We start from the raw sequence: 72,089 nt of genomic DNA on the forward strand, positions 1-72,089 counted from the left end.
CCAAATGTACACTATTCATGCTAACATACATGACATAACTATCACATTAGTTTACAGCTTACTCCCGGAAAAGCGATCCTCACCTTCCACTGAATTTTTATCAGTAATCAAAATCAAAACTGTGGATAAAAGTTCTGGGGAAATTATAATTGACTTTGAATTAACAAGGATTACTACTATGACCAAAATTTACCCCGACAACCAAATAATTCAAGGAGGTTTTTTCACTTTCTCCAGACATATTAGAACATTTTTTTAAAAACGTCCTTAGCTAAGGATTACATGTCTAGCAGTAAACTCAAGTATGAGTTTTGAAAAACTAACAACTTTGTGCTTCGTACCGCCTGAGTGTGTGAATGAAAGATACACATCAATTACAGGATTTGAAGAAAGGTTTGGGTAATAGTCCTACAATTATTTCAAATAATTAAACATTTATTTAAATATCATATATTTTTAATCTTTAAACATTAATACTCAAGTAACTGGTTACAAACCACTCCTAAATGTGTATGTTACAATTTTTTAAATAAATTATATGAAATACTTTTACTTAAAATCATATATAATTATTACAATCAATATTGAAGTATTAAATAAATATTGCTATTCTATAAATTAATATATCATGTACCTAGATATATGTTTAACTATATATTCTTCCAAAAATGCATGGTAAAGGCATGTGTATTAAGTATATTTGCAATGATGAGCAGTAAAGGTATATGCTTGGTAGTGACGTGGGCACCGGTCTAACGAAAATTGAGGGGGCCTCCCTGCACGGCACGATGAGGGGCCCCCTCCAGGCTCAATCAGGAGCTCTCTGGCCAGAGTACAGTGCCGAGGGACCCCCTATAACTTGGGGCCCCACGCACCGCGGGGGCTGCGAGGCCCTGTGTTACACCCCTGGACGTGGGTGGTAAAGACATGCATGGTAATGACTGTGTGGTAAATATATTGTGTGACTAGAACTGTCAGTCTGATTACGATGTCACATGGACTCACGTCCATCCGACATCGCCGTGGTCTATTGACCGACCGACCGACCTCAAGTTGGCTGTCCCGACACTGCCATTACAATGCGACCACACATGGTGGTATTGCATAATGCCATTTCTCTATGGGAGCTTGTGCTGAGGCCATAAACCAGCCATAGCACAAGCTCCCATGAAGAAATGGGAGAAAAAAAGGAAAAATAAAAAGTTAATAAGGCAACATTATTAGCATTTTATTCTTCCACTGAGGGAGGTTTAGGGGGCATGGTGGGTCTGGGCTGTTTCCACAGACAGCAGAGGAGGAGTGTTTGTGGCACTTAAGTGCGCATGACAGTTTGGCCTACCATCTTGGTCCGGCCAAACAGTTATACGCAATTTGCATGTTCCCCACTAGGCTGCAATGCACAGCCAGGTGAGGAACCACGGTTCTCAGACCAGCCACCATGCTGCTGCCATGGTGACAGCAGTGCTGTGATTGGCTTAGGCGAGCCTGTATGTGCTTCCCGCTACAACAAAATAGGACAGAGGCGAGGCGCCAGCTGGCAGCCAGGTAAGTCAATTCTTTTTTTTCCTTGCCCCTTGCTCCACCCATTTTAATGATTTTCAACACCTGCCCCCATCTTCCCAGTAATTTTCACTGGCAGCCACTACTGGCAGTAGGGATGCCTTCATTTGCCATTAAGTGCTTTCAGATCAATTTGACATGAGCTCATTTGCTTGCCAACGTCTGTATTTCACATGAATTTCCCTGGAATTGTTCCCTCAAAGAAGAAGGGCTTAAGTCCCCACCTGAGCACTCAACAATTCAATAAGGTGGCCAGCAGGTGGAAACCTATTGTTTCTGTCAGTAGCCCGCCGGACTCCACACTTTAACCTTGCATCAAGCCTGGGCCATCTAGTCTCCACATTTACCTGCTTGGAGACAGCCACTGTCAGTGTTGCTGGACAGGTGAATCTCCCATACAGTGCTCTTTTCTGTCATTGATATTCGTTATCCTTAATTCAGAGCTATGTCACTAATGTTTATTTTATATGGGTGTCTGTCCTGGTCATCACACGAGGCGAGTCTGTTGCTCTCTCGCCAACGTGGGGTACGTCTCCGCACCTGGCCTGTGGTTTTCCCAAATAGCCATCTTGCATCACCTCGGAACCTACAGAGAACTAGAAACCAGCCCGCATGGGGGAGGGTCTGTTCTCCAGCATCCCAACGGGCATCAATTTGTATGTGTCCCTTATCACGCCCACGCTTCTCACCACGGAGTCGCGAGCCGGCCCCTCAGATGTACAGGCTGTGGGACCACAAGCCCTGCCTGGCCAAAGCACTGCTGGGACTGCACCGCCAGTGTGCACTGGGGGAGTAGTAGTGACCACTAAGTCAAGGAAAGCAGGTGTGGGTCTTGGATGAGTCCTCAGGCTCACTGGCCACCTTTGCCACATCAGGGCCTCCGAGGCTCTTCTGTACTGGTAGACCATGGGTTGAAACCATCATGCAAAGTGGTTCTCAGAACTGGTGCAGCATTTCCCCCGGGTCACAAACGCCCTACACTCTCCCTACTGCCTCCTGCGTGTCTTCTGCACACTCCAGACACTGCGCTTCAGGGGAGGCTATTGAGTGCAGATGTGGATCTCCAAACTTAACCAAGCCGAATATACAGACATGCACACACAAATGCATACATGCATTCATGCATGCAGACATACATTACATACATACCTTGCAAACATAGATACACTAATACATTACATATACCTATACAGACATGCACACACAGATACATAAATACATTCATACATACAGACATACATTACATACATAGCAAACATAGATACACCTATACATTACATATACCTATACAGACATGCACAAACAGATACCTAAATACATTCATACATACAGACATACATTACATACATACATTGCAAACATAGATACACTAATACATTACATATACCTATACAGACATGCACACACAGATACATAAATACATTCATACATACAGACATACATTACATACATACATTGCAAACATAGATACACCTATACATTACATATACCTATACAGACATGCACACACAGATACATAAATACATTCATATATACAGACATACATTACATACATACATTGCAAACATAGATACACCTATACATTACATATACCTATACAGACATGCACACACAGATACATAAATACATTCATGCATACAGACATACATTACATACATACATTGCAAACATAGATACACTAATACATTACATATACCTATACAGACATGCACACACAGATACATAAATACATTCATGCATACAGACATACATTACATACATACATACATTGCAAACATAGATACACTAATACATTACATATACCTATACAGACATGCACACACAGATACATAAATACATTCATACATACAGACATACATTACATACATACATTACTAACATACATACACACTCATACATGCATGCATTCATTTATACAGATATATATTTCTAACCCATTGAACCAATCAGAATAGGCCTGGGAACGTAATCGAGTTTCCTGTGGTGTATGTGGTTTAACGTCATTGATGAGTTAATGAGGCCAGGAGGCCCGAAATGATTGTACTGTGACTGCCCCTCGACAGCTGAGGATGTTTCTGCCTGTAGAGAAGGCCTGTAAAGAAACTGACAGGATATGTGTGGTAATTTATGTTACACACAATTTAAAAATAGGAGTTTTGTGCTAATATTCGTAAATCAAACAGGCTGATATTTATGCTCGGTATATACTGGAACATACGGTAAGCACCACACTCTGCGGGTTGGGTCCTGATTACGAGTACAGGCGCTAGTCATCGCCCCTGATCGGAAATCCCACCCATGGGTAAACAGGGGTTTAGGTATGGGTTGGAATTCACCAACCCAGTCACAATCCGTCCCCAATTCTGCATAAAGGTATGAAAGGCGATTATCATGGCACTGGAAAACATCGAAGACCCAAGTGGGGCGATAAGCTTCATATCTGATCGTGGCCAACTCCTAGTGAGGGTCCTTCTAACTTCCAAATCTTTGAGAAGGCTGAGCTTCTTCTTGAGTGGGAAGGCTGATGTGTTTGGCTCCCTGGAGATAAGTATTCGGTAATTTTGTAAACATTTTCTGTATTTATGCTGAGGAGCAAATATCATCTGAAGCCGCTGGAAGTTCAAAATATATTTCAAAGTTACGGTCTCGCATTTAGGCCTGCTGGTCAGTGGTCATTCTTATGGACGCGAGTCATATGGCCATTTGTTGCACCCAGTCCCCAAGAACGGAGGCCATCAAAACTCAAGGTGGAGAGTTCGGGCGGCCATCTTGATCAAGCGCGTGTGGGCAAATATATTTGGAAGATTTATGAACTAACCCGAAGCGTAAAGTAGATCCGAAGATCAATGCGCTTCTTGCTGCAGAATAAATAAACAACAAAAAGCTGCAAAAAATATCCTGCCCTGAATCATGGTATTGAAAAGTCAAGCATGGTCCAGTACTCCAAATGCGACTTCATAACCAAATGTATACAGGACTCTCATCGACGTTCCTCTCTTGTTTGCACCTCTCAGCGGTAGTATCTTTAATGTGTGCATTTCTGTGACGGGGATGAGTTGACTGAACCTACCTTCTAATACTACTATTGTAAGGTTAAATACTAAAGCGAGAAATATACCAGCTACTTCTGGCCTTCGTATGTCTGGTGCAGTTGCCTCTTGCTTTGTAGTATATACATTCCTAATTTCCTTCCACCCCCCCCCCCCCCCTTTGAGTCCAGCCTTTCTGTGTCTGCTATTTTGTCCTTTCCATGGCTGCTCTTGTATAGATTTCAAAGGGTTTGGAGTGAATTAACACACAGAAGGGATTAGTTAGCAGGTGATTTCATAATGACTCTTTCCCTGAGTACCAGTCAACCAACCTTCGGATATGTAATGCAGTGTTCACAGGGGGTGGGAGGCAAGAGAGCCGGACCAGAGAGGAGGGCATTAACGGGTAGTAGAGCACTGATCCCCACAGCTTGGAGCCAGTTCAAACTTCTCTTTCGGTCTAGGTGGTACAAGAGCGTGGCGGTGAGCCGCGACAGCTGCTGATTCCTCCAGGCTAGCAGCACCCAACACCGGCAGCTTTCACTAATGCACAGGCTTTGCACTCCAGTCCTCACTGGCATTGCCCAGGCAGGAGGCATTGCTCACATCTGCTTTCGAAGTGAAGCCAAGAAAGCAATGTTTGACATTGGTCCATCAATTGCTGGCCAATAGGGATCAAGAATTGTTATTCACAAGATTCAAAACCCATGACTTGTTTAATCTTTAGGTTACAAGTCAAAACGTATAAAGAAGGAGGTGGAGTAGGGAACTGACTCACACAGAAACTCATGCGGCTACGCCACACAAGATAACTCCTCCCCTCCCTGCCCATGTTTGCAGTTCTACCAATGTGTTGACTTACCTCTCGAGAGTGAGCAAAGGTTTACAGATTAGATAAGTCTTTTGTTTCACTTACAGTCAGAGATGTAGGTACCTGCCAATCCTCCACGAACCCTTCAGCTCCCATGGATACCTGCGCACTGCGCATGCGCGAGGGAAGTTACAAGCACTTTCCAAGTTGACTTGTTATCAGAATCTCTTCGGTTGACACATGCTCGAAAAGACTCACAAAGGCGGCCATTTGTACGCCAAGAGCTGCAGCTCTGGTTTCGACTTAGATCAGTTTCTGTTTTTGAGATCAGATCCTGAGAAAGACAAAGAAGAATGAAGAATCCTGAAGCTAATTTCGAAAGTCACACCACACACCTTCAGCACTTTAAAAGTGCCCCAAAACAACCATGAAGTTCACACACAACCGTCATGACCATTCTCATTAGGAGTAACATTTTTCCACTTCAGCATGCAATAGACCCAAAGACCTGGTTCTCTTTTTTGCATTTTTGTAGGGAATCGGAAAAAGATCATTAGAATCCAAAACACTTTTCTTTACAGCATAGTGATGGTTTGAGGTGAAGCTCACCTTCAGCTTAGCAATCGAGTGGCCATGTGTGCATGATCTCCATCAGTCTCAAATTTGACTCCCGTGGGTCCAATCAGTCTATCATTGTTTTGAGGTGAGCGCCAATGAGCAAGTCAACAATAAACGGCTTAGTACCATCACTGAAAGCTCCATCACAGAGAGTGCATTTGGTATAAAGTGGGTAGACGACAATGCTTAGCCTGGGTCAAAGCAATCTTTTATAGGTTGTGTTGTAAGTACTTGCTGTTTCTCAGTGGGTCATAAGTCCACAAAAGACTTCAGCTGGAAAGAAGAAGAAGAAGATTACTGCTAGACCAGAGAGGAGCTCCAAGATGCCCCAGTGACAGACATGTGAAGCGAGCCCAGTCGCCTGTGTCCCTGTCGCCCAAGGCGGAGGGCCAGAAACCAGTCAGCGCCATCTTACCTACTCATGGCAGAGTCTTGCCCCCCTGCAGAGTGCGCACCGTAGAGTGCAATCTTACGCTTCTTCTTCACTGAACGTGATATCGTTATCAGTCACTAGACTAGAATAGGATCATTTTCTTTCAATTTCTTTTTTTCTCCTCTGTCCTTTGCTTTTCTAGAGCTTCGGAGGGCCTTTCTTGAAAATCTCAGACTTTTGGGAGGAAGGAGACCCCTGTTGCCACTCGATGGCAAGAACAGTTGTTGGAAAAAAGGAATATCTGTGTCCAGCACCACCCGTTGAAGTAACAGGGGTAATGCCCCAACTGGTATTTCAAATTTATGACTGTAAACCCTAGTGGGAATCATGTTCATAGTATAGACCTTAGTATTACCATGGATGCAGGTAACTGCAGCACTTGATGGATTCAGGCTCTGCTTACACAACTCTGGTCTATAGACTGTCTGTAAACATCTGCTATCCACAAGCCCCAGCGCAGTCGCTCAATTTATATTCGCTTCATATTGATACGGGTGCTGTTTGGGTTTATCGCCTCCCAATAATGAACCCAACAACTCCTACTTCCATGGGTGCCGGTGTGTTTCACGGAGCCCAGGTCCCACCAATGTGGCTCCAGCCCCGGCATTTGAAACACTGGGGTAGCTTCAGTCCTGCCCCTTACTTCATCTGTAAGTCCTTTTGGCTTTATGTTTGCAATGGAAGCACTTTCTTTAGAAGTGAGGGCCAGTAGATATTTGCTACTATAAGCCAGATGACAAGAAGGAGCAAGATCTTTTACCCTTAGAGCGTGGGATTTGGGTGTTGTCCCACCCATCTCTGGATTGCCCCATGGAGGGCTTCAGGATGCTATTCAAGAACTATTTAACCTCTCATTTCTTCCTTGTACAGGTGGGTGTTTGAAGCCACTTCTTTGCTTTATCTTTGAGGTTAAAGTACATTTGTTGAGTAGTTTCATTGTTTTTAATTTAATGTTTCTAAAAACCTATTAGTGTGCTTCTTCATCATGACCTAAATGTTCCAGGTTAGTCTTTGTACTTTCTTGTATTCTGTTGGTCCCATGTGGTTGGCTGCTGGGTATGCCTTTTGCATATTCCCAGTTAGCACCGGGGCAAGATAATGGGTCCATGCCTCTTGCGCCCGAGCCCATCCTTAGCAACTCTTTCAAATTTAATAATAAATATTCGGAGTCTTCAGCTGGAGAATATTTCTGTAGCACTGAGGAATGTAGATTTTGGTGTTGAGGCTGCAAATATATATTAGTGAGTTGAACCAGAGATCCTTGATGTTTTTCAGCAGTTGTGATTATATTAATGACCAAGCTACGCCCCTGTATACACTGAGACAAAGCCTTGACTAAGGAGACAAAACATGCAGTTTGTTTGGGTGTGCATATACCAAAGAGGTTTTACAAAAAGCTTTAGCACAGAGGTGCAAAAACACCCCACAAGTGAAATGTTTAACTATGCGAAAAGTGAAACGTGATCTTGTCCAGTCTTCTGCCTACAGTGACACAATCAACATAATTCCCAAACCTAATGAAGTTCTTCATTCAAACTTGATCACAGTCTTGGACAGCAAGAGATAACTACTGTGAAAAGGCTATGAGAACAGCAAAAAGGCTAGATTCATGTGCCATGTGACTTACAAATTGTGTGACCATGGGTTCCTATGGTTTCCTCTGTTGTGCACACAGTGATGTTCCATACACGCCCTTGCAGTGGGGTGCCCTGCTCACACCATTGTGGAGTTGTCTGGGCGAGCACAGTGCTGCTGCTGACTTTACTTCACTGCCTCCCTCTCCACAGCCACACCTCAGTTTACCACATTCCCTCTACCTCCTCTAGCCCCGCCCCTTCCGGTTCTGATAGCAGGCAGGGAGGTTTCTCCTGGTGTAGATTAGAGGGCGGGAGAGCCAGGGCTGAGATCACTGGGAGGGAGAGAAGAGAGAAGGAGACCTGGGGACCCAGGGGACAGCGAGACCTCTCCACCTCCAGCTTAACACCTCTTCATATCCTGCTTGAAAGGTATCTGCGCTTCAGCTGTTTACCAATTACTTTACAAATTTTTCCCAGTTATTTTTAAACTTCTCATCAAGTTTCGGTGGGTCCATTTATCTAAGCCTACTAGGCAAATGTGTCTGAAAAATGTAGTTGGCAGTGGTTCCCAGTGGATACAGTTGACAGGACTTTTTTTCTGAGTTTTGGGAACATTTCAGTTGTTGCCAGTTTCATATTGGGACAGTTTTTTTTTTGCAAAGATGTAAAATTGCACAGGTAGTTTGCAATATTACTTGGCAGCAACTTTGCAATCTTAGGCAGGTAGAGACCATGGCAGGGTGGGATGACCTAGATTAATAGGGGCGTCTTAATGAAAAATTTCTGAAGCCACGCAAAGCAACCTTTTGCAAATTTGAGTGTCTTCATTTATCATGAGCAGTGTAACGCATCACAAATCACTGCGACCAGATTTACAAGAACTTAAACCGGGGGAAGCGCCAAATCCATATGTTTCCTGAGGTGAGGCGTAACTAGGAAAAAAAACGTAGGGCAGATTTACAAGCCCATTGCCCCACTTTTGCGTCACTTTTCCCATGTTAAAAATGACTCAAAAGTGTCACAAGGGTCTTGTAAATAAGTGCCTTAATTTCCTCTCGATTTTTGCTCTTTCCATGTCTGCTGCATTCTGCAGCAGACATGGAAAGAGGAAAACGCCTCTTGGGATTGTTTTTGTGCAGGAAGTTTCCCTTTCATGCCCAAAATCAATCCTGACTGCAACAGAGGCACCCTTGCACCATCGTGCAAGGGTGCCTATGTTGGCGCTAGGGTGCCGAAAAGGCACTAGCGCAAGGTGAAAGGACAGGAATGCACTGTATCGCTTAAATACGGAGCATTCCTGCCCTTTCACTTTGTCGTAGGGTAGCGCAACAAGGTTCCTTGCTGTGCTGCCCTAAACCAAAATCCCGTAAATAGGGGCTAGATGTAGGTAAATTAGATTTACAGATTCATAAATACCGAATTTTACCGATTCGGTATTCATGAATCGGTAAGTCTAATGTAGGTAATCATTCGATATCAAATACCGAATCGGTAGGAATTTACATGTGTATATGTTTACACAGTGCATATTTATTCGTGTAACAGCCTACAGGTGAAAGTTGTGGTGGAAAGCAGTGACTGCCACTAGAAAACATCTGGAACATTTTGAAAATGGTGCCAAATATTGTACGTCTAGGCCAAATGTAGGGGTAAATCTTCAGGGGTAGAAGGTAGCATATATCTTGTGACTCAGGCTCACATAGTCCAATATTCAAAACTTACTGACCTCAGCTGCATCAAGTAGAAACCAGTTTCAATTGACAACTGATATTTCCAGAAGGATGACAGCAAATCATGTGTTTTAAATCATGAAAGTCTATTTTAGTAATTTTACAATAGGAAGGGCTTGGAACCGCTTACGGTTATGTAAGGAGAGGAAAGAAGGGGCATTGGGTAATCCTCCTATGGCGTTTATAGAGAGAGGTGCCTTCTTTGGGGAGCAGCCTGCAGGCAACAGGTGTCTGGAGCTACAGTACAGTCTCAGTAGAGAGTAATACTAACACAACTGGAACCACACTGGGGTCAGTTTTATAACCTCTCTCTATTTTGTGAGGCCTCACTGTTCCTAATACAGCAACTTCACACTTCAAAAGTATCTGGTGCACAAGTCTTTGCAGGACTACAACACCCAGAATCCATTAGGATGTCAAATTAAAGTGCCTACTAACACACAGGGTTCAAAATTCAAAAACAAATTACAAATCCTTTTGGTATTTAGGTGCATTTTGCACAGTCAGAATGTACATACTTCCTCAATGCAAGCTCACTGTAGGAAGCTGACTCTGTATATACTATACCAAAGTAAGGTATGATGTGCAGAGGTAAAGTAGATAATGCCTTACTCTCTATTTATGGTAGTGTGGGCGAGCAGAAAGGCTTTATCAGAGGCTAGTGTTAAGCATTTATTGTACACACTCAGGCAAGAAATTATGTCACACACTCAAAGACTGAACTCAGACCAATTTGTCTGTATAAAAATATTATTTAGTTGTTTTTTTATTTTTCTAGAAGTAATCCAGGCCTGTTACCGGAAAGTCCAATAATACTTACCCAGAATAATGCAGTTAAATACAGTTTGAATGTAGTTGAATGCAATTGGATGTTTTACAGGGAAGTCATTTGTTTGGATGACTTTTCAGATACTTTTCAGATTACTGGGCACGTTATTTGTAAGATTTATTTTTAAACTACTTTCTCTACTCAGTGTGATATGCCTAGATATCACACTGGGACATTTCCTAGATATAAGTAAATTAATTTTGTAAATATGCAGTATCTTAGGGTTTCATGCAATCCAACACTTAAAACACTTTTCACAAGAAAGCAGTCAATGCAGTCCGTTGGGAGAAAACAAGGTTATTGGTTTAACAGTAAGTACTTAGGTTTAGGAGTTGCTTTTCTAGGGTTAGACCAAGGGTTCCCCCAGGGTCAAAGATGCATTCTCAAAGCACCCTCAGCAGCACTAGGGTGGCCGGGTGCAGAGTACTGAGGCCCAATGTTATCCTGTGGGGGATAGGGAGCCTCCGGTCAGTGGCTGCTCATGAGCAGGCCACAAAGTTGTGGAAGCAAAGCACCCACAGCGGCTCAAGGGCGGCCGGGTGCAGGGTGCTATTTTGGCGTTGGGTGACCTGTTGTTTTCAATGGGGATTGCCGGTTTTGGATTTTGACTGCAGGCTCGGTCCAGGAACACTTCTTGGAGGAACCAAAAGTTGGGCAGGTAAGTTGGAGGGCTTGGAGACGTAGATGCACCTCAGGTTCTCTTCTCCAGGGTGCAGGGCAGCGGCATGCAGGGGTGCCTTTTGAGGTTGCATTTCACCTTACTGCAGTGGTTCCCAAACCTTTTTGACCGGTGACTCCCTTGACCTAATTGGCAGTTGCCTGTGGCTCCCCACCATTTTTTTACCTGCGCACCCGGGTGCCGCGGCGCACCCTTTGGGAACCACTGGTCTACATGAGGAATCAAGCCTAGACGTGATGAAGGATTCAGAGCCTCTCACCCTGCACCCAACCACCCAACGCTCCCCACCAGGCCTCTCACCCTGCACCCAACCACCCAACGCTCTCCACCAGGCCCCTGACCCACCCACCCAATGCTCTCCACAAGGACCTGACCCTGCACCCACCCACCCAACGCTCCCCACCAGGCCTCTCCCCCTGCACCCAACCACCCAACGCTCCCCACCAGGCCTCTCACCCTGCACCCAACCACCTAACACTCTCCACCAGAGCCCCTAACCCACCCAATGCTCTCCACAAGGACCTGACCCTGCACCCACCCACCCAACGCTCTCCACCAGGCCCCTGACCCCGCACCCACCTACCCAATGGAGGTTAAATACAGTCATTTCATGCGTATCTGTGCTCCCTGAGAGAACACTGGGATACCGCCACAGGTTTATTAAGCAGCGCACGAACACCCTCTCTCTCTCTCAATCATTAAATTATTCCACCATTTAAAGAATCCAAAATATATGTCATCAATAATGTGATTTTTCGGCCTGATAATGGACTTGGTACAACGTTGCACATGAATTTGAAAAAGCCGTCATAATAGGAACGTTCCTGAATGTCATTTGACAGTTGAAAAGTTTTGCCCTTTTTTCTGTGTTTTGGTCGGCTGGATTATTTTTTTTTTTAGGCTGCAGATTTGTATAGCGCAGACTCGACCGAAGAGCACCAGTCACGTTACACAAGGATACATTTGTGTATTCTGTTTTTGTAGGCGCTGGGAGATTAAGTGATTTGCCCAGAATGACACAGGATTCTGAGCTGACGTCGAGGGTTGAACCCGGTTCCCCAGCTCCAAAAGTGGCAGGCGGGCCTCACAGCTATGTCTGTAGCCGAGTCCTGGGCAGAGCAACCTATTCATCACGGAGGCAGGGGGGCGAAAGTGATACATTCTTAGTGCGATTTTCGCACTTACTTTCCCACATCGTGCGCGGCGCCCCTGGCTCCTGATAACGGCGCACCAGGGCGCCGCAGCGCACAGTTTGGGAACCACAGCCTTACTGGGTCACTCGCAATTGGGGGGTCGTGCAGAAACTGCAGGTGACATCAGGGAGTCCTAGAGGGGTCAACTCAAGGTAATCTCAGACTCTGGAGTGCTAAGGGACCTTGCTGGGACCGGTGGGCCACTCAAACTCGTGGTAGCAGGCTGGTGTTTATCAGTCAGGGAACCCACCAGAGGCTGGTTGTTTTTCAGGGGGCATCTCTAAGATGCCCTCTGAGTGCATTGTATAATAAATCCCACACTCGCATCAGCGTTGGTCTATTATGCTGAGAAGTTTGATACCAAACATCCCAGAATTCAGTAATGGTGCTGTGGCGTTCGTAGTGACAAACTCGCAGACCATATACTCTTTGATGGCTTTACGGCACTTACAATGTCTATGAATGGACTTAGACACTGTAGGGGAGTGTACAGTGCTCATGAAACTGTACCCTCAATAGTGGTATGGTGCACCCAGCTTGAGGGGTATCTTACCTATATCAAAGGCAGTGGGTGGCAGGCATGGCACACAGGTATGTGTCACACTGAAAGGGGTCTGAAGTACACCTGGTTTTTCCAAACTCAGTTCCTTTGCTTTTGTTCAAGTTTTGCTTGCATACACTCATTCACGCTCCATTCCAAAACGTGTGTTGAAATATTCATCCCAGGATTGTGACACGCACGTTTTCAACACAAGTATCTGTGCCATGTCGACTCTTCACTTTTCTCTGCACCAAAACATGCAGCCTTCAATGGCAGTATGTGTGTGTATTAAGGTGAAGGACCTCCAAGGGTGGCCCAATATGTACTGCAGTCCTTAAAGGCCTTCCCTGATTACAGTGTCCTTGGTACCCATGGTGTCTTTTGCAAGGGGCTTACATGTGGCCAGAGATGTGCCAATTGGGTGTACAAAAGTACAGCTTTGGAAAGGAACACAGGCCCTGGAAACCTATTGGCAGGGACCCCGGACCCATCAAGTCATGGTGCATCAGAAATCTGGCAAAAAGTGGGGGGTTACTGCAACAGAAACCCTGCTTCCTACACCTATTAACAAGCAAAGTATCCTTTTGGGATTCAGAAAATATTTACAAACTTTGATGATTGTAACATATTGTGCTACCAGTTGGCTTACCAATTTTGTTAGAATTCTATACACCTTGTATTGGTTTCTCCCGTCAAACACAAATCTTAAGATTTCACAATCTGCTATAAGGATGGGGAGGGAGAGGTGGAGGGACAACGGTTGCAATATAATATGACCACTATCATAAACTTGCATCAATGTATCAATTGCATGAAAGAATAATCATTACCAACTTTCATATATCCATAGGTTCACGAGCGCTTCCATGAATCCGAAGTACCAAATTGCGGCTATAGTGGGCTTCTCCCTTTTGTTGGTAGCTGTCATTGTGGCCATCATTTGCGCTGTTGTTTACACCTCCAACACGAGGAGCAATGCAGTGAATCATTTCCAGATTGTTCCAGTCATCAACGATGATGACTTTTTAATCCTGAAAAATATGACCACTTCACACTGATTCTAAGAGCAGATAGACTGGATCTCCACCTGGGAAGCAGCCAACCAGAGAGCATGCCCACAAGGGATCCCAATGGATTACTTCATGGCAGTTCATTTTTACTCTTATCCCCTAGCTTCATTTCCTAAGAAGCTCAACCAGGCTAACCGTGCATGGAGGATGCTGGAGAACCCAAGACTTCGATGTTTTGTTCAGTCTACTCTCCTGTTTGCAGCAGGTGATGAGAGGGAAGCACTTACGCTGCTTCATAGGAGAGTATGCTGGCCTCAGTGAAACACTTACTACCAAAAGTTGTGCATCTATATGCCTAGGGAGTTCCTCATCGCTTCCATGGAGAAACCGGCAGCCCGGTTCCCTGCGGACAAGAGCCTGCTGGTCTTTGATACATGTCACATTGCCTCTCTGCCGAACATCTCATTATCACCACTCTGGAATGTCCTCACCACGTTCTATGAGAGGCTCCTCATCACCAAGAAAGATGGAATACGTGCTTCCTCAAGTCAAGCGGGTATTGCAGCGCTTCTGAACGTGGGTCAGGAGTAGGTATGGAGAAGAATGTCATATTGAATTCTGCAATGCCTTATTCAACTTAAAATATTGGAAAAGTGATACATCCGTACTTGATTTGTGTGCTGTTTTACATCCTGCATTCCACTAGTTAGTGCAAAAAATTTGATCATTTGAGACCTTCGTTAAAAACAACAACAACTGTACCTCTTGAAGGGTCAGTTAATGCCTGGCTCTCAGCAAACTCCTTCCAACTGCAATTAATTGACCAACAAAATCCAACTGCAGTTGGGCTTATTTAATCTTTTAAAAGTATGTTTCTATCGCTGTTACTGTAGGGAACACCATCTTACCTGCACCGTACCCTCCCAACCTCTTGGTCACGTTCATCAACCTCCTTGCCTTCCAGTCTCCCAGACCTTTACTCACCAGCTCATACCACCTCCTTCCACACAACTCCAACAAGATATGTCAATTCTCCTTAAATCCACCACCAAATGTCCATAATCTGATGCCATTGTGGAAGTACCACGTCTCCAGACCCTATTTTTATTCAACTCAGTCAACATTACATCAAAAACACACCCTTTTCACCTAAATCTGAAGTCCACCATTCTGCAATGGTCCCAAGCTACTCAACCTCACGCATCCCCACTATGAAATCTTTCTGCGCCTTCTGGTCTGCAACTTCCTCCCTCCCATCCACCTTGTTTTTATGTGCTGCATAACAATGCTGAATTCAACATTCCCAAGGGCAGAATTTCATAGGTCAGCGCATATAAAAAGGTATGTCTTTGGGAGGATACAATTTTCATAACATGATACCTTTGAGAGTCTGATCTAAAACAATTGTTGGTATTCACCAAGATGGTTTGGTAAAATAGGTGTCTAGTATCAATCATACTGGGAAAATATAGCAGATCTTGAATTTAAAACACAGTTTGACTGGTTATGGGGCAAAATAAAATAGATTTAAGATGAAAACCCTGGATAGAATCATTCCCTTGCTTTATAGGTGCACTGCCACTATGCCTGTGTACAAGGAGTAGCCATCGTCCGTGGTACATATCAATATTGGCTTTCCCTTCCAAAAAGCTCGGCTTGATTTGACTAATGCTTGTTGTACCCCTCACAAAGACTGGGTCCAGAATAGGAGATGAACAGCTGCAACTGAGAAGAAAACTAAACACCAGAATGTGGAGCATGGAGCCAGTTACTAGAATCAGCAATAGTCTCTATTTTTAAATAGAAAAGTGAATTTGTAGCAGTGATGTGCCGAAATGTACAATGTTGATTAATTTTGCCTTAAAGAAATCTGAAAGAACACACATCAGTGGACACGTTTTACACAGACATACCCTATGGAGAAACGCTCAAGAGTTTATACCTCCTACTGATGAATACAAAATATTTGAAAATAATTCTGTGAATTTGGACAGGTTTGGGAATAACAGACACATGCAACAGTGGCCTTTATACATCTCTTTCCTTGATTTGTCAAGCATGGGGGTTGAATATTCTCAGGTGTGAGAATACTGTGGTATTCCAGTTTGTGGCCGAGTTGTCCCCTGACAAATGGGGAATTACCACAGAAATCAGAGTTTCCACACCAGATTACCACTATAAATCCTGATGTGTGGCCTGTTTTCAATCCAGACATTTCACCAGCTTTGTGCTGGTGAAATGTATTGGTGCGGGCAGGGCTTTAAGTGGGATGAAAAAACTGGGGGTCTCTCAAAGGGGCGTGGCCAATGTAGCTAAGGGCGTGGCTAAAAACACGGAACCTAAAAATCTGTGCCCATTTTGAGTCCCCCTCTAAAGACCTGCAGGTGCTCAGCACCGGCAAACCACGGCCCACTTAAAGCCCTGGGTGTGGGGAACATCACTTGTTCCCTACGTGCCTAGGGTGTAACCAGGCTTCCACGCAGGGAGGCCACCAACCCTACAAGGGGCCCCCTATACTTCAAGGGGGCCCTTTGAGCCGAAGGCTGGCGAATAAGGGAGACTCGGGGCCCCTCGTCACATTCTGCAGGAGGGCCCCATCATTTTGTGCTAAGCCACTGACGTTTTACCATATCTCAGGTAGCAACTAATCTCCCAAGTCCGCACATCTTGAGATGCACATGGGTACCAGGAAGATGGAGGACAACATTAGTCTCAGTAGATGTAGGACTGGCCCGGTCGATTGTGATGTCCTTCACCACATGTTGAGGAATCGGTCCTGAGGAGGAAATACCCTCAAGGACCTCTTCTTACTCTTTACTCTCAAGCCAAAAGAGTGCCCCCTGGTGGAAACACCCAAAGCAGGTGCTGGCAGGCCCTTTGTGTGCACGACAACGCCTCGGATTTCCAGAGTTCTCTGCACTCCCTATATCATAGCCCAGGCGGGTTTAAGTTACCATCGGACTAATGCACCACACGTGAACACTTGGGGCCAGATGTAGGTCACCAAATACCGTTACCGACCGGTATTTGGTGATTGAGATGTAGGGGGCCTATATTTTAAAGAATCTGTAAATTTACCAATTCAGTAAATTTACCGATTCTGTAAAATACGGAATCGGTAAATATACAGAATCGGTAAATCTATATGTAGGTGGCACTGGAAACAGTGCTACAGGACCCTAGGAATTGGTTATTTACCATGTAATACTATTGCATGGTAAATAACGAATTCCTGTGTACATGCACATCTGTGCATGTGCACCTGTGCCATGTGGCACACATACATGCCCTGTGGGCATGTATGTGTGTCACATGGCACACAAGCCTGAATCAGGGGTGCAACAGGGTATCAAAGTGACACTCTGTCCCCTTTGTAAATTCGGTAATTTTACCGAATTGGTATTTACCGATTCGGTAATTGACATTGGTTCCTATTGGCCTCAAGGCCCATAGGAATCAATGGCAATTACCGATTCGGTAAATACCGATTCGGTAATTACCGAATGTTACAGATTCGGTAAAATAATCGGTAAAAATACCTACATAGCATTTACTGATTTGTAAATACCGAATCGGTAAAATTCGGTATTTATGAATCGTCAAATGCCATTTAACTACATCGGGCCCTTGATTGGGCAGCTGAAAGAGAACATGAAAGGGAACAAACAGGTCTTATTTTAAACCAAATTGATTAGTTTGTGCAATTATAGTTTAGGTTTTGTAACAAAAATAAATCAAAACATTTTGGTGAAAAATCGATACAGTTCTTAGGAATAACAGTTGTCTGTAGAAATGCTGCACATTTTTAAGAAAGCAGCAGGACATGCTCTCATGCACACCTCGGGAAAAGTTTGCCATTGGGATGCAGAAACCCACAGAATGGTTTTGTTGATGTGCATAACCCTGCAGGTTTCTATATCATTTTAACATTTCACATGATTAGAAGATCAGCAGTTAGCTCTGCAGGAAGGTAGCGGATCACTACACACTATGGCTACTGAAAACAGCTGCAATCTCTGGGTGAAATGCAGGGCACAAACATGCAGGAGTAGATGCAAAGACTCAGATCCCTGCACAGCTGTGAAGTGATAAATGCATACTAGCTCATAAGAGTAATCCCCAGGAGTACAGTGAGGGTAACCACACTCTTCCAAGACTTTGACTGCTCAGTGGAATTAAAGCTTTAGTCTCAGAAACCATGTTTGGCCAGAGTGCATTCATTATCACTCCTTTTGTAGGTTGTGCAAAGTTTGTGAACACTACTGCAAATGCATGAGCTCCTAGAGGACGGCTCTGTTAGCGCTCCTAGCCTTTGGATAAGAGATGCCCATTGACTGTATGATGAGACTGTACCCTGCCACACCGTCTGCCCAGGGTGCATAGGCATGGTGTGATATAATGCGGACATCAAATGCGCAAGCAAAACGGATGCATAGGTACTGTGTGCCACCACATACGTATCTAGTGCAAAAGGTACTATATGATCTGACCTAGGCATCTAATGTCGAAATGTGCCCAAGCACAACGTGAAAAGGTACAGGTGACAACACCGGAATATACTGCTTAATTGAACAAGCCCAAGGTGGCAAAGGTACAGTAATATAAACAAGCATTGGAAATGCAATAGGTCTCGCATTAGGAAAGTTTGAGCTATTGGTCTTATAATTGATTTTTTTTATTTATGTGTTACTTTTCAAAGTAGCTAAATTAATAGCTTTGTCAGTTACAATGCCAATAGTTATAACTTTTGCAAATGTGACACCTATAGCACTTGTAATGCAACATGTTTTGTATTTACGTGACTTAGATGTATTGATATTACAAATAACAAGGGCTTTTACTTTTTTAAAATAATTAATACTTAAATACTGTATTTAATTTGTAATGGAAATAACTTAAACTTTTGTGAATAACTTTTGTGAAGATTATGTTCAGTGTAAGGAGTTGAATGCACGAAAGTGGTGTTTCTTTCAAAAATCGAGATGGAATCCTTTGACTTGAAATTCCAATTCACAAACTGAACCTTGTCATCAATGACTCCCGGTGACTGAATGCAGGGCAGTGGGTGTGATGCTTTTCCCACCTGACCTAGCTGGCTCCGCTTTTATGCATTGGCTGGCCGCGAGGCTCGTAGGCACACCGGCATCTGCAGGCTCCCACTCCACCCCATGTGAGCAGAGTCGACAGACCAGAGCCTTAAGGGACCGCTCTGGCCAATGCACACATTTACATTTACACTTTCGAGTTAGCAGTTGCAATCGAAATCCGTCCTCCCGTGCTCCTGTAGGACATAATAGGCGGAGCACGGGTGGTCTGTGGTGCAGGCTGGGAGTACAGAGCGCCTACGCTTGCCGCAGTCTGGCCCAGGTCAGGATCGGCTCATGTAATGATGAAAATAGGTGCGCCAAGCGCACACTCCTGTGCACCTCTTTGTGAATGGGTGGGGTGCACCCTGTGCTGGAACCGCTCCTGCAACATCCACGGCATGCCCTATCAGCAGAGCCGGTTTTGCTAAGGCCGAGGGCGAAGAGAAATCTGGCAACCTTGCAGATGGTAGTGAATGATAGAGGGCAGCAGGGGGTGATTTTGGGTTCACTGGTCAGTATCTGCATGAGCAAGGATTGACCCCTGAACACAAACATCCCCGGACCTCCCTCAGCTCCCGTAAATCACTGATAGCTTAGCTGCCTCCACGCAGATGATGGTTTTGTTGATGTGTGCTAGCAGGGGTCAGAGGGCAAAGGGAGGGCAAGGAAGGGGGCTAAAGTAGTGTAAGAACATCGCCCGTCCTATGGTAATGAGGGATTAAAAACATTTTAAACTGGCAACCAGACAGAACAAACAGGCAGGGACTATGACGAGCCTGGAGCAAGATGGGATGGCCGCTGCAGCTGGCATAACTTTAATGCACACAGCACCCTTCAGAAACAAGGCATTTGCCTTGCACTTTATTCCACTAGTTAGTAAGGTGTGTCATTGTGTGTAAACACCATGATAGACTACTTCTCTAGGGACAGCCCATTGTGCGGTGTTAAAGGCTCTCAAAAGTTTCCCCCACCTCCAGCTTCCACATGGGTGTCTGATTACGCACACTAAGAAGGCAGGCAGCAGTGCTGAAACAAGGAGCAAGTTGTCGTGAATGTATACGGCATTTTGGAACCCCACCCTAAAGTGAATTTAGCAAACCTGGCCTGTGTGGTTAATATTCACCTGTTCTACCACGAAGCGGATGAGAAAGGAACAAAACGAAAAACAGCACAGCACATACCTTTAGCTTTGAGGGACAGCTGACACCCTGGAGGTGAACGTCCGGGCATGCTTTTTGGAAGCCTGGCAGCAGGTACGCTGTGCAAGTGGAGCTCCTGCAATGGTCGGAAAGAGGACGGCCTGCGGCAGCTTCTGTTAAAAAAAAATAATAATAGCCTGGTCTTCAGGTCGTGCTTGGTACGCGGATGTGGCCTGCTATTTTCATTGATTCTGCCAGCATTCATAAGAGTGGCGGTCGTGAGCCGCTGCCTCTGAACTTCTCACGTGCGATTGGCAGCTCCATCTGCGACTTGGGCACATGACGAGAGGAAACCCTCTGGTTGCAAAAGATAACGACTTTTAAAATAGTACATCCCCAGCCTTCTTCTCATCATCAACACGAATAAACCTCCCGGGCCGTTCAACGCACAGGAAGCTTGAGCAGAAACTGAACGAAGCAAATGTCCCTGATGGAAATGATACGTTTATTTTACCAAAGAACACTGTGCGTACAAATTCGTGTTAATTTGCCTCAATAAATATATACCATGTAAACTTTTTCAAGTCAACTAAATATTTCCAAGTGGCTGTAGAGGTTCATCTTGAAAGAACAAGACGGAGGGCATTGCTGTGGGGAGGAGGGAGGAGAAATGCGACACTATTCACGGCCTGGCGGCCGTGAATAGTGTGAAGCAGCAGGGGCCTTTGAAGTGATGCTAAGCTTCACTTCAAAGGTGTGGGAGGAGTGCGGCTGAGCGCACGCTGGGGGAAGCTTGTGGGGCGGAGCGGGAAGAGCTGCTGGGGAACAGATGGCTGGCAATTTGATGCTGTGCCCGAGCATTTTATGTCAATGCACTTGCGCTTTGACCTAAAAGCGCACGGGCACAGCTTCAAATCGCCAGTCTAGGTAAAGTCTGTTTAAACCCTATAGTCTCGCTCCGCTCAATGCGCATGCGCATTGAGAGGCGAGACCTAAAAAGGGGCATCCAATGCATAGGTTTTTGGGCACAAAAGGTGCCATGGACATGTAATGCATAAGCGCTAAAGGGGGTGAGCAGGGGTTATCTTTGGAGTGTAACTTCCTTGCCCTAACTAGAGTGGTGATTTCTGCCCGACTTTGGCACAAGCCTCAGCCATCCAGAAATCCCAAGACTGGCATCAAAGACTTGGGATATATTTACGTGATATTACAATGGCTAGTGGTGTCTTCAAGTGACGCCAATAGTAAGCAGTCATGTTTCATCCTGAGAAAACGCCTAAGTTTTGACCATCCCGTGGCAAATAGTGGGCATTCCATGGAGGCGTAGCATTGCGTTCTTACTCCATGAGTAAGTTCTACCCCAAACTATGGCAGAAAATTAGCGCAAGCAGGGATATGTTCGCTTCCGCAAGGGGCATAGCACCGGTTGCATTAAGCGAAGAACATTGAAATCATCTTTCAATTAAAAGAGTGCCTAGCATAGCGCCAGCTGTTTTAAGTGTGGAACATTGGAATCATACTTCCAATTAAAAGCGCCTAGCATAGCACCCATTTTCATTAAGGGAGGAACACCCAAATCAACAAATCCATATAAGAGCGCCTAGTGTAACACCAGTTGTATTGCACGATGAACATTGAAATACGATTTTCAGCAACTTTGAGAGCGCTAAGCAGAGTACCAGTTTCATTACATGAGAAACATTGCTTAGAGTAGCACTAGTTGCGTTTCCTGCGGAACATTGAAATCAGACATTATGATTGGAGCGCATAGTGTAGCAACAGTCATGAAGGAACTGAGTGCAATAGACCAGGTCATAAGATTTTTATTTATCTAGTGGAAAACAGTGGACATTCAGAAGGTACGCATTTATGTTATTTTTGTGGATTTAAAAATTGCTTTTGATTTAGTTCCTTGTAATATGTTGTTGAAAACTTTAAAGGATAGGGATGCCTTCTTCAATTCTTGATATCTTAATGTGACTACATTTTTATACTTTTTTGCGGGTGCGATGGGAGCAGAAAGGGTAGCTTACAGATCAGATAAAGGTTGGGCGTGGGTGGGGCACGGTTGGGTTTTAGCACCGACCCTATTTGCATTATATTCGAATGATGTTGTGGCCCAAATGGGGCATTGCAGGTGGGATGCAGTGATGCTAGCCTGCTGCAGAATTCCAATTTTGCTCTTTGCAGATGGTAACCTGTTGGTATCTAGGTCACCAATGGGCATCCAGGTATTGATGAATCAGTTTGTGGGCTTCTGTAGAGGAAGAGGCCTAGTAATCAATCTGAGTAAAACCAAATGCATGGTTATTAATCCTCATATATCCTTTAGATGCCTGATTATATTGGCAGGTGCCAACTTGCAAAGGGTGTCTGAATTCAATTAGTTGAGCAACCAGATTTCGTCTGACATGTCTTGGCTTCCCCAAGTTAGGAAGAATGCACTTAGTTTGACCTACTATTCATTAGGTGTTTTAAGATTATTCAGCTGTTCACAAACTAGGCAGATTTCATTTCACCAGCCTTTAATGTCCACCAAACAAAAGCTGTTTGAAGTGCTCTGTATGGGACTGAACTTTGGGCCCAGGTGGAGCTTTCACCGTTGGCAACAGGTGAAAGTAACTTCTTAAGATCACTCCTAAGCCTACCTGTGAGTACGCCCATTTTGCCAATACTTTTGGATTTGGGATTAAAATCAATTACAATTATGGCTAGATTGTGGTCGATCACCTACCGGCATTGACTGAGGTCAACTCCAGCACTGGATAGGTATTATCAAGACTTCATGGAAATAGTGGCTATGGACTAGGGTGGGAAGATCAAGTGTCTCTCTTTTCTTAAGCAAACTCTCTCTAGATTGGATCTGGAAAATCTTTAGGGTATGGAAACCCCTTGGAACCAGCTCTCAAAGGTTCAGCTAAAGGGTTGGTCCTGACATATGTGTGGGGCATAGAGGTGAGCAACAAAAGTATAGGTTGTCTTACTGCTGACTATATGGACCGCAAATTGAATTACCCGTTTGAAGGGTTTTTGGATTTTATTTCAGTACCAATGTGTGCACTGCAGTCATGGACGTAATGGGCAGAGCTGCCTACTTTGGAGGTGGTGTGTGTGCGACATCTCCAGTTATGGGTGTAATGGACAGAGCGGAGCTTCCAACTGCTGTGCCTCCAAATTTGGCAGCTCTGCTCTGGCCATTGCGGCCATAACTGGAGATGTCGCACATGCACCCCCTTGGCAGCTCTGCTGTGGCCATTACAGCCATGACTGCAGTGCACACGTCGCACACCCTCTCCAAAGTCGGCAACTCTGCTCTGACCTCAATGACTGCACACAGCACATTGCACAATACAACAATGTTGAGCCATTGATGCCGTAACTCAAACCTGGTTCACCTGAAGGGAACCAGGTTCGAGTATCTGCATTGTCGGCTCAACATTCTGTGATTCTGGACAAGGCAAAGAAATCACCTAATAAATATCCCTATGCCTACCAAAAAAGTATGATGACCATATGAAGTCCACCACTGCTTTGCCTTCTTGGGTAATTTTGACATCTTTGTGTGTGAGGACACTGTGTCTTCCATGTGTACTAACTGGAGGAGCGCCCTCATCTGGAACCACGCTCTTAATACCTTCAGGACGCATTCCTGCTATATAAACACTCTCACTCTTTGAAGTGCAGACAAAAAGGTTTTGGAAGCTAGACGCTGCTGACACGCACCTCAGAGAAGCTTACAGGCTGCTTGCCATCAGGGCCTAGCTTCAGAAACATTTCTATCTACAAGGAATGTTATGTTTCTGAAGCAAGGCCCTGCTGGCACGCACCTCTGAAAAGCATACACGCTGCGTGCCAGCAGGGCCAGGCTTCAGAAACATTTCTATCTACAAGGAATGTTATGTTTCTGAAGCTAGGGCCTGCTGGCCGCACCTCTGAAAAGCATACACGCTGCGTGCCAGCAGGGCCAGGCTTCAGAAACATTTCTATCTACAAGGAATGTTATGTTTCTGAAGGTAGGGCCTGCTGGCCGCACCTTTTGGGGACCATTTGAATTCTGTTTCGGAAGCTGCGGACTGAGCGGACTGAGCCTGCCCCTGTGTCAGAGTGGGTCTTTATCGGATTTCCAGCCAGCTCCTTGCCGGACCCGCTTCGCGGGTCCAGCTGCGTTGTGTGTGTTGCTGTGGGGAACCACAGGGCTGCGAGCTGACCCGCAGGGACTCGAAGTTCCATGAGTCCCTGCGTGAGGTTGAGGCCCGCAACACCTGGGTCACTCTCCCTGCCTGCCCCGCCCTCACCTCAGCGGTCAAGAGCCTGTTCGAATCCATCATCGCTGGGACCATTTGAATTCTGTTTCGGAAGCTGCGGACTGAGCGGACTGAGCCTGCCCTTGTGTCAGAGTGGGGTCTTCATCGGATTTCCAGCCAGCTCCTTGCCGGACCCGCTTCGCGGGTCCCGCTGCGTTGTGTGTGTTGCTGTGGGGAACCGCAGGGCTGCGAGCTGCCCCGCAGTGTCTCGAAGTTCCAGGAGTCCCTGCGTGAGGTCGAGACCCGCAACACCTGGGTCGCTCTCCCTGCCTGCCCCGCCCCTCGCCTTACACTTTCTTTATTGCTGAGTCAAAGTACCGCTGCGCGGGAGCGCCCGGGGCGAAGCCCGGGCAAAGGGCGGGCCGTCTTAGGCCGTCCAAGGTCGACCAAGGACGGGACGGGCCACCCCCTTAATGACTATTTTCTGGCAAGAATCGTTTTTCTTCCTTTGCCATCTGTCAGGAATTTCTCATTGACCCACGTAGCACGAGACATTGTGTATTGCTCCGTGATTATCCTGTTCTATATATCTGAACATACACCCACGTTTAACCATGCCTTCAGATCCTGGAAAACCCAGGAATATAACTGTTAACACATCAAAGGGGCCAGTAACAGGGACCATCGACCAATTTTTTAAACGGGTAACGATTGTCTTAGAAAAAGAAATAGCTGACACAGAAAAGCACTTATACATGGACTTGCTAACTGGTAAGCGCTCCTCCCTAGGATTGATTGGGAAAGCAAGTTCACCTAACGTGATTGTCTCAGATTCACCGACTTCCACCATCCCCCCTATTGACCTCGAGTCACTTACTCCCTTGGGAATTGAGGTGAGAGAGGGAACAAATCAGATAACAAGTAATGACCCTGAACCAGCCCCTGAAATCCTCATAGTTAGCCCTAATATATCTAGACTATCTAGTTCCCCTAGTTTACCTGTTTCCCCTTCACCACCTTTGGAACAAACAAATAATCATCCAAAAAAAAGAAAGAGACAACCGTCCCCCTCATCTTTAAATTCGATCACTATTCCGAATACAACCCCCCCACCCACATTTCTACCCAAGCCTAGTATGGTGCAGAAAATGAATGACATGACAGGACTACTCCCTGAAATGGAGGCTGAACTTCTCTCCAGAATAGAGGTAATAGTGAAAGCACTTATGCTTCCTCTTCTGGAGAGAACAAGAATAATAAGTACGCATCTAGAAAAGTTGGGTAAGCAAATAGAAGATAACACTATGGCTATCACCAAACTATCGCCACAATTTTATAAACATCCTACACAAAATTCTACTGCCCCCAATGTCTTACCACTGGAACAACCATCTACCAGTGGTGCACCCCAGAAACCTGGAACCATGCAAGGGAAAAAAGCAGTGGGTAAATCCTCAAAAGAAACAATTAATAATGAGAATCCTAAACCACCCAATAACACTCAGTTAAAAGACGGGGCTAAAGTAATAGAAAGGGGAACAAATACAGCAGGGAAGAATCCTGTAGAAGGAATTCCCCCTTTACTAAACACTAATTCTAATCCTCCTACTAATACCATACTAAGTAGAGTGCTGGGCGAACAGTCACCACAGCGCCCAAAAAGATCTAGACGTAGGATAGTTGATTTACCCCCTGAATCTGCCCCGTATACTATTGTTATGACAGGAGTACCAGAACTAGAAGAAGGAAAAAGAGAGAAGTATCATGCTCTAAAAAATAAAACCATCTATTGGTTGAAGCAGAATAGACCCCTCCCTGCACACGTCAATGGAGAAATCCTGTCAGTAAGGCGTGCTGTCTGGGTGGGCTCAAGGCCGAAAGACAAAAGGGGGGACGTGATAATTATCAACTTTAAGGATCACGGGCGGTGAGAACTATAGGAGACTGGTATGAGGCCATAGGGGGGGATAATATCTCCACACACTATGTCAGCTACTTCTACCCGCGGGAACTGATAAATAATCCCAAACACCACCATATTAGAAGGCAACGCCCAGAGTGGAGAGAAGCAGGCTATCAATTTTCTCAGAACCATCTCTTTAGCCAACCTCCGCAACCACTTTATCCCCAGAGTTACTGGGGTAACTTGAACAATAACTATCAATCAACATTCCCAGATTTTAACATACCAACATTCAACCCCTTCTCAACGTTGTGCGGTTTAGAAGGAATAGATTGACTTGACAGTAACCCCCCCCCTGTTGCTAGAACCCCCTATGATAAAAGAAGATATTCCTTTGGGCGGCATCACCCCAGATATTTTAGCTGAAATCTGTAGTAACGAAGGACAAACACAGTTGATTCAACGGAATCAACCATGTTCCAGGGAGGGGGAAAATTCCACCTGGCGGAGTAAATCAAGTATGGCTCCCACCTTAACTCATAAGGAACATAATTCAGACTGGGAGATACCAGTGAGAGATAAGGAAAATAGGATAAACGAAAGACAGGTCCCTGCCAGGAGAGTAGAAAAAATCCAAATAATGTTTTGGAATGTTGCGGGTCTCCGAGAAATAATCTCGGATGGAAGCATCCAAGAGTTTGTGAAAGGATGCCAAGTTTTGGCCCTTCAGGAGACCTGGCTCACGAAAGAAATGCACCTGACAGGGTATAAAACTTATTTCTCACCAGGAATTGCAGGAATCCATGGGAGAGCTAAAGGCGGGTTGATAATTTATATATCAAACACTATACCAGGCATGACAGTTACTGTACTTAGTCTAGAACGGCATTATCAAATCCTAAGATTGGCATTTAATACAAAGAGGACAATTCTTCTCGTTAACCTATATGATAACTTAGTGGAACATGAGAGAATAAAAATACTGGGGGCTCTTCGTAAGAAGCTGATTAGCGGTATGAAACTAACACAAGGGCTGGAACCCCCAAGTATTGTTTGGGGAGGCGACTTTAACCATGTTTGCGGGATGGGGTGTGAAACAGAAGACCAAATAACCCATTTTAGCCATTCAGTGGTGGGAGATTATCTAAACGAAACAATGTCCAGTTTGGACTTAGTCATATTAAATCAAATAAACCCTCTAACTGGGAAATTGGACCCCACCTATCTTGGAAGGGGAAGTGAAACAACTATTGACTACGTTCTTACCACAGCGACCCTTGTAAATAAGTCTGCGAACTTTAAAGTTAAAATTAACACACTGAGCGATCACTCAGCCTTAGCCTTTGAATTAACCCTGGACCAAGGTCAGCCATTAGCTCAGACTATAATGTCCACCCTCGCCCAGAATAATATACAGCTTACAAAAACAAATGGTTACACCCTGGGGTGGGGGAAGATTGACCCAAATGAGCTGACAAATAAGGTTGGATTGGAGCACAACCTGCAATAATGAAGTGCTTAGACATGGAGGCAAGCGAAGAGGCAGTATTATTCCATTTCAAGTTAGTCTTAGGAAAAGTAAACGAATGTCTTACTGTGAGCCAGAAAGGGACCAAGGAAAGGAAAAAAGGTTGGTTTAATTATGACTGCACAGCCGCCCATAAAAAGCTAAAGAGAGCATTAACAAAAACAGTAAGAGATCAAGGGGAGATTAGGAACCTGAGAAAAACGTATAGGCTTGCGTGCAAAGTGCGAAAAGAAGAGCTTAAAAAAGCACTATGGGATCAGTTGCACGAAAGCTCATTAAATAAAGATAGCGATCTATTCTGGAAAGTGGTAAAAGCACCTTTCTTGACGGACACAGATGATCGCCCAAGCATAGAAGTGGCTATTGAGGGACAAACCTGAGTAAATCACTTCGCAAAGATATTTGGTCAATCCCCAGTAGTAGCCCCCACAGAAAGAAACAATAGCCCAAATCAGGATAATCCATTCCCAATCCCACTGGCAGTCGAATTACATGAGGTAATAACTGCAGTTAATGCCAGTAAGAGTGGAAAAGCCCCTGGCCCGGACGGGTTACCAGTTGACATTTTCAAATTTAAATTAGATTTGTGGGCCCCTATCATAACAAGGGTGTTTGGTGCAACAATGAAGTGCGGCTTACTTACATCCTGGACCCAATCAATACTGGTACCTATTTTTAAAAAGGGAAACAGAGAGGAGGTGACTTGTTATCGACCGATTTCCCTCCTGGACTCACTGGGGAAAGTATTGGGTAGAGTGGTACTCCAGCGTTTACAGGAGTGGGCGGATGATACCTGGACCCTCTCGGATATCCAGTATGGCTTCCGAGAGGGCCTCGGAACAACGGAACAAGCCCTGAACTTGGCCCTGCTGATGGGAAAATATGTGTCGGCGAAGCGCGAGAAGTTCTACATGGTTTATGTCGACCTTCCGCGGCTTTCGACTGCGTTTCCCATGCAAAATTATGGTTGGTGCTGTCCAATATGGGAATAGATAAGGCTCTTGTGACCTTTCTCAGAGAACTTTACTCTAACGCCTCCTCCAGGGTGCGTTTTGGAGTACGGGGAGAACTGTCGGAATCCTTTTCCATAGAGCGCAGGGTCAGGCAGGGGTGCGTCCTCTTCCTCTTCTCCCTCTATACCAATGGTCTTGAGGTAGAGATGTTGAGGGGGGGCTTGGACTTGCCCCGTGTGAAAGATCGACCGGTGCCCGCGCTCCTGTACGCGGATGACGCGATGATCATAGCACGCACCCCATGTGAGCTACAAAAATCCCTGAACAGCTACGCAAAAATCATGAGCGACTTAGACCTTCATATAAACATAAAAAAAACCTATGTCGTGGTAGCTGGCCAAGCTAGGAAACATGGAAAAAGCATCTTCCTCAATGATTAAAAATTAGAAACCACCCCCAGTATCCCTATTTAGGGATTATGATAGATGAGAAGCTCAACTGGAGAGCGGCCATAGAAGCGCGTAAACATCAACTTTTGCGCTCTATTGCCGCCCTAATGAAATTTGCACAGAAATTAGGGAAAAAACCTCCGGTTGAACTACTTCAGATCTATAGAGCCAAGGGCCATTCCATCGCACTTTATGGGGCGGGCCTATGGGGGTCATAAAAACACGAGAGCCCTCCAGGTAGCAGAAAACATCTTTACGAGATTCTTACTTGCGGTCCCAAAAAGAGTCTCCACCTTCACCTGCCACGCAGAATTGGGATTGCCACATACTGAGGACTTGGCCAAAATCGAACCTGTACTCCTTTGACGCCGAATATGGGTGTCAACAAAAAACACCCTCACCAAAGATATTATTACAGACTGTATGACCCTAGATGGTGTTGGAAAAATAGACTGGTTAATATACGTTAAAAAACCTTTCACTGACCTAGGAATGGCTGAGTACTACCATAATCCTGAAACCATTGCTGAAATCTCAAAAAAAGAACTAAAGGCAAAGGCGCTGAGCCATTTTGAAGAGTTACGTATTACTGTGGAGATTAAGAAACCATCTGTACAGTACTCCCTAGCGGTCATGACCACCCTGGAAATGGAACCATACTTAACCTATGTTGATTCGCAGTTTGAACGATTCTTACTAGCGAGATTTAGGCTGAACATTTTCCATAGGGTTGTAGCTTTCCCCAATAGAACAGTTGGGAAGAAAGTTTGATTGCCTGCCCATGCGATGAACTATCTGAGCAGTCAACAATTCATACCGTACTGTTTTGTAAATTTTATTCTGCACATCGCAAACTTTGGCTAACCCCCTTGCTCCGATCCTCAGACCTCAGAAGGTGTCGTCCTGCTATGCTGTGGCTTCAATTTTTAAGTTCTAAACATGTATGTAAAGTTGTAAGCACCTTCCTAAAATGTATTTTTAAGCTTTGGTTAAACCTTCAAAATAATAATCTCCAATCTTCCTGATAAAGTAACGGTGATATAAATTTTAAATGAACTGAACATGTATTAGTAATGTTAAAATGTATGAAATGCATGAATGCTTTTATGTTTTTTTTGTAAAACTGAAACCGAATAAAGATTTTACTACTACTACAAGGAATGTTATGTTTCTGAAGCAAGGCCCTGCTGGCACGCACCTCTGAAAAGCATACACGCTGCGTGCCAGCAGGGCCAGGATTCAGAAACATTTCTATCTAGAAGAAATGTTATGTTTCTGAAGCTAGGGCCTGCTGGCCGCACCTCTGAAAAGCATACATGCTGCGTGCAAGCAGGGCCTAGCTTCAGAAAAATTTCTATCTGAAAGGAATGTTATGTTTCTGGAGCTAAGAGCATTGGCCCGCCGCAGGCATGCTTCAAGTTCTCAGAGGTGCATGCCAAGGAGTTCCCCAAGGCTCAAGCCTAAGTCCCACTTAATTCAACCTCTATGTTGCCCCAGTGGCATCTATTGCGGAGAAACATGGGGTTGTTGTGGTGACTTACGCGGATGATACTCAGCTGGTTGTAGCTCTTTCTCAGCCAGCTGAGCAGGCAGCCAGTCAGTTTACATCCTGCCTGCAAGACCTGGCTAATTGGATGTCAAACAATTGTCTCAGATTAAATGGGGACAAGACGGAGGTGCTTATTGTAGGCAAGTCTCCGTCTGTTTGGACATCCGCATGGTGGCCCCAGACCCTGGGCCCCTTACCTCAACCTAAAGAACAGGTCAAGAATCTGGGTATTTGGATGGACTCAAAACTATCTTTTGAGTATCACACTAGACGTGTAGCTGGTACTTGCTTTGGCATTCTCCGTTGTCTGAGAAAGACACTCGACCTGCTCCCAGTGTCAGCTAGAAGGGCCCTGGTCCATGCCCTGGTGACTTCCAGGCTGGACTACGGGAATGCCTTATATCTGGGAGCTAACGTGAGATGTCTTCAACGCTTGCAAGGTATCCAAAATGCTGCTGCACGCCTAGTGTTATCACTGCCAAAAAGATCTTCCACCAAAAAGGCATTGGGGACGCTCCACTGGCTCCCAATTAAAGAGCGTGTCCAGTTTAAAATCCTGTGTATAGGCCATCGGATTGCTCACGGTAAGTGCCCGAGTTTCCTGAGGAATCTGCTCACATTGTATAAACCAACTAGGCCCCTCCGGTCGGAGGGCACTGGGCTAATGTGTATCCCGAAGACTTGCAGGGCCAGGATGGGCGGCAGATCCTTCCGCCTTCTGGCAGCACAGAGTTGGAACACTCTTCCTCTCAGACTCCGGATGGAGCCGTCTGAAAAAGTTTTCCGCAAGGAACTCAAGACACATCTGTTCCCCAAATATTGAAGTGCTCTTTTCTGGCTGTGTTAGGGATCTTTTAGGCCACTATTAGCGCGGGGACACACTGACTAGTGTAACCAGGCGCTTTATAAGCTCAGTTAATAATAATAATAATAATAATAATGCCAGCCTAGCTTCAGAAACTTTATATTTGTAGCACAGGAATGAACAGCAGTGATTATGTTTTGTGTGTTCCAATTAAATAATAGTTGTAGCAATAGCCAAAGCCTTAGGTTTTAAATATTGGTGTAACACATGGTGCCAATGTCAACTGCTGTTCATTCCAGTGCTGGTTACAACATTAAACATTCTATGACCAGCTGCCATTCTTGGCCTGAGGTGAGGTTGCTTAAACTGCCACTTACAATAAGCCCCCTAGACCCACTACCAGCTTGTAAAAGTGCATGCTCAGCCATTGGGGGAAGGTCTTTGGTGTGGTCTGCCACGATTGAACGCTACAGTGCTGCTGGATCAATTTTAAGAGTGGAGACAATGTTGCATGACTAACTGAAATCATACGGTTTGTGAAAATTACAAAGAATAAGTGTTTCCACTTCTACTAATTATGTTATATTTTTCTTTTCAGCCCCTGGTGCAGGCATGGTGACACGCTCTATAATATATTTGGGCAAAGAACAAGAGGGTCTTGTACAGAGCCAAACCAACTTTGCTGCTCTGGCACACCCACAACAGTACAACTCCCGTGTTTAAGGAAAGGAAACTGCTGCCATACATGTTTTTACATGGTAGTTAAAGGCTATATATGTGGTCTACATGCTGGGTGGGGTGGGTGCACATCAGTATCAATTTAGGGCATGAAACTGTGTAGTCAGTATTAAAATAAGTATTGGAATGTTGCGAGTTTCATTGAAAACAATGAAGTGGTTCAGGGATTATAAATGCAGTTGTAAGCTTTCTACTCCTACTTCCCAATGTTTGTTCAGTTTCTCTCTTTTTAATGTAGAACCCTCAGTGGATGGAATGTATAGCTTTATAGTCCAGCTGCCCCGGGCTATACCTGTTGCACGAGATATGTCTACTTCAGGGCCTCCAGAAACTAATATGGCACACTGAGGCAGCAGCCTATGAGGTTTGCATTTATAAAAGTCATGTTGTGCAAAGGGAGCTGTTGAAGATATATTGCAATAATGCACAAGATATGTATTTATAAAGAAATGTTATGTTTTTGCACCAAACCTTATACATTGTGTTTTGATTATTGACAGGTAACTTTAATATTGGTGAGACACCATGAATACTATAGCGCAGCTACTTGTAAGGCCATTCGTCGGACTGAGACTTGAAGACAAACTAACTGTAAAATGATTAGGACCTGACCGGTCCAATCTAAAACTACAACAAAGTGCCTAAAGACAGTGGGAAGACTTACAGGCGTACATTTTCAAACACCTGTTACACAAATGTTGTTTGGCTTACAGGGTGTACTTCAACAAATTCTCTGTTCTGCTTCCCCTGCTTGCTCTTTGATGTTGACATTCCTTGGACAAAAAACTGAAATAACAGATTTGAAGCATTTGTCGGATAAAGTAAAGAAGTATGCACACATAAGACTCCATTAGGAAAACCTGACGAGACTGGGAATGTTGGGAGACACACCGATTGAAGCCAGCATAAGCGGCGCATACTCGAAATCAATACAGAAACACATTGAAGCGGTAGATAGGAATAGACACATAGGGGCCTATTAGGACTTTGTCCGCCCGTCATCCTACCGGGGTTTGGGACCGCTCGCCCGACCGCATTGTGGCGGGCGGTGCTCCCAGCACTGCCCGCCACAATGCTAAAAATGCATAAATGCATTTGCATAGACAAAGCGGCAGGCACCACGCGGTGCCTGCCGCTTTGTTTATGCAAATGCAGGGGGGATACCACAGGTACCCCCTGCGTGCACCCCCCACCTCTCCTTCACTCTGGGGGCCCACAGGGGGCCCCCAGAGTGAAGACCGCATGCCTTTCCGTGGCGGCATCGCCGCCGCGGAAAGGCATCTAAACAAGCCCATCATAAAATGGCTGGCGGTGTCTATTAGACACCGCTACCATTTTAAACCTTTTCCACCACGGTCGCAAGGCGACCGGGTGGAAAAGCGGCAGACGGTATTTCCGTCCGCCGCGGTTTTTCCACTTTAAACAGATTTAAGACATTCCTGAGGAACACCATGATTGAGGAAAGACTGTGCTCTAAATAGAGAGACCTTGTCAAAAGAATCCCAGACTTTAACGTTCAAGTTATTGAGAAGTTTGCAACTATTAAAGATAGACGTGCTGATTTTCTCTACAAAAAGTGAACAATTCCTTAATCGTAACATTTCTTCTTGAATGCTGCCAGTTTGTGACTTGCTTAGTTGTCTGATAAATAAAAAACTATGAGGTACCCAGCATTGTTATCTCAAAGTCTGTTATAAAGCTCTGTGGTTATATTGAATACGCAGCTAATTATGTTATTACATGACCTCTCTTTATTAATGTAATAACTGCACTTTCACAATTGCTTTATTAACCTTCTGGCGTTCTCAACTTTGCTTGAAAATGCACCATTTGCCCACTCTTTTTTCAAAATGTTCTCAGGGGGAGAAATTCCCAGAACCCCCCTTAGGTTGTTCAGGCTTGCTCGCTATGCTTGCTCGCCGCTGTGCGCCTCACCACAAATTTTACACCTCACCACTTTCAAATCTCACCAGCCACCACTGTTGATATGCCTTTCTAGGTTCATGTACAAAAGCCACGTGAAGAGCTGAAGCCTAGCGGAAAATGTTTGTAACTGCTAGATTGAACCTAAGAATGCGGGTGTATATTTTTAAAATAGCAACTGCACATTTTAATTTTTTTATGGTTTTATTTTTAGTATTTTATGTTCTATTTAGGAATGTAGAGGAACATTGTTAAAATGCTACTTTTAATTGAGCTATAATGGTTTTAATTTAGTTGTATATTTATTGTTAACCTGTGCTCATTTTAAAGACATTCTTTTTAGATAATGCCTGTTTTTGTAGTATGTTTTATGGTGCATTGCCGAAATAAAACAGTTATGATGATGAAAGGGGTAACTAAACATAATTGCAATATCCCAATTATTAAGCATATTTAGAGCTGCCAGTTTTATAGAAGAATTAAAAAAGATATATTTGTCATTCTGGTAAATCCCAATGAATTTTTGTTACACAAAGGAAGATGCAGCCCTCAGAAATTTGAAGGCCACTGATTTAGAGGAACAACAACATAAAATACATTCTGGTATGCATTCATGTCTTGCCCTGCGTTAAAAATAAAGATAAGGGTACTTCACCCCAGTCTCTACACAATATGAAGTCCATCCTGTCCCTCATCCCTTTAGAAGTGGCCCATGGAGATTTCGCTTCATCACCCTCTTCAAGGCCCCCTTCACATCTTGGTTCCTCAAGCTGTAGATGATGGGATTGAGCATGGGTATCACGACTGAGTAAATGGCAGAGATCAGGCTGTCCTGTGTCTGTGAGTGGCTGCTGGAAGGCTTCAGGTACATGAAGATGGCTGTTCCATAGAATAGTGTCACCACCGTGATATGGGAGGCACAGGTGGAGAAGGTTTTGCATCTCCCATCTGCTGTCCGGATCTTCATAATGGCTTTGATGATGAAGACATATGAGATGAGAGTGAAGAGGAGGGAGCCTATTCCAAAAGCCCAACTTGCCAGGGTCAGCAATATGCTGTTTACCCTTATGTCACTACAGGAGATCTTCAGCAGAGGTTGGACCTCGCAGAAGAAGTGTTCCACCTCGTGGGAAGCACAGTATGTCAGTTTGGAGGCTAGTGAGGTCTGCACTAAGGAGTGAATGCAGGCACTTGCCCAGCTCCCAAATGCCAGGGTAATGCAGGCGGCCTTGGCCATGATGGTGAAATACCGTAGTGGGTAGCAGATGGCCACATATCGGTCATAGGCCATAACAGCCAGAAGGGCACACTCTGTTGAACCAAAGAAGGTGAAGAAGAACATCTGAATGAAACAGCAGTTAAAGCAGATTGCCTTCCTATTCCTCAGGAAGTGTATCAGCATCTGTGGTACAGTAGTTGTGGTGTAACAAATGTCCAAAAAAGATAGATTACCAAGGAAAAAGTACATTGGCGTGTGAAGGTGCACATCATACCTAATGGCTGACAGTAGTGACACATTCCCAATCCAAGTCATCAAGTACATACTGAAGAACATCACAAACAGTGGGATCTGAAGTTGGGGAAGTGAGGATAGGCCCTTGAGGATAAAGTCGCTCCTACTGGTCAGATTGTTCATGGCTGTTGATTCAAACACCTGTAAAAGACTCAATTTAAGCAGAATTGTTAGTGTGCACTGATAACTGATGTTTTTTGTTTTTTAAAGCATAAGCCATCTTATTATATGAATGGCATTCTGACCTCTTCCAATCTCTTTCATCAAATGATCAGCAGCAGCTACAGCGAAAACATGGATATCTTTCCTAAATGGAATAACCATAGTCTCTTGGTGAACTGCGATGACTGAATGGAATTATGAATTTCCCTTCTTGTATGTTCCAGTAAAGTTTCTCTTTATGCACTCAATGTTAGGTGAATCCAATGTAGACTAAGCCCGTATCATTATCCAGTGATTTAGTAGCCTGTGAGACATGGCAGCTCTTTAGATGGACACCCATGTGAGAAGTTGGCCTGGCATATGCTGTCCACTATTCTAGTGGGCACCTTGCACCAGTCCAAACGACTCTTATTGATGATAGGTTTATGACAACCTTTAGAGAAAGATATCCTAGTGGTAGCTGTGGAGAGCAACCTTCAGGGTAAGCCTTGAAGGAATGTAAAGCACCTTGTTTTACCAGTTATTATCCCTTGAATAATCAAATGAAAGGAGACCCACACCAGGTATATATCAAATATATATGTATTTATTCTAAACACAACCCCTCTAGTCTCTTTATGAAGCTAGAGGTAAAAGTACAATACAAGAACTTAAATAGCACAGTAAATTAGCACAGTATACGTTTTGCCCGTGGGGCCTCACAAACCATATACTAAAAAGTGTTAAAAGAACCACGTGAGGGATAGAAGCAAGGCCTAGGGCCTGTAGGACTGCTGGGGCAACCAGGAACCACCCAAGGTAGGGACGCAGGAGACCCACAGGGACGCGTGCAGTGTCTAAACACAGACGCGAATCACCATTGACTTCTATGGAGGAAATTAAAGTTATAAGTTTAGCGTTTAAGGATACTTAGGAGTGGACTACGGTAAAACCCTTTGAGTACTGGACACTTCGAGAGTCAAGACCCACGGGAGCACTGAAGTACTTGTGTTACCTCACCCAGGGAAGCCGGATGCATAGGTGTCTTTTCGTGTCGAGTTTCGTCGCCGATTCCAATGGAGAGCTGCGAAGAAGTGCTGCAGGCGACCAGAGGAAAAGTGTCCAGATGGATCCAAGGGTGGATCGGGGATCTGATGAACCTGAAAGCAGAGGGGACAGAGTCGGGGTCTCTAGCCAGTGACCAGGATGGCGACAAGAAGATGCCAGCCGATGTCGGGTGCTTTAAGGTGATGTAGGGGAAGCTTTACTCTTCAGCCACAAGGACCAGGAGGCATCGAAAACAACCAGGAGCTGGATTCGAGATGTCCCACAAAGGATGTCGAGTGCTGCAGTGTTGGAATCCGGATTGGACCCAACAAGCCTTGGCAACAGCAACCCAGGCAAGATGACAAGATTAGCTTCGGTGCAGACCATTAAGATCTGAGGGACTCACCCGTTTGAGGGGAGTCAGGGCACATCTGGAGCAACCAGGAAAGCCCAAGAAGTAGAAGAGTTACCTTCGTGGGGACCCACCAGTCGACGGACCAGGGATCGCGAAGGTGCCTCAAGCAGAAATGTTGGAAGCGGGCCCACGGAATACTTGTGAAGTGTAGGCTTGTGATCTGTAGTGCAAAAGATGCTTAGGGCTTGGACTACAAGTAGCCCAATGCACAACTTCGGGAAAGCTCGTGAAGTTGATGCACTAGCAAATGTGCTGGATGCCCAGGAGTTCTTGTCCCATGTCTCTCGTGATAGCTACAGGTCTCAGCTTCGTTGGGGACTTGTGTCAGCCTTGGAGATATCTGGAAGTTCATGTCCTCTGTCGCAGATTCTTCAGCGTGCGGCCGGAGCCTCAAAAATGCAGACTGGCAAGATGCTTCTTTGGTGCCTGTTTGAACAGGGGAGTCACTCCTTGACCCCAAGGGAGATTTCTTCCGTCTTCCAGTTGATATGGAATGTCGAAGGTCCAAGATTTCTGTATCAGAGTTTTGTCCAGGGTAATCTAAAGTCCTAGGAACTGGGTTCCTATACTTATACTAAGTTTGAGGTTTGGACTAACTCTAGGGTCCCACCTATGGTAGGACCTGGGGAGGGCGTGGTTACACCCCTTCCCCTTTGTCCAGCAACCGGTTTGGAACTGGGAAATGCATGGGACACCTTGTGTGCCCCAGGCAGTGTCTGAAAAGCATTCACTGAATGCAACACACCCAGATCCAATACACTAAAGCCTGTCTGGGGAGGAAACCTATTGTCCAGGCCTCCCCTGCTGGAGTTTCGTCCAGCAGCAGGAGGTCAGACCCTTGTCTGTGGCAGCAGAATCCATTTTGTGATGCTGGGGCTCTTTTAAACTATTACCGGGAAAGTAAGTGTGTACATGTGTTCTCCCTCTAGAAGGGTGGGATGCTACCCCCATCACCAGGACTGGCAGGGGGGGGGGGGTTAGTATCCAAAAGTGTTTGACACCAAACACAACATGTTTTGATAAAGCTAAACCAAGTTAGCATTAACTGCGTGGTTTATAATGCACTTAAGAGTATATGGTATGGCCATATCTCAGAACAATACTTGAGCATGTGGAACATAGCATGAACTGGGGGCATGCCCTATGTAATGCCCAGCACCTTTGTCTTTGTCACCTTTGTTTTGCTCTTCATCGACTCAATGATAGACACTCTGGACACATCTACTGTGACCACAGTCGGAGTCTTTGTAGTTGTCCCCTACCTGTTCCTAGAAATTCCTGGTCTATTTGGCCTTGAACTTTAACCTCATCCATGCTCCCACGATTCCCCTCCGGTGCTGGGGCCCAATGTTAATGGGTGTGGTCATGACGGAACGGTTCCCTCATGAGCACAGCCCAATCGATGCTCATGACGGAACCGTTCCGTCATGAGCATCGAAAGGGTTAAGGCCTGATTAAGGAAGGCGGGGGCATATTATCAATGAAGTGGCGAAGAGAGGCAATAGCCATCTTGGCTTATCGCCTCTCTTCGCCACTTTGGAAACGCTAGGCTGCACCAAATGTGTGCTGCTTCGTTCAGCACACATAAAAGTTATGAAATGGCATTTTGAAAAACGCTTTTTTCCATGTGTGCTGCACAAGCAAGCACACATGGAAAAAGCAGAAACGAGGCGAAATAAAGCATTTCTCCTCATTTTACCACCTTAAGACCAGGATTTTTCTGGTCTTAAGTTCAGCACTGCTGACTATTATTGCCAAGCTTGATAATAGGTGGCAGCGTCGACTTCAATGGGTGTTGTAGTGGAACACCCACCTCAACACCCACTGTACGCCCCCTGTCACCGTACGTTTATTGTGAAAGGGGCCCTATTATCAAGGCAGCGTTAAGCCAATTAACGTGGCTTTAAGCCACGTGAATTATCGCTGCGTTATCTGCAGAAAAGTGCCAATAACGGGGTGATAAAGGCCTTGCTAAAATGCCCCGAAGTGTCTTAAAAGTTAATTTCTTCATTTCCGGAAGTGCAACATTTGATGAGGCTTATGGGCCGAATTTAAGGGACAGACCTGTCAAAATTTCAAGGCATGCATCTTATAAATCCCCGACATGAGTTTGGTATTTCAAAACTGCCAGTAATACTGTTTCCAGCAAAGAGCCATAAAAACAATTATAATTTTCACTTTTTTACGAAGTGTTGACCCGAAGTGCTATTATCAGTCAGAGCAGTTAATTGTGCTTAGTAATGGAATGCCCTAGTCATGTAAAAAATCTTTATGTCCAATACAGTTTCAGTACCTGTAATATAGGAGTGGTTCATTAATGCATGCGTCTACGTCAGGTGTGTCCTGCAGGAAACGGATCGCTAACTCATTAACCAATCTGCAGGTATGGTAAAGTCACAATATTGTTCCAGTCCCACACAAACAACTGGTTGACTTTTATGGATGTCTCAAAGAACTCCAGGAGAGCTAAACCCTAATTTAAGATTGCCTTTCACCTTCTTTTGAAATTTCCGTAGTCACAGATCCCCATTTGTGAAGGAAAAACACTGCCCGCCCTAATTCTAAGAATAATGCTTCAGAATGCTCCCCTAAGCTCCGCTCCTTGAACTTGACCACCTCTCTCCAGGCCATTACGAACCCTGTTTCCAGCCCTGGACTTTTGTGTGATAACCTAATGCATTCTGGGTGTTGTAGTCTTGGTTTCCTTCCATTGAAATCATTATACTGTAGCACCTAAAATCAATGATTGGTAGGTGAAAAGTTTGGGATGTTATGTTATGTTATGTTAAAATCAATTTGTAAAGCGCTCGTACGCCCGTGGGCTTCATGGCGCTATAGGGAAAGTGAAGAATCCGTCCAACATAACACTGAGCTAACAATGGCTAATGGTAGGCTTGAGAGAACAGCCAGGTTTTTAGTCCCTTACGAAAGGTGAGTAAATCCTTACTCTGCCTAATCGGTAAGGGGATGGAGTTCCAAAGTGAGGCTGCTAGATGGTGAAAGCAGCAGCCTCCCTGTCGCTTCCTTTTAAAGCGAGACACCTCCAATAGGGATTTTTGAGCAGAGCGCAGGCTTCTGGTGGGAATATATTTAGAAACCAGGCTGTGAATAAAGGCAGGGCCTTTATCTTGTGTGGCCTTGAAGGTGATACAACCTGCTTTAAAGGCTATGCGCTGGGAAATCGGAAGCCAGTGTAGCTTTTCTAGTCCTGGTTTAATAGAAGACCATTTTGGCTGTTGTAAAATGAGTCTAGCCGCCTGATTCTGGACTAGTTGAAGTCTCTTCGACAGGCCCACTGGAAGTCCCAGGTAGACGCTGTTGGAATAGTCCAGGCGGGACATGACCAAGGCAATAGTAACCTGGATTAAAGCAGACTGGGTGAGGAGGTGAGCAATTTTTTTTATTTTCCTCATTTGGAAAAAGCTTGCCGAGACCACGGCGCCCACCTGGGTTTTTAAGGACAGGTCCGTATGGAGCGTGATACCTAGGCTCTTTACAGCAGTGGACCTTACAGGGGGGATGCCCAGATCTGCTGGCCAGTAGTTAACACTTCAGCTGGATAAACTGTTCCCGGGCAAAAGTAGTTCTGTTTTGCCCGGGTTGAGTTTTAGATGGTTTTCGTTCATCCAGCATTGGATGTGTTTCATGGTGTTCTGAAATTCGGCCACAGCATCAGGGATGTTCAGTTGAAATAATAGCTGTAAATCGTCCGCGTAGTTGAACACCATGACTTTAAACTTCTTAAGGGAATAAAGAAGAGGGCGGAGATAAAGATTAAATAATAAGGGGGATAATGACGACCCCTGCGGGACTCCACAGGTGGACGTATGCCTAGTGCCTATAAAGCTGCCCAGTTGAGTTGCCTGAGTCCGGCCCTCGATAAAGGATGTGATCCAGCTCAACGCTGGTCCTCTCAGGCCGGCCTGTTCGACACGGTTGAGCAAGATGTCATAGTCAACCGTGTCGAACGCAGCCGAGAGGTCAAGCAGCACCAGGGCTTGGTGTGTATCGACATCCGCATTGGCTCTAAGGTTGTCCTGAACCGCCAGGATCACCGCCTCTGTTGAGTGACCCGGACGGAACCCCGCTTGATTAGGCTCCAAGTAGTTGGTGGTCTCGATGAAATTAGAGACACTCTTAGAGACATGAGCCTCCAGCACCTTTGAGAGGTAGGGCAGCAGGGAGATAGGTCTGTAGTTTGTAAGATCCGAAGGATCCTTCCCTTTTTTTTTACCAATGGTATAAGGAGGGCTTTTTTTAAATCTGTGGGGACTCTGCCTTGTCTGAGGGATTCATTGAGAATAGGCAGGAGTGCATGTGGGAGGGATAGGCCTAATTCTTTAAAGATAGAAGGGGGACAAATATCATTAGGTGACCCTGATTTGATCCGTTGAAGAAGTTCCAACAATTGTTTGGGGTCAATCGGGGGGATGTGGTCTAAGATCTCTGGATTCATGTATGCGTCCTCAGTGATGTTGCTGACAGGGTGTGGTGGTATACTTTGTTTGATTGTAATGATTTTGTTAATAAAGTAGTTATTCAAATCATCACATAAAGCTTGAGATTGTGCGATAGGTAGTGACGTACGCTCATCGTTACAGAGGTCGTTCACTATTCTAAAGATGTCTTTAGTTTGATTCTGGGATTTCAGAATTATGCCTGAAAAATAATCGGTCTTCCTCTTAAGGATGGTTTTTTGGTAGAGACGGCGGCTCAGGCAGGATGGGAGATAGTAGTTGGCCACCTTATTTATTTCTGATTCTGACAAAAAGGGTTTGATTTAGAGTTTGACGGACAGGCACTCTGTCACGTCTGCCTTATTACAAGTACATGCTCCAATAAAAAATGTCCTTGACAGGGTCCAGGGCAATTGCTACACCGTCCCAGATCTGGGAAAATAGGTTAACATTAGACCGGTTGCTAGTTGTTTCTCTAGTACACCCACCTCCTGGTAACACCTTGAAATCTTCAGTGTTTCCAACATTTTCAAAGCCAGGATTTGCCACCCATAGGCTGGGGTGCGGCCTTCATGGACAAGCAGAGGTTGTTTTGTGACAGTTGTTTTCTTTCCCTGCCTTTTCTTAGCCACGAGGTCAAGTTTGAGTGTGTGGACTCACTTCCGGTAATGCACAACTACATTCCGTTATTATTGACATATTAGTATTGTGAGGAATTGAAGACAAAAATCCCTTATTGTTAATTTGTTTTTTCAAGTTTTTATATTGTGAGGGTCATTGGAGATTACATCACTGAGGTCACTAATATCGACCTAAGAAATATCGCATCCACAATATCGACTTCCACAGTATTGAGTTTAGATGCTGAAGTATACATTTACTTTTCTTAAATTCATATTCTGAGTTTTACGTCTACTTACCTTGATGACATGGCGGCAGTAGATGCAGTGTTGTTGCAGTCGGATACTTCGACTGTAGCGTTGTGACCAGGAACCCAGTAGGGTATTCAGTCAAAATGCCAGGAAAACAATAATAAATGAATGTTATTGAACACAACCATACATACATTCAATAATGATGCCTTTTCACAAAATAAAACACATTCTCCTCTCATAAATGGCTAAACTGAGAAATTCCATTTCAATAGGGATAATTCAAATATGATTTTAGGATCTATTTTGGTTTTGTCCATAAGAACCACGTCATTTGCATATACTCTGAACAAATCAATGAACATTTGTCTTCATTGTTTACTTTTACTCTGCTCATAACTGATGATGTCATTGATGGGGGACGGGTATGCTGTAGCCAATACCGTTTTCTCGACAAATGACATACACACAATCTCTAAAATAATGTATTACATGATAAGATTGGGGCAAACAGAGGGTTCTAAGCTCGCATCGAGTTCATACCTTCATCTGACATTTCTTGGGGTACAGGAAGTCTTATGATGGTTTTTCATATAAATAATTTCAGTTGAGATTATTTCCATACATGATTGAATGACCAATCAGGCCGGGTCTTAAAGCCTCCCTCTGTGCTGACGTAGGCACATGCAATGGGATTCATCTCTCCCAAAATACTGACTGTATATTGCCAATTCAAAGGTAGACGAGAGGCTATGTAATGTGCAGGTAGACAGGAAGGACAAGCAGGACGGGAAAAAACTTGTTACAATGAACAAAAGATCATGTCCTGTGCAGGTAGAACAAGCAGAACCGGGACAAAGACTTTATAAACGGCTCCATGACGAACAAGAAACCATGTTATGTGCATACAGAACAAACAGAACCAGAAACAGAACAAACTATTCATAAAGGGTTCCACAAGTACAAAAGATCATGTTATGTGCATGGAGGACAGGCAGAACCGGAATAAACTATTCATAAAGTGCCTCGCGACGAACAAAAGACCATTGGCTAGATGTAGGTAAATAGGTTTTACCGATTCTTAAATACCGAATTTTACCGATTCGGTATTTAAGAATCGGTAAAACCTATGTAGGTAAAAAATCTGTGAAAAATACCGATTCGGTAAGATTCGGTATTTACCGATTCGGTAAATACCGAATCGGTATTTGCTATTGAATCCTATGGGCCTTGAAGCCCATAGGCTTCAATAGCAAATACCGATTCGGTATTTACCGAATCTGTAAAAATACTGAATTGCCAAGGGGGACAGGGTGTCACTTTGACACCCTGTTGCACCCCTGATTCTGGTTTGTGTGCCATGTGGTACACAGACATGCCCACATACATGCCCTAAGGTCATGTCTATGTGCCACATGGCACAGGTGTACATGCACAGATGTGCATGTACACAAGAATTCGTTATTTACCATGCAATTGTATTGCATGGTAAATACCGAATCCTGAAAGCCCTGTAGCAGTGTTAAAAGTGCTACCTACATTGGAAACATACAGAATCGGTAATTTTACCGATCGGTATATTTACCGAATCGGTAAAATTACCGATTCTGTATGTTTTCAAGGGCCCTACATCTCCATAGCCCAATACCGGTCGGAAACGGACGAAAATTAGTATTTTTGGCCGTTTTTGACCGGTATTGGGCTAAATACATCTGGCCCTATGTTATGTGCATACAGAACAAACAGAGACGGAGCTAACTCTTAATAAAGAGTTTGACAACCAATAAAAGACCACATTATGTGCATACATACAAACAAACAGAACCAGACGCAGAACAAAAACTTTGTAAAGGGTTCCAAGGACACATAACGTGCATACAAATAAACAGAACCAGACGCAGAACAAACTCTTTGTAAAGGGTTCCAAGGACACGTAACGTGCATACAAACAAACAGAACCATACGCAGAACAAACTCTTTGTAAAGGGTTCCATGACCATGTAATGTGAACACAAACAAACAGAACCAGACGCAGAAAAAACGCTTTGTAAAGGAATCAAAGACCATGTAATGTGCATACAAACAGAACCAGAAGCAGAACAAACTCTTTGTAAAGGGTTCCAAGGACACGTAACGTGCATACAAACAAACAGAACCATACGCAGAACAAACTCTTTGTAAAGGGTTCCAAGACCATGTAATGTGAACACAAACAAACAGAACCAGACGCAGAAAAAACTCTTTGTAAAGGGTTCCAAGACCATGTAATGTGCATACAAACAAACAGAACCAGACGCAGAACAAACTCTTTGTAAAGGGTTCCAAGACCATGTAATGTGAACACAAACAAACAGAACCAGATGCAGAAATAATTCTTTGTAAAGGGTTCCAAGACCATGTAATGTGCATACAAACAAACAGAACCAGAAGCAGAACAAACTATTCATAAATGGTTCCACAAGTACAAAACATCATGTTATGTGTATGGAGGACAGGCAGAACCGGAATAAACTATTCATAAAGTGCCTCGCGACGAACAAAAGACAATGTTATGTGCATACAGAACAAACAGAAACAGAGCTAACTCTTTATAAAGAGTTTGGCAACCAATAAAAGACCATGTTATGTGCATACATACAAACAAACAGGACCAGACGCAGAAAAAACTCTTCGAAAAGGGTTCCAAGACCATGTAATGTGAACACAAACAAACAGAACCAGACGCAGAACAAACTCTTTGTAAAGGGTTCCAAGGACACGTAACGTGCATATAAACAAACAGAACCAGACGCTGAACAAACTCTTTGTAAAGGGTTCTAAGACCATGTAATGTGCATACAAACAAACAAAACCAGACGCAGAACAAACTCTTTGTAAAGGGTTCCAAGGCCATGTAATGTGAACACAAACAAACAGAACCAGTTGCAGAACAAACTCTTTGTGAAGGGTTCCAAGAACACGTATTGTGCATACAAACAAACAGAACCAGACGCAGAACAAACTCTTTGTAAAGGGTTCCAAGGCCATGTAATGTGCATACAAACAAACAGAACCAGACGCAGAACAAACTCTTTGTAAAGGGTTCCAAGGCCACGTAACGTGCATACAAACAAACAGAACCAGACGCAGAACAAACTCACTGTGAAGGGTTCCAAGGCCATGTAACGTGCATACAAACAAACAGAACCAGACGCAGAACAAACTATTTGTAAAGGGTTCCATGGACACGTAACGTGCATATAAACAAACAGAACCAGACGCAGAGCAAACTCTTTGTAAAGGGTTCCAAGGACACGTAATGTGCATACAAACAAACAGAACCAGACGCAGAACAAACTCTTTGTAAAGGGTTCCAAGGCCACCTAACGTGCATACAAACAAAACAGAACCAGACGCAGAACAAACTCTTTGTAAAGGGTTCCAAGGACACGTAATGTGCATACAAACAAACAGAACCAGACCCAGAACAAACTCTTTGTAAAGGGTTCCAAGACGTAACGTGCATACAAACAAACAGAACCAGACGCAGAACAAACTCTTGTAAAGGGTTCAAAGGACACGTAACGTGCATACAAACAAACAGAACCAGACGCAGAACAAACTCCTTGTAAAGGGTTCCAAGGACACGTAAAGTGCATACAAACAAACAGAACCAGACGCAGAACAAACTCACAGTGAAGGGTTCCAAGGCCATGTAAAGTGCATACAAACAAACAGAACCAGACGCAGAACAAACTATTTGTATAGGGTTCCAAGACCATGTAATGTGCATACAAACAAACAGAACCAGACGCAGAACAAACTATTTGTAAAGGGTTCCAAGACCATGTAATGTGCGTACAAACAAACAGAACCAGACGCAGAACAAACTATTTGTAAAGGGTTCCAAGGACACGTAACGTGCATACAAACAAACAGAACCAGACGCAGAGCAAACTCTTTGTTAAGGGTTTCAAGGACACGTAACGTGCATACAAACAAACAGAACCAGACGCAGAACAAACTCTTTGTAAAGGGTTCCAAGACCATGTAATGTGAACACAAACAAACAGAACCAGATGCAGAAATAATTCTTTGTAAAGGGTTCCAAGACCATGTAATGTGCATACAAACAAACAGAACCAGAAGCAGAACAAACTATTCATAAATGGTTCCACAAGTACAAAACATCATGTTATGTGAATGGAGGACAGGCAGAACCGGAATAAACTATTCATGAAGTGCCTCGCGACGAACAAAAGACAATGTTAAGTGTATACAGAAGAAACAGAAACAGAGCTAACTCTTTATAAAGAGTTTGGCAACCAATAAAAGACCATGTTATGTGCATACATACAAACAAACAGAACCAGATGCAGAAAAAACTCTTTGAAAAGGGTTCCAAGACCATGTAATGTGAACACAAACAAACAGAACCAGACGCAGAACAAACTATTTGTAAAGGGTTCCATGGACACGTAACGTGCATACAAACAAACAGAACCAGACGCAGAGCAAACTCTTTGTAAAGAGTTCCAAGGACACGTAATGTGCATACAAACAAACAGAACCAGACGCAGAACAAACTCTTTGTAAAGGGTTCCAAGGCCACCTAACGTGCATACTAACAAAACAGAACCAGACGCAGAACAAACTCTTTGTAAAGGGTTCCAAGGACACGTAATGTACATACAAACAAACAGAACCAGACCCAGAACAAACTCTTTGTAAAGGGTTCCAAGGACACGTAACGTGCATACAAACAAACAGAACCAGACGCAGAACAAACTCTTGTAAAGGGTTCCAAGGACACGTAACGTGCATACAAACAAACAGAACCAGACGCAGAACAAACTCACTGTGAAGGGTTCCAAGGCCATGTAAAGTGCATACAAACAAACAGAACCAGACACAGAACAAACTATTTGTATAGGGTTCCAAGACCATGTAATGTGCATACAAACAAACAGAACCAGACGCAGAACAAACTATTTGTAAAGGGTTCCAAGGACACGTAACATGCATACAAACAAACAGAACCAGATGCAGAGCAAACTCTTTGTAAAGGGTTCCAAGGACACGTAACGTGCATACAAACAAACAGAACCAGACGCAGAACAAACTCTTTGTAAAGGGTTCCAAGGCCACCTAACATGCATACAAACAAACAGAACCAGACGCAGAACAAACTCTTTGTAAAGGGTTCCAAGGCCATGTAATGTGAACACAAACAAACAGAACCAGACGCAGAACAAACTCTTTGTAAAGGGTTCCAAGGCCACCTAACATGCATACAAACAAACAGAACCAGACGCAGAAAAAACTCTTTGTAAAGGGTTCCAAGGCCACGTAACGTGCATACAAACAAACAGAACCAGACGCAGAACAAACTCTTTGTAAAGGGTTCCAAGGCCACCTAACATGCATACAAACAAACAGAACCAGACGCAGAAAAAACTCTTTGTAAAGGGTTCCAAGGCCACCTAACGTGCATACAAACAAACAGAACCAGACGCAGAACAAACTCTTTGTAAAGGGTTCCAAGGCCACCTAACGTGCATACAAACAAACAGAACCAGACGCAGAACAAACTCTTTGTAAAGGGTTCCAAGGCCACCTAACGTGCATACAAACAAACAGAACCAGACGCAGAACAAACTCTTTGTAAAGGGTTCCAAGGCCACGTAACGTGCATACGAACAAACAGAACCAGACGCAGAACAAACTCTTTGTAAAGGGTTCCAAGGCCACATAACGTGCATACAAACAAACAGAACCAGACGCAGAACAAACTCTTTGTAAAGGGTTCCAAGGCCACCTAACATGCATACAAACAAACAGAACCAGACGCAGAAAAAACTCTTTGTAAAGGGTTCCAAGGACACGTAACGTGCATACAAACAAACAGAACCAGACACAGAACAAACTCGTTGTAAAGGGTTCCAAGGACACGTAAAGTGCATACAAACAAACAGAACCAGACGCAGAACAAACTCACTGTGAAGGGTTCCAAGGCCATGTAAAGTGCATACAAACAAACAGAACCAGACGCAGAACAAACTATTTGTATAGGGTTCCAAGACCATGTAATGTGCATACAAACAAACAGAACCAGATGCAGAACAAACTATTTGTAAAGGGTTCCAAGACCATGTAATGTGCATACAAACAAACAGAACCAGACGCAGAACAAACTATTTGTAAAGGGTTCCAAGGACACGTAACATGCATACAAACAAACAGAACCAGACGCAGAGCAAACTCTTTGTAAAGGGTTCCAAGGCCACCTAACGTGCATACTAACAAAACAGAACCAGACGCAGAACAAACTCTTTGTAAAGGGTTCCAAGGACACGTAATGTACATACAAACAAACAGAACCAGACCCAGAACATATGGCTGAGATACCCGCCACCCCCTCTCAACACAATCCCCCAAGAATGGGATACCGGAAACGGTTCTGACTTTTGGAAGACGGGAGGGAGTGACCCTCCCGGCCGTATTTATTAAAATATGAAACAAAATAAAACATTAAAATAACAGTTTCATATTAATGTACAATTTCATTTCCACATTGCGAAGTTTGGCTAACCTTAACATATTCTCTAATACAAAGGTTCTCCTAGCCGAACTAGCATCCTACAAAACATTTAACTTGAAATTGTACATCCTAACGTTTAAGGGCCAACGGCAAGGTCGTAACCGGTGTCAAGATCCCTAAACCAGACATATCCCCCCCACTTGTGAGGGGCGACCGCACAGAGGTGTACCTCAAGTGCATTTACCAATTTCCCTTGACTTGACAGGGGCCCCAATAAACTCGACGCCATTTAAAGGTCGTCCGAGGACTCGTGTGAGGTATCTAGAAGGTAGCGTAGACCCCCTCCCAAACCCCACACAACTTACCACATCTGCCATCGCAGATGTCCAGGCCCCGGGAAATTCCCCAGGAGGGGGCTGTAGCCCCTCCTACCCAGGAAGGGGCCTTGACCGCCTTTCCTTTCCTTTCGGCGGCCCATCCTTAGAAGGGTCCGCCTCCCCGTTGAGGGGCCAATGGCCACCTCCCTCGAGCGCTCCCATCCGTAATGGGTGACGCCCACCCATAGGGATCTTCCAATTACTGCTCACCGATCATGACCTTACCGCCCGACCAAAATAAATACGACAATTCTAACTAAATTACTAAATCTCTAAATTACTAAAAGACAGTAATAATTACAACTTATAAAAAAGGCATGATTACTGATCAACACCAGTGCATAATTACTTTATTTGCAAAACATAATACGATTTGACCATTCTTTATTGCATATTCAAAGTTATCACGATAGTCATCACAACCTGCAAAAAATAGTGTTACCACATCAAACTTTATTCAAAACCACTTGCTGTCCTCAGGGGCTGGTGGGTGGGTCAAAATTGGCTCTTCGTTCCGTCTCGAGCTCACGTGTAGCGAGGAGGTGCAGCTTCAGAGCACAGGAACAAGAGGATGCTTTCTTGGCTTGTTGCTCCTTTTATCCGTCTTCAGGGCGGGCGTAAACCCGCCCCTGCCTGCCCCAAAGGGCGTGGCCGGCCGCGTCAGTGTCTAGGCCAGCCCAATCCAGGGCGGGAAAAAGCGCGCCCCGGCTACGCCGCTTCGGGCATACCAGCCGAGACTCGCCTCCCGCCCAAGATGGCTTCCCGGGGGGATCGTGGCACTCCGCCATACGTTCGGGGGGACCGAATGGTCGCCCCTTTCCATATGGCTGAGATACCCGCCACCCCCTCTCAACACAATCCCCCAAGAATGGGATACCGGAAACGGTTCTGACTTTTGGAAGACGGGAGGGAGTGACCCTCCCGGCCGTATTTATTAAAATATGAAACAAAATAAAACATTAAAATAACAGTTTCATATTAATGTACAATTTCATTTCCACATTGCGAAGTTTGGCTAACCTTAACATATTCTCTAATACAAAGGTTCTCCTAGCCGAACTAGCATCCTACAAAACATTTAACTTGAAATTGTACATCCTAACGTTTAAGGGCCAACGGCAAGGTCGTAACCGGTGTCAAGATCCCTAAACCAGACATATCCCCCCCACTTGTGAGGGGCGACCGCACAGAGGTGTACCTCAAGTGCATTTACCAATTTCCCTTGACTTGACGGGGGCCCCAATAAACTCGACGCCAATTAAAGGTCGTCCGAGGACTCGTGTGAGGTATCTAGAAGGTAGCGTAGACCCCCTCCCAAACCCCACACAACTTACCACATCTGCCGTCGCAGATGTCCAGGCCCCGGGAAATTCCCCAGGAGGGGGCTGTAGCCCCTCCTACCCAGGAAGGGGCCTTGACCGCCTTTCCTTTCCTTTCGGCGGCCCATCCTTAGAAGGGTCCGCCTCCCCGTTGAGGGGCCAATGGCCACCTCCCTCGAGCGCTCCCATCCGTAATGGGTGACGCCCACCCATAGGGATCTTCCAATTACTGCTCACCGATCATGACCTTACCGCCACAGGCCGGATAGTTGACCGGCTATCCGGACCCCCCCACAACACTCCTGCCTAAAGGTCATGTCATAAAGTCTTTAGCCAAGCTATCAGGTCTCCTATGAGTAATTCGTTCCCCATCCGGGATAAATGAACTCCATCCCCCAAATACATACTGTCCCCTTTAATACAACCATGCGAAATAGAATGCAGTGTACTTGAACGGAACAATCTACTCACTTTATTATTAATTTTCCTTACTGAATGGTTCAGAGCAGGAACCGAAATAGCCCCCCGCCACACTTTTCGTGGGATCATATGGGACCATGCAATTGTGCACCCTGGAACTCTTCTTGCCAACCAACTTACCGTGGAAAGCATTGCCTCAAGAAGAAGTCGTCTACCAGTGGTCACCAAATCATTGCCCCCAAGATGTACTATGACTACAGACGGCGGTGACCTTGTACGCCCTAACAGACCCTCAAAAAATGATCGAAACTGGTCAATACAGAGCCCGCCCTTTCCGTAGAAGGACACACTGTACCCGTATTCCCCAGCCACGTGAATCATGTCACCTGCTTTGAATACGTCCCCGGCACGCCTCACGTATGAGTGGCCCACGACCCACACCTCCTTTTTCACGGCCGGTGATGTCTGACCGCTGGCCCCCCGGTGTCGGGTCGACTGCACAGTCCGCCCCGCCTCGTAGGCTTGCGCAACTGAAAACCAAACAAAAACAAGAAGCGTGAGTACATCATTACAGCTTCACAACATGTGCAACCGCACATACCTCTTATAACAGTTTGAGGACCAACGTCCCACACGTTTTACTTGTTCAACATTCAGACCCCTGGCTGTAGCCTCCGTAGCAGCCCCTATCCGAAAGGAATGGGTCCCAAACTCGCCGGGGTTCAAGCCCGCGGCCGCAATCGACATCGCAAGCACCCGCTGAAACTGAAACCTCGTCAGTGGGGTGGCGTCAGCGTGTCTCAACAAGGCCCCCCCCCATGATGCCACCCTTTGCGTTAAATATTCCTCTACGCACATCACAGGGCACATGGAAGACCCGGGAATCCTTTGTATGATTATTCCGTCCCCAATCGCACCCTGATCGGTCTTGGACCTGACAAACGAGACAGTCATTGTCTCCCCCTTGACCTGAACGTGCTCTCGGCACAGTCCCCCCATGGTATCCTGCTTGTTCTTTGCCACTAGTTTGCTTACCCGCATAGCCCCATGGAATGCTAGCATAAAAGCGGCTCGGAATAACACTGATTCGTACTGGGATGAACACGTCGCAGGAAGTACAGATAACAACAAAGCCAACCTATCCAGACCTATCGGGCGCCTTTCATCTACTCTGCGACCCTCAAGGCGTTGCCACCCACGTAGCGCTTTTTGCACAACAAAAGACGCAGTCGGGTCCTGGATCCCATGAGCCCTTGCCATAAAGGAAATGGCGGCCCGATGCCTCTGAGCCGTAGCCACTGATTTGCCTGCCTGATGTAAAGAGAGCAGAAATTTTATTACTAGCTCTTCCTGGCCCCAAAGCTCTCCCCTAGCAGTCCCCAAAAAGGCCCAATAGGATCGGAACGCCCCTTCATATGCCTTCCTTGTCCTGGGTGCTAAACTCTCTCCCACGAGGTTCTGTAGTTCGGGGCACCGAGAGACCAGAGAGCTTCGGGAAAGGGTGCCGCCACCGGGTCCGCTGTGGGCAGAAAACCCCAGAAGGCCTGCATACGAAAACAAGAAAGCGCATCAGCCGCTTGATTCATTACCCCCGGTACATGTCTTGCCCTAAATAGCACGTTCAATTGCATACACAATAACACAATTTCCTTGAGCAATCTCAGAATCCATTTGCATCGTGCTGCCTGGCTATTGATACACTCAACCACGGTCATGTTATCAGACCAAAACACCTCAGAGTGATCTCTGAATCCCTCAGGCCAAGTTTTCAGGGCCACCAGAATGGGAAAAAGTTCAAGAAAGGCAATGTTACTTGTCAGCCCACACTCATGCCACCATAACGGCCATTTTTGAGCCGACCATTGTGTGCCGAATATGGCACCAAAACCAATGCTCCCAGCCGAATCTGTCCACAGCCCCAGCTCTTCGGAGGACACCGGCGGTTTATTCCAGACAATTCGACCATTGAACTCCGCCAGAAATGCCAACCAAATGCGCATGTCCTGGCGAACCTCTGCCGATAGCCTCGTGCGATGATGACCCTCCTTCAGCCCGACCATGGCTTGAGCGATCGAGCGGGAAAAGGGGCGGGCCATCGGCATTACTCTCAGGGCAAAATTCAGCTGGCCCACCACTTGTTGTAATTGATGCAATCTGACTTTAGACTCACTAATACACGTTTCCAGGGAAGCCCTGAATCTTAACACCTTTTCTCTTGGTAATCGAAAACAACCTTCCTCTGAATCGAGCTCGATCCCCAGGAACTCGAGGCACGTTGAGGGACCCACAGTCTTACCTGGCGCCAGTGGCACACCAAAATGCTTCATTAAGACACAAAATTAATTCAAAGCCTGTCCACATTCTGGATCCCCGGCCGCCCCCAGAAACAAAAAATCATCGAGATAATGCATAACATGTTGAAAACCCGTCCTCTTTGTGAAGACCCATTGCAGAAAACAACGGAACTTTTCAAAATAGGCACAAGATATAGAACATCCCATCGGCATACATCTATCCATGTAATAGTGACCCTGAAACATGAAACCAAGGAGACGCTGATCGTCTGGGTGTACCGGGAGCAACCGGAACGCTGACTCAATATCTGATTTTGCCATCAGCGCACCGGGCCCTAGGCGATTCAACATGGCGACGGCCTCATCGAAAGATGCGTACCGCACCGAACACACTTCCGGGTCTATCGCATCATTCACGGAAAGACCACGTGGGGCTGATAGATTATGTATCAATCGGAACTCACCCGGGTCCTTCTTAGGGACCACCCCCAAAGGGGAACAAACAAAGTTAGCACATGGTGGCTCATCAAATGGACCGGCGACTCGACCTCGAGTAACCTCCTTCCCAATCTTCTCCTGTACCACGGTCGTATGTTGCAAGACCGACAGTTGGTTTTTACATTTTGTTACACCCTGAAAATCCCCCACTGGGATGCGGAAACCATATGAAAACCCGTTCCGCAACACCCCAGCGGAAACATGATCCGGGTATTCGCTGAGCCAAGGAATCATTGCCATGGTATCAATCGGAGTAGGTAAAGGCGCCCCTCGGACTATTTCAGACCTGTTTGGCGCCTCCCCTACCGCCGTTATCACCCGTTTTGGCTCTGCACATGGACTCAGGATGGGATGGCTGCCCACACCCTCCACATTCATGTCTAAACTTGCATGAGCCCTGGGGCCTCGTACATTTACCCCTGTTAAAGTTCCAACAAATCCCCCTTTTACCTGTGTTGCCGTTCGGCTTCGAGTGGTAGTCATTACCTGTACTTGATCGAAAAGATGTCCCAGCATACTGGCGGGAGGATTCACCCCCGCTACTCCCTACCAATGGTAACTTCAACATACCAGTACTCTCCATTTTTGACCATGAAACAGAGTCGTAACAATTCCAAGTCAAGTTTTTGTCATGTTCTTTTGCTTTTCTAAAAATATTATCGTAACAGAACCACTGATTGCCCCCATATGTTCCATAATATTCCATGATCCGTGACTGATAAATAGGCAATTCGGTCAGCAACTCAGGCCTACGTTCGCCCATGATGGAGGTAAAGATTCCCCATGCCCTGCCCCAAGTGCCAATGTTTTCGTCAACCTTAAAGGCGGCCATCTTTGCGCGCCAAACACTCGGATGCATGAGCTCCTTTTGGCTCTTAACATGCTCCATCTCATAATGATCGGTAAGCAACGAAAATATGTTCACATACTCATCCGCCCACATCTTTTCCTTAATTGCCAGAGGGACATGCTGACCCAACTTTTCCCTTCGTGAAGGTGCAGACTCTTCCCTCGCAATCGGCAATGGCCGCTTACCTGAACCAGAAGCTGCATTCGCCGCTGGACCTGCTCCTGTTGTTTTATCCACCGCCGGAGACGGCGGGGTAACTGGCGATGGTGCCTTCGCCGCCTCCCTAGTTTCCCGCAGTTGCTTCATCAACACTCGTGCGTCGTCAGCCGTGGCGCCCTCGCAATCTTTCCCCAACCACGCTGCCAATTGTGCTGCTAACTCAGGCGGCATGTCCTCACCGGACACGGGAGTGACCACCACGGGAATCGGATTCCCCTCCTTTGGCACCGAAGTTGGCTCCTCGAGTGGGGTATCGGGAACCGGGATGTCCCCCCCAGATGCCCCCCTTCTGGGCCTCTTGCCTTTTCCTCCGGGAGCTGCTCCCGCCAAAGGTCGTTTCGGTCCCCCTTCCCCGTCTTTAGCCGCCATCTGCTTCTTTAGATCAGTTACTTCTTTCATGAGCATACGGAGCATCTGATCGGTAGTAACTCGCTTTCCGACTTTCTTAGGCATTCTCAGACAGCGTATCTGTAAGATAAAAAAGAAAGATTACCACGCTCAAAATTGGCTCTTCGTTCCGTCTCGAGCTCACGTGTAGCGAGGAGGTGCAGCTTCAGAGCACAGGAACAAGAGGATGCTTTCTTGGCTTGTTGCTCCTTTTATCCGTCTTCAGGGCGGGCGTAAACCCGCCCCTGCCTGCCCCAAAGGGCGTGGCCGGCCGCATCAGTGTCTAGGCCAGCCCACTCCAGGGCGGGAAAAAGCGCGCCCCGGCTACGCCGCTTCGGGCATACCAGCCGAGACTCGCCTCCCGCCCAAGATGGCTTCCCGGGGGGATCGTGGCACTCCGCCATACGTTCGGGGGGACCGAATGGTCGCCCCTTTCCAAACTCTTTGTAAAGGGTTCCAAGGACACGTAACGTGCATACAAACAAACAGAACCAGACGCAGAACAAACTCTTGTAAAGGGTTCCAAGGACACGTAACGTGCATACAAACAAACAGAACCAGACGCAGAACAAACTCACTGTGAAGGGTTCCAAGGCCATGTAAAGTGCATACAAACAAACAGAACCAGACACAGAACAAACTATTTGTATAGGGTTCCAAGACCATGTAATGTGCATACAAACAAACAGAACCAGACGCAGAACAAACTATTTGTAAAGGGTTCCAAGGACACGTAACATGCATACAAACAAACAGAACCAGACGCAGAGCAAACTCTTTGTAAAGGGTTCCAAGGACACGTAACGTGCATACAAACAAACAGAACCAGACGCAGAACAAACTCTTTGTAAAGGGTTCCAAGGCCATGTAATGTGAACACAAACAAACAGAACCAGACGCAGAACAAACTCTTTGTAAAGGGTTCCAAGGCCACCTAACATGCATACAAACAAACAGAACCAGACGCAGAAAAAACTCTTTGTAAAGGGTTCCAAGGCCACGTAACGTGCATACAAACAAACAGAACCAGACGCAGAACAAACTCTTTGTAAAGGGTTTCAAGGCCACCTAACATGCATACAAACAAACAGAACCAGACGCAGAAAAAACTCTTTGTAAAGGGTTCCAAGGCCACCTAACGTGCATACAAACAAACAGAACCAGACGCAGAACAAACTCTTTGTAAAGGGTTCCAAGGCCACCTAACGTGCATACAAACAAACAGAACCAGACGCAGAATAAACTCTTTGTAAAGGGTTCCAAGGCCACGTAAAGTGCATACAAACAAACAGAACCAGACGCAGAACAAACTCTTTGTAAAGGGTTCCAAGGCCACGTAACGTGCATACGAACAAACAGAACCAGACGCAGAACAAACTCTTTGTAAAGGGTTCCAAGGCCACGTAACGTGCATACAAACAAACAGAACCAGACGCAGAACAAACTCTTTGTAAAGGGTTCCAAGGCCACCTAACATGCATACAAACAAACAGAACCAGACGCAGAAAAAACTCTTTGTAAAGGGTTCCAAGAACACGTAACGTGCATACAAACAAACAGAACCAGACACAGAACAAACTCGTTGTAAAGGGTTCCAAGGACACGTAAAGTGCATACAAACAAACAGAACCAGACGCAGAACAAACTCACTGTGAAGGGTTCCAAGGCCATGTAAAGTGCATACAAACAAACAGAACCAGACGCAGAACAAACTATTTGTATAGGGTTCCAAGACCATGTAATGTGCATACAAACAAACAGAACCAGACGCAGAACAAACTATTTGTAAAGGGTTCCAAGACCATGTAATGTGCATACAAACAAACAGAACCAGACGCAGAACAAACTATTTGTAAAGGGTTCCAAGGACACGTAACGTGCATACAAACAAACAGAACCAGACGCAGAGCAAACTCTTTGTAAAGGGTTTCAAGGACACGTAACGTGCATACAAACAAACAGAACCAGACGCAGAACAAACTCTTTGTAAAGGGTTCCAAGACCATGTAATGTTAACACAAACAAACAGAACCAGATGCAGAAATAATTCTTTGTAAAGGGTTCCAAGACCATGTAATGTGCATACAAACAAACAGAACCAGAAGCAGAACAAACTATTCATAAATGGTTCCACAAGTACAAAACATCATGTTATGTGCATGGAGGACAGGCAGAACCGGAATAAACTATTCATGAAGTGCCTCGCGACGAACAAAAGACAATGTTAAGTGCATACAGAACAAACAGAAACAGAGCTAACTCTTTATAAAGAGTTTGGCAACCAATAAAAGACCATGTTATGTGCATACATACAAACAAACAGAACCAGATGCAGAAAAAACTCTTCGAAAAGGGTTCCAAGACCATGTAATGTGAACACAAACAAACAGAACCAGACGCAGAACAAACTCTTTGCAAAGGGTTCCAAGGACACATAACGTGCATACAAACAAACAGAACTAGACGCAGAACAAACTCTTTGTAAAGGGTTCTAAGACCATGTAATGTGCATACAAACAAACAAAACCAGACGCAGAACAAACTCTTTGTAAAGGGTTCCAAGGCCATGTAATGTGAACACAAACAAACAGAACCAGTTGCAGAACAAACTCTTTGTGAAGGGTTCCAAGGACACGTATCGTGCATACAAACAAACAGAACCAGACGCAGAACAAACTCTTTGTAAAGGGTTCCAAGGCCATGTAATGTGCATACAAACAAACAGAACCAGACGCAGAACAAACTCTTTGTAAAGGGTTCCAAGGCCACGTAACGTGCATAGAACCAAACAGAACCAGACGCAGAACAAACTCACTGTGACGGGTTCCAAGGCCATGTAACGTGCATACAAACAAACAGAACCAGACGCAGAACAAACTATTTGTAAAGGGTTCCATGGACACGTAACGTGCATACAAACAAACAGAACCAGACGCAGAGCAAACTCTTTGTAAAGGGTTCCAAGGACACGTAATGTGCATACAAACAAACAGAACCAGACGCAGAAAAAACTCTTTGTAAAGGGTTCCAAGGCCACCTAACGTGCATACAAACAAAACAGAACCAGACGCAGAACAAACTCTTTTAAAGGGTTCCAAGGACACGTAATGTACATACAAACAAACAGAACCAGACCCAGAACAAACTCTTTGTAAAGGGTTCCAAGGACACGTAACGTGCATACAAACAAACAGAACCAGACACAGAACAAACTCTTGTAAAGGGTTCCAAGGACACGTAACGTGCATACAAACAAACAGAACCAGACGCAGAACAAACTTGTTGTAAAGTGTTCCAAGGACACGTAAAGTGCATACAAACAAACAGAACCAGACGCAGAACAAACTCACTGTGAAGGGTTCCAAGGCCATGTAAAGTGCATACAAACAAACAGAACCAGACGCAGAACAAACTATTTGTATAGGGTTCCAAGACCATGTAATGTGCATACAAACAAACAGAACCAGACGCAGAACAAACTATTTGTAAAGGGTTCCAAGGACACGTAACATGCATACAAACAAACAGAACCAGACGCAGAGCAAACTCTTTGTAAAGGGTTCCAAGGACACGTAACGTGCATACAAACAAACAGAACCAGACGCAGAACAAACTCTTTGTAAAGGGTTCCAAGGCCACCTAACATGCATACAAACAAACAGAACCAGACGCAGAAAAAACTCTTTGTAAAGGGTTCCAAGGCCACGTAACGTGCATACAAACAAACAGAACCAGACGCAGAACAAACTCTTTGTAAAGGGTTCCAAGGCCATGTAATGTGAACACAAACAAACAGAACCAGACGCAGAACAAACTCTTTGTAAAGGGTTCCAAGGCCACCTAACATGCATACAAACAAACAGAACCAGACGCAGAAAAAACTCTTTGTAAAGGGTTCCAAGGCCACGTAACGTGCATACAAACAAACAGAACCAGACGCAGAACAAACTCTTTGTAAAGGGTTCCAAGGCCACCTAACATGCATACAAACAAACAGAACCAGACGCAGAAAAAACTCTTTGTAAAGGGTTCCAAGGCCACCTAACGTGCATACAAACAAACAGAACCAGACGCAGAACAAACTCTTTGTAAAGGGTTCCAAGGCCACCTAACGTGCATACAAACAAACAGAACCAGACGCAGAACAAACTCTTTGTAAAGGGTTCCAAGGCCACCTAACGTGCATACAAACAAACAGAACCAGACGCAGAACAAACTCTTTGTAAAGCGTTCCAAGGCCACGTAAAGTGCATACAAACAAACAGAACCAGGCGCAGAACAAACTCTTTGTAAAGGGTTTCCTTGCTTTTGTCTAATTCCATCTACATATTCAAAGCGGACAATCCACTCATTTTAGGTAAGGTCCTGCGTTTCTTTCTCTTTGTGGACAGAGTAATGCCACCTATTGGGTGACTCCTTTTCACACCCTGTGAATCAAGATTTATTTTTTGCTCGGGGTAAATAATCCATGTTTAACACCCACAGGATGAGTTAAAAAAATTATGAACCCTATTCATAAAACTCCAGGGTCGACTTTTGGCAATGCACTCAGGTATGCTAACACCCACCCACGTTGTGTGCACATGTATATCTTTCATGAAATTAAAAAATAATCCTAGGAGGGTCCCCCTCGCGCGACTTTTGCGTCACTTTTAACATGGGGAAAAGTAACGCAAAAGTGGCGCAAGGGGCTTGTAAATCTGCCCCAGGCATATTAAGAAGCGTACTTAAAATATGCATCCACTTACATACATAAACATGTGCAGGTGTGCATTACCATACGCAGAAAGGAAAGTCAAAAGCGCATATTTTTTTTCCTTCTGATTTTTGTTTTTGTTTTCCTGAAGTAAAAATATTTTTGTGTGTGGACAAACCCTTTTCAGCGCACCCCTACTTTTATTTTGACCCCTGCAAGTTCTACCCTGAAATGCATGTGAGAGAGCGCAAATTTGAATGAAAATTATGTATGGGGCATATTTACAAGCACATTGAATAACGTAGGAATGAAACGTATATCGTAATGTGAAGTGACACTTATAGCATATAGATAACCGATGTAATCAACGTAAATATAGGAAATGTAACTATATTCACTTTAGAACATGTATTAGATTTAGAAGGCCCGTATATATAGTAGGCTAATATAGAGATGATGTAGAAATGCTTACGAAATGTAGAACGTGCAAGGTAGAATTCATGTACGTGTGAAACTTTAAACGGAGAAGCGGCGAGAAATGTAACGTGGAGAAGTGCGCAGAAAGTATACATACGACGATGTAACGAATAAGCATATAAAGTTATACTCTACGTAGCTATATTCTATGTAAAATGTATTCAAGTATAATCAAGACTTTCGCTAAATACGAATATATAAATGTGTGTTAAAGGTTGTACTGTGTAGAAGGCTTTTTGTGAAAATGCTAGAAAGGTTTAGGTCATTTGTGATTCTAACCTGGCTGACTAAGGGTTAGCAGGAGCACAGTCCAATGTATATAATTTAGCGGACTTACAGGAGTCGTAAATAGTTGATGTGGACGTGAGAGCCAAGAAGTCTAGCACTTGTTAGATTTAAGGTGACAACGCTGGACAAGGTTTATGGCCTGAACGTGATGAGAAGCGCTTAGAATTTGAAACTTGTTTTTGAATGACCATTCACAGGACCTAGAAGGTCAAAGAATAGCAGTTGTAAGTTAAAGTCTTGTTTAAATAACTTGTGATTTGAAAGTCTCAGTTGAAGTCACCAATAAGAAGATGAAGATGACATCTAAAGAAGAAGGGTCAACTTAATGGACGGCGAAAGAGATGAAGCAATGGAAGAAGCCAGAAGCTGACATCATCGGGGAAAGTCCGTGGTGGGCGTCAAGGGGCGTTCCACCCACACTATGATTGTGTATTTTAGGGACAGCACCCCGGGGAGGAGGTAGCAATTGGAGATTAGGAACAGCAAGGGAATTGCTCAGAGAGAGAAGGACGAAGCGTAGATGACTTGAGCAGATGCGCTGAGAGAGATCAGAGCGCAAGAGAGCAGTAGGCCGAGGACCCTTAGAAGAGCGGATGGGTAGGCAGAGAGGATACTGCTTCTTAAACTTAAGTTACCTTTAGAGGCTAAGAGAGTTTGATCTTCTTTGGGAGTCAAACTCCTGACACCTTTTTAGGTCAGGAACTAACGAAGTAGGGATGTCACATAGCATAGAGTAGGGACAGATTTAACGTGATATTTTTTCTCTTTCTGTAGATGACGCCAAGGAACCACTTCACATCGAAGCTTTAAATTGCTGAATGTGGAATTGATTTTGTATTCTTTTGTATACTTTGATCCCGAGAGGATTGTAATTGCATTTAACTTTGACTTTTATATAAAACTTTTAAACTTTATCAGTTGTAAGTGGTTCTTCTGAGTGGCGTCCGTTAATGGGGTTTGTCTAAACCTATATAGGGGTTGTCTTTTACTCAATGACAGATACTAGCGGTCCAAAATAGATGAATGAGATAAGTTATTAAATTGATCATAAATTGATATCAAAATCTCATTCCCCGCAGTTGGTAGCAGAGAAATGATGGTTATCTTCTTGAGGAAGACGACCTAGGCCAGGTTTAGTTTACCCCAAGGTCCCTAGTCATCGACGACCAGAAGAAGAATTGCAGCCGAAAACGGTGCTGACGGTGCGACGAGAGAAAAGCAGCAGAGTCGGTCGAGAGTGAGTATAAGGGTCATGCGTTGTAAGATTGCGGTGTTTTATGTTGTTCCTGTGTTGTAATGTCAAGCGGAGTTGAATGCCTGTAGAGTGATTGAGGGAAGGTTGTGAGCGCGCGCAACCGGATGAAATCTTAAGCTCCAGAGAAGGACTTAAGTGGTTCGGGTGTATCGAACACCCAGAGTAATTTGTCTACCATTGAAAGGGGGTCATGAGGTACCATTGATTTCCCGACAGACCGATGATAGGGGGAGCGTAAGAGTGAGTGAATGAGTAACGGACGCTGGTCGTACGTTTACTGTGTGTAAGTAACCTATCAGTTGAGGCGATCGTCTGACCGTAAGAGGGAAGACGTTTCGTCAGTTGAGGTGACAATTACAGTTAGACTGTGGCCGTACAGTCAGAGAAAAGTGATCGCTTGGACGGAAGTAGTCATTTTTCAGTGTATGAATGAAAACGCATGGGAAATCGTGAGACGGGTTGGGAAAGAAGGAGAATTGCTGCAAGAGGAAACGAGTGACGTCAGCATAGAACCGCGCTGAGATTGGTTAGTTTGTCAGACGTCAGCGGAGAGTCGCACTGAGATAGGCCGATTAGCGAGAGCCGCGTAGGGATTGGTTGTTGGTTGTCGTCGGGACGTAAACAAGGAAGAGTAAAGGGAAAATTGTAAAGTATAGAAAATGAAGTGTTTTAAGAGTTTAAGAGCACTCTTTAGGAGAAATAGAAGAAACTTATATGCCGGAGAGGAAGCTCCACCAGAAGGCACACCAGCTTATTATATGGCAGTGAATGTAGGCTTGCACTCGATATTATGGATTTCCGAGTGGAATAAGCTAACTGAAGGGAATAAGGAACTGACGTTTCCGAGATTTGGAACGTTTAAACTAGACGTGTTGAACCAACTGAAAGCAGTAATGCTTGCAACAAGACCTCTACCGAGGCCAACACAGTTCGAAGCACTTAGTGTATGGTTTAGAACAGCACACGAAAAGAGCGTAAAGAGGCACCAAGAAAGAGTGAGAAGATCGGTAAAAGCAGTGCAGGATGCTAAATGGGACGATGAGGCTAAAAAGTGGAGGGTACAAAAGATAGAAGCAGACAAACTGTACCCGATGCTGGAAGTTACGGGAGAAAAGAAACCTCTAGAGGAAGATGAGGAAAGCGAGACAGAAGAGGATCTGATAGAGAGGCTATTGACAGATAGACCACCTCCGTACAGCGGAGGGTCCGCAAGTCCCATATTACCACAAGAAGACGGAGCTAGATGGGGGGAATATAAATCGATCCCAGTAACGGATTGGGATGCCAAGAAAGAGGAGGAAGTACCTCAATCTAGTTCCGAACAGAGAGTAGTGGGAAGATTCGTGGTCCAGAAAATGCCAGAAACACAACATGCAAGGTCTTACCAAATGCCAGATGCTCTACAAGTACCGGTTACCATAGGCCCTATTGTGTCAATCTACAACCCAGAAGGGGTCCAGCAGGAGGAACAGGCACGATGGGACAGGGATAGGGCAGAGATGGAGAATAGGGATCAGAGGCAGATATTAGTACCGATGAGTCGGAGTACTCCATTAGATGCCGCGACAGGTCCCTGGGTAGAGCAAGGGGGTCAAAGAGGGCCAATGGACTTAAGGGGACCAAAACCGAAAACCCATAAGGAATTAAGGGAATACCTGAAAGAATGGGATACTGCTGAAGAGATTCGGAATAAAAGTTTAGAAACAGGAGCAGAGTGGAGAGATCAGGATAACCGGATTCTCTCTCATTGTGGAGCTGGCGAAAGCAGCCCGGAGTGGGAGAGAGGGAGTCAGGAAAGCAGAGGAAATAATTGTCCTACTATCAACGGCAATAGGCAAATGTGCGAGGACAGGAGTACAGGGTGTGGCGAAGTGCCTCGCGTCACCTTTAGTGAAGGAGAACGAAGGACGCAGGAGTACCGTAACACTTTCAGATGCACTCACCATACCCCGGGTGAAACAGTGCAACATTGGAATCACGGGAACATGGAGAGTCGTGAAGGGTCTCGCCATGCATCCGGTGAGCGCGAGCGAAGTCATGAGAACATAGGGAGTCGCGAAACGTCTCGCCATACTTCTGGTGATCAGGATCGAGATCGCGGGAGCATGGGGAGCCATGAAGGACCTTATCGTTTATTGAGCGACACCAGACAGCAAGCGAGTTACAGTGATGTAGAACAGAAGGGTGGATCCTATCTCGTATCTGGAGAAACCGAGCCGAAACGACGAAGTGTAGGGATGGGGGATGGAGTAATGTTCCACCACCCCCCACGGGAAGATGGAAAGGCTTGGGATCTAGAGAGGTGGGAACAAAGGAATCGAGAGAGAACTCCTCATAACTCACCTGTGCTCAGGCGTAGGGCGCATAGTGGAGATAAGAGAGGTATGAGCGAACCACCTAGGACGGACATACTGAGAGCCGAAATAAAAGCCAGACGGATCGATGTAATGAGTTTGAAGTCAGACTTAGATGAAATAATTGACGGCACAGTGGCAATAGAAAGGTTAGAGTTGTACGCACCAGATGAAGTATTGTTCTTAGCCAAGGATGTTACTCGGAAAGCGAGGTCAGCTCATGAAAATTTATCTAATTTGGCAAATAGATATATGATAGACCTGTCACGAACCAAAGCCTTACAGCCCAATCATAGGCTAAATTGCACAGACCTAGATTTGGATGAACGTAGAACAATTGGACTAAGAGTACACATACGGGAACTAGTCATGTGTATCAGAATATGGAGAGATCTGGATAGATGGGAGGAAAAATGGTCTAAGAGGGGATCGGTCAGAAGGAGTACAATTGCGAAGTCCCAAGATACAGACCTAATGCGAATGGAAGCTTTCCCTTTGCGAGAAATCGCGAACGGAAACTACGTTCATGTACCTTGGAGTAGGGGGGATTTAGCGGCATTCACTAATTCCTTCCCAAAGCTTAGAGAGAATCCCGTTGAATGGTACAAGCAGGTAGAGAGGTTCGTGAAGATCTCTAAGGTGCTGTGGATCGATTTGAACACATTGTTCGATATCGTAGTACCCGGAGATTTGTGGACGGCATGCAAGCTTAGTGTTGAATGGCCTACTTGTGAGCCTCCGAGAGATACCCGGACGAATGGTCCGTCGGACAGAGTCATGGAAAAATACGAGAGAGTAATAACATGGCTGAAAGAGAAAGTGCCAGTACAAGACATAGATTGGGTTAAGATAGATCGAACAACTCAAGAGCCCAAGGAGACAGTTCATGAGTTCTATGAGAGGCTACTGAAAGCATTTAAACAATACAGTGGGTTAGACGTAATGGATCCTAAGGACATAGGACAGTTTGTGTCAAAGTTTGTTCTCGGACTAAGACCAGACATAAGCTTGATGATACAACAGCATCTGATTTGTTGGCAGAACAAACCTTTAGATGAAATTCTTAGGTATGCAAGGTACTGTAGCGATGAGATAGATTCAAAGGCAAAGAAACTCAAGGAAAAGTTAATGCTGGTACAAATGCAAGCAGCTGGAAAGGGTGGACAGCGGCAACAGGGAATAGGAACGCAAGTAAAGAAGCCGAATAATCAGAGCAGAGATGAGGAAGAAAGACCGAGACCGAGAATGGATATTGCGACACTGAAAAAGACAACGAGGTGTCATCAGTGTAACGAAGTGGGACATTGGAGACGCGAGTGTCCTTACAATGTTGAGACAGGGGAATTAGAACAAGAGGAGGAAGAGGTACAGAATAACGTGGTTAAGGGAGCCGCAGCCCCGAAGGGAAAGTTTATCAAAGGGGGGACTCAGACTCCTCGAGCCCCGTTTCCTCAACCGCCTCGCATCACAAACGGAGGGAAAACCTATAGACAAATGCCATTGTTTGTAGGAGGAGAGGAATGCTACTACGTTGATCCTCTTACAGGGCAACGAGTGAATAGGGAGGAAGACTGTACTCTAGGAGCAGCCCTAGAAGTAGATCAGAGAGGACCATACGTAGAGGCTGAAGTAGCTGGATGTCCTACAACCTTTTTGGTAGATACGGGTGCCACTCGATCTACGCTGAGATCAGCGGTAGTCCCAGGTTTGCCAATATCGGGAGAGACGATTCAGGTGGTAGGAGTCGCAAACAAGAGGATGACTAATCCTCTGACCGAACCAGTGTCAGTAAAGATAGGGAATTACAGTGACGAACATCAGTTTGTGATCTGTGATTCTAGCCCTGTGTGTTTGCTAGGAAGAGATCTATTGTGCAAACTGAATTGCACAATACATTGTACACCTGAAGGAGTAGAAGTGCAGACGAATGATGAGGATGCCGATTTTAAAATTGTAAACTCGCGAGAGTGCGTGGAACTATATCCTACCTTAACAGTGGAGGAACTTCCACAGGATTTGAGAGAGAAAGTGTCAGCTGAGGTGTGGGATTTTACTGGAGAAGAAATAGGACTGATTAAAGGAGTAGAACCAGTAAAAATCTTGGTAAGAGCCAATGCGGAATATCCAAGAACCCCACAATACAAGTTGACTCCAGAGACGATTGCAGGAATAAAGCCTGTGATCGAATCCATGATTAAACAGGGAATACTGAAGGAGATCGTGGGAAGTCCATGTAACTCCCCGATTATGGGTTTGCAGAAGCCTAGTGGAAAATACAGAATAGTGCAGGATCTTCGGAAAATTAATAGTATTGTTGTCTCATGTTGTCCAGTGGTACCGAATCCATCAGTGATATTATTTCAGATACCGTTCCAAGCTGAATGGTTTACCGTGATAGATTTATGCCAGGCTTTCTTTTCGATACCTTTAGATGAAGAGAGCCAGTATCTTTTCGCTTTTAAGCTGGAAGATCGCGTCTTAACATGGTGTCGTATCCCTCAGGGGTATACAGAAAGCCCATCGATCTTTAACCAGTTATTAAAACGGAATCTGGAAAGTCTAGTACTGCCCAAGAATTCGGTTCTAGTCCAGTACATAGACGACCTCCTAGTTGCGTCAGAAACTGAGGAAGCTTGCAGGGAAGACACTATAACCTTGTTAAATCACTTGGCCGAGAACGGACACAAGGTGTCTCCAAGTAAATTGCAATATTGTAAGACTGAAGTGCAATACTTGGGCCATAGGATTGAAAAAGGAAAGCGGAAGGTGTCTCCAGATAGAATAGAGGCGATCATGAAAATGAACGCGCCTACAACACAAAGAGAAGTCAGGATGTTTCTAGGTATGGTCGGTTACTGTCGGCAGTGGATAGCCAACTTTTCGCTGAAGGCAAAACCGTTATTACAACTGACGCACAAAGGAGTAAGTGATCCGGTACCATGGGACAAAGATTGTTTGATGGCATTTTTGCAGCTGAGGGAGGACTTATGTCGTGCCCCGGCTTTAGGAATGCCTGATTACACAAAACCGTTCTTGCTTTACTGCTGCGAAAGAGAGGGATGCGCTTTAGCAGTTTTAGCTCAGATCCACGGAGATGCGCGTAGACCAGTGGCGTATTTCTCGGCTACATTAGATCCAGTAGCCACAGCGTTGCCCGGATGTCTCAAATCCGTAGCTGCAACGGGTGTCAGCATTGAACGATCTGAGAGCGTAGTCATGGGTCATCAGTTAGAGGTGTATGTACCACATTCTGTAGAATTGTTAATGACCAGGACTAAGACTCAGCATCTGACAAATAGCAGGCTCACACGCTACGAGCAAGTCATACTGGCTGCCGAGAATGTGACCCTAAAAAGATGCTCCGTCTTGAATCCTGCAACTTTAATGCCACTTCCGAATGAGGTGGATGATGAAAATTGTACAGATCATGACTGCCTTGATGTGACTGAACTATGCACCAAACCGAGACCCGATATTGTAGATGAGCCATTGACTGACCCCGATGAAATTTTCTTTGTTGATGGTTCATGTGTAAGAGACAATGTCGGTCAGCTGAGAGCAGCTTATGCAGTTTGCACAATTACGAGGGTAATAGAAGCCGCTTGCCTGGAAGGAGTACACTCCGCTCAGGTAGCTGAAATTGTTGCTTTGACTCGTGCTTGCTTAGCGGGCGACAAACTTCGAGTCACCATATACACCGATAGCCAGTATGGTTTCGGGGTAGTTCATGATTACGGGCAGTTATGGTCTCAAAGAGGTTACATGACCTCCTCGGGTTCTCCCATTAGGAATGGAGAATTCGTGAGACTTTTGTTAGAAGCATTGCAAGGTCCAACAGCCATAGCAGTGGTTAAATGCGCTGCGCATACAAAGAATGTTGACTTTGTGTCACTAGGAAACCGCTATGCGGATGAGGTAGCGCGTTATTGCGCAGAACAGGGATATTCTCACACTGACGTAAAAGTGGGGGGAATCCAGGAAAGAACTGAATTGACCATGTTGTTAGATACTGTAGATACGTGGGATGAATTAAGAAGTGTTCAGGAAAATGCACCAGATGATGAGAAAAAGAGTTGGGAAACAGCTGGTTGTTCTAGAAGTGAGATGAATTTCTGGATATCTGCAGATGGGAGAGCAGTTTTACCGAATGAACTTGTTAATCCAATGGCAAGGAAATTGCATGGATCAGCACACATAGGAAGAGATGCTATGGTGAGAGTATTTAGACAGACGTAGTTTAATCCCAAATTTAGAGTAGCGGCAGAAGCTGTGTGTCAGCGATGTACGATCTGTCAGCAACTAAATGTGGGCAAGAGAACACCAGTTACGTTGAGTCACATTGGGAGGTCTGGGGGGCCTTTCAATAGGATGCAGCTTGATTTTATAGAAATGCCTAAATGCAACAGACTCAGATACGTTTTAGTGATTGTTTGCATTTTTTCTAGATGGGTTGAGGCTTACCCTACACGTAGGTGCGATACACTTACAGTAGCAAAATTGTTACTTAGAGAGTTAATACCGAGGTTTGGGGTGCCATCCTCTTTGGAATCGGACAGAGGAACTCATTTCAATAGCGAAATAGTGAAGATGCTATGTTCAGCTTTGAATATCGATCAGAAGTTACACTGCAGCTATCGACCAGAAGCTTCAGGGATCGTAGAGCAAATCAACAGCACGATAAAGTCCAGACTTGCCAAAGTTTGTTCAGCAACATCCCTGAGTTGGCCAGACGCACTTCCAGTGGTTCTTATGAGTATACGTAGCACACCGGATAGGAAAACAGGTCTCTCTCCTCATGAAGTGCTAATGGGGAGAGCTATGAGATTGCCATCGGTTCCGACTGCAGCACTAGTGAACATCACAGACGATTTGATCTTGGACTACTGTAAGGGACTATCTGATGCCGTTAATTCTGTGTCCCTCCAGGTCCAGGCTGCAGAGGTTCCATCAGCACAAGACTTGTGCCATGACCTGAGTCCGGGAGACTGGGTCCTGGTGAAGAAGCATGTCAGGAAGAACTGCTTAGACGTGCGCTGGAGAGGACCGTTTCAAGTTATACTTGTGACGAATACTGCAGTAAAGTGTGGAGGTCTGCCAAACTGGATACATGCCTCACACACCCGAAGAGTGCCAACACCTCTAGAAGAAACAGCTCCTCTCTCGGATGAGAATCCAGCGGAAGGCGGAGAAGCCATAGAGGGGGAACACCAAGCTGTGGAGGTGAGCGAAGAGGCTGAGATTGAGACGGAACAGGTCGACGAAGGTCAAGACACCAGTGAGACCGAAGTCGCCTCAGGAGAAGAAAGTAATTGGGAGTCCGATACAGATATCGAACAAACAGAGAGTGACCAAGAGACAGGTCCAAGCACAAGGAGCAGAAGGACAAAGAGAGACGAAGCCAGTTGGCCGGAGAGAAAGAAAAGGCCAAGCTCAGAAGAAAAGCAAGAAAGAACTCTTGTTCCGATTGCAGAGGAATCAGACCAGGAGGAAGAAACTACAGACTCAGGAACTGAAAGTCCAAGGAGATCGAGAAGGGTACGTGTGCCCTGTAGAAGGTACGCCACCCCAGAGTGGACTTATCTAGCAGATGTCTTGGGGACAGAAATCTGGGAGAGTGAAGAAAGTGAAAGTAATCGATCACGATCCATTTGTGGCAGTGGAGATATGGATGTTGACGCCTGGACTCGAGACTGAGGGATTACTGACTTTCACACTTCCCATACCCCCATATTTGAGTCAGATTCAAGATCTAGTGCTAAATAGATTACAATTTCCAACTTTTGGTCAGCAAATGTCAGAAGAAGAAGAAAAAGTCATTCGTTTTGAATTATTGGAGATTGTCGTGAAAACTGCAGGTGCGAGAATAATTGTTGATGCATAAAAGACTTTTGTGTATAAACTATAAAGCAGAAGATAACCTAGCGCCGAGTGGAAAGAAGAATAAAATTAGGGATTACATTTAGAGGACGGAGAAGGGTTAGGGTTGTCCGTTGCTAAAAGAGAAAAGACATTGTTCCGAAAAAGAGACTTTGTTAATAAAAAGCACTTTAAAGACTGAGAAAGTAAATAAAGCAAACAAAGACTGGAAAAGAAAAACTTTTCGCAAAAGAAGGAGCTACGCTGTTTTGATAACATGGAGAACGGAAACCCAAACCGAAAAGCTAGATGTATAGTAGGTACACTAATAGCAGTAGTAATATTTCTCATAATTACGGTAGTGACCATATCATACATAATAGGACATGAAACAGATAAAGAAACAGCAAATGTACAGCCTATAACGACTTTGAGACCTGCTCTTGTGGGGAAAAAGGAGGAGAGTAACGTTATACGTGAAAAGGCGTTATTGGCAGATGAAGCTCGTAGGTTACACATAGACGAGTCACAGGGAAACTTTAGGTCAAATGCATATGAAAAATTATTGTACGAGTATATTGATACCATGGAGGCCAAAGATTGCTACGTTTGTATGCAATTGCCGGCTTCTGTAGACGAAGGCATTAGATATCATCATCTCCCATTGACTTATGGGATAACATGTAGTTTACTGCTTAGTATATTTTATGGTAGGGAAGGATTTGAGTACTACTTTTCAAATTATGATTCGGTACTGCCTGAAGTTCCGAATTATAAGAAAATGAATAAGTGGGACTATTATAAAAAGGAGGATAGACTAGCTAAATTCTTTCTTCCTTGGGATACACTAGATACATCATATGCACGCAGAAATAACCTAACTTGCAAAGTATCAGAGGTAGAGAAGAAGTTCATAGGACAAGTAGATGACAGATATAGAAGGCAGAAGATTCTAAAAATGTCAGGACAATGGAAAACGGATTGGACCGAAGAAGAGAAAGCGCATAAAAAGAAAGGTAGCAATGGTCCAATAGCATTGGATAGAACGCAGAAAGGAAAGTTATGTTTAACTCGAAGCAAGACATATTATGAGAGTGTATTTGTAGGTGAAGTGAATTGCGAACATGCTTTTCGTTTAGAGTACTATACGAAAGATTTCATGAAAGGGATGCAAGCGATTCCGAATGTATATTTTGTATGTGGAAGAAATGCCTATGTAAAACTACCTGACAATTGGTATGGTTCGTGTTACTTGGCAAATGTCTTCCCCAAAATATATCATGCAAAGGATGTAGCGATAATAGAAGGAAAGGCTTCGAGGAGAGCGAAAAGGGAAGTAGGAGATGCAGAAGTAGTAGGAGATGTATTTGGAGCAATGTTTCCTATGTTAGGTTTAATACTTAACGATGTTAAGATCAGGAGACTGGCTACAGTTGTGGATAGATTATCTGCAAGTACTGCAAGATCATTAATGTTGGTAGAAGGTGAGATGCAGTCGATTAGAGC

The 72,089-nt window shown here is 44.9% G+C and overlaps 1 protein-coding gene and 1 pseudogene across 2 annotated transcripts; one reads left to right on the forward strand and one right to left on the reverse strand.

Moving 5' to 3' along the window:
* Positions 1-8,333: 8,333 nt before the first annotated feature.
* On the forward strand, positions 8,334-14,884 carry LOC147684452 (uncharacterized; annotated as a pseudogene). The gene is made up of 3 exons (XR_015300733.1): positions 8,334-8,457; positions 13,851-14,055; positions 14,174-14,884. The product of XR_015300733.1 is annotated as an uncharacterized LOC147684452 (transcript).
* Positions 14,885-35,019: 20,135 nt separating this feature from the next.
* On the reverse strand, positions 35,020-35,964 carry LOC147684453 (olfactory receptor 5AR1-like). Its single transcript, XM_086942312.1, has one exon. It carries the CDS (start codon positions 35,962-35,964, stop codon positions 35,020-35,022), a length of 945 nt encoding a protein of 314 aa, XP_086798438.1.
* Between the last annotated feature and the right edge of the window lie 36,125 nt (positions 35,965-72,089).

This window comes from Lissotriton vulgaris, chromosome 10, assembly GCF_964263255.1.
Source record: "Lissotriton vulgaris chromosome 10, aLisVul1.2, whole genome shotgun sequence".
NCBI classification, from domain to species: domain Eukaryota; kingdom Metazoa; phylum Chordata; class Amphibia; order Caudata; family Salamandridae; genus Lissotriton; species Lissotriton vulgaris.

Excerpts from the sequence above, each read along its gene's own strand:
- LOC147684453 (XM_086942312.1), bottom strand. The coding sequence starts at position 35,964 with ATGAACAATCTGACCAGTAGGAGCGACTTTATCCTCAAGGGCCTATCC.